Source organism: Prionailurus viverrinus, chromosome D4 (assembly GCF_022837055.1).
Source record: "Prionailurus viverrinus isolate Anna chromosome D4, UM_Priviv_1.0, whole genome shotgun sequence".
Classification (NCBI taxonomy): Eukaryota; Metazoa; Chordata; class Mammalia; order Carnivora; family Felidae; genus Prionailurus; species Prionailurus viverrinus.
The window spans coordinates 1,296,321-1,350,394 of NC_062573.1; the positions used below are offsets into that span (position 1 = coordinate 1,296,321).

Below are 54,074 nucleotides of genomic sequence, written 5' to 3' on the forward strand. Positions count from 1 at the left end.
ATGGGGCCCTCTAGGGAAGTTCCCACAGACCAAAGACAATTTTAAACAACTGAAGGGATTTCAGCACCTCCCTCCCTCTTTCCTGCAGGCATTGGGGCTAAATATTTATCAGAGATTGTTTGATTTTGAAATAAACAAATAACATGTTGGGAAGATTCTGCCATTGGCTGGACTTCTGCTTTTCACATCACTGCTGGGCGCCCCCGCCCTGGCTGGCCTCATGGGAGATAAAGAGGTGCTTTCCTTTCTTGGTCTTCTTCTCCTCTTCCTCTTCCTCCTCCTCCTTCTTCCTTTTCTTCTTCTTCTTCATCAATGAAATGTTCTCTACGCGTGTACATGTGTATAATTTAACAACTGCATACAAACAATCATAAAGGAGCTTTAAATGTTTCTCCTTTGGGGCCCCTGGCTGGCTTAGTCTGTAGTGCGCGCAACTCTTGATCTTGGGGTTGCAAGTTTGAATCCCATGTTGGGTGTAGAGATTACTTTAAAAAAATCTTGGGGCGCCCGGGTGGCTCAACCTGTTGAGCCTCCGACTTTGGCTCAGGTCAGGATCTCACAATTCGTGGGTTTGAGCCCTACATCAGGCTGTGTGCTGGCAGCATGGAGCCTGCTTGGGATTCTCTCTCTCCTTCTCCCTCTGCCTCACACGTTCTCTCCTCTCAAAATAAATAAATAAACTTAAAAAAACAACAACAACACTTTTCCTGTTTTTATTTGATTTTTAAGTCCTAGGATTTTTTGGATGGATGCTACATCATCATATCACTCAAATAGTCAGGAGTCCAAAAACTGTACAGTGAAAAGCTTCCCTCTCACGCCAGGTCTCCACATCCTAATTACCCTCTCCAAAAGCAGCCAGTTAGGTTTCCTGTGATCTCTCCAGAGATCGGTTATACATTTGCAAGCAAATACAAATACAGATTTCCATTTTATACTTGCAGAGAGCAGACTGTATACACAACTCTGCGTGGTACGTTTTCCACATGCCTTTACATCCTGGGCCTTATTTTGGACGGTGTCAGTACAGAAGAGTTGCCCCACTGGCTAATTTGCTTTTCTCGAAGCTGCCGCAGCACTTCTTGGTGTGCAAGCAAGTACTACTGTGGATTTGGCCCCGTCTCCTACTGATGGACATTTAGGTTTCTAATATTTTGCCATCACAAGCAATGTTGCAATGGGTCACGTTTTACCCTCATCATTTCTTCCCTGTGTGAGCACATCTGACGGATGAATTCCAAGAAGCGCCATGCAATTGCTGGGTCAAAGGTGATTGGCAACTGACACCACACACATTGCCACATTGTCTTCCAAGGGGGCGGGATTCATTTCTACCCCGGGGGCCCCCACAGGGCGTGAGCCAGCCATTTCCTCACCAACACAGACCTTAGCCAACTTTGATCCGCGCCAGCTGCATAGGTGGAAAAATGGATTCTCAAGCTAGTTGTTATTTGCATTTATTTCATTTGGAGGATGCTGAGCACTTTTTCTTATAATTAAAAACCATTTGTATGTAGGGGCTGCTAACCTCCTTTGTATCATTGCTTTTTATTTTCAAAGTCACAGATGTGCACAGAAGGAAACAGAAATGTGTCAAGGAGAAAATCAAAGGCATCTTCATCATACACCTGGAGAACAAATGTTGGCCTTTTGGTGCCAGCATGAAAACGTTCTTGCTCTCCAGAAAGAACAATAGAAACAAAGCCATTGTCTGGCCAGAAAAGGGGGGGGGGGAGGCGTAAGGAAATTGGCAAGTGGGTGGGTGTCCACCCACTGGAGGCAGATTTGCAGGTGTGTGGGGTGGGGAGCAAGGGCAGAGGGATTCTGCTTTAACCCCTACCCTCCCAAAGGGAAAGGATGTCATTCACTCATTCATTCATTCATTCACTCATTCATCTCTGTGCCAAACCCTGGGCTTGGTGCTGGAGACGCTGGGTTCAGGGGACAGATGACAGTCCTGTTTGCAGAGCGCCCTGTCCAAGGTGAGAAGACAGTAAAGAAGGAAACTCACAAAGGAAGATACGTATTTGCAAACCCTGATAACCCTGATCAGAGCCAAGCTCACTGCTGTAAGGGGCAGGAGACTGAGGCCCAGAGAGGGACAGAGACAGCTTGGGGTCACACAGTAGGTCAGCAAAGGCCCCATGCTGGGCCCCAGGATGGACCTTCTAAACTCAGATCTGCCTGAGTCGCTGTCCCCTCTCTTGGCCCATCATGCCCTCAAGATTAATGAAGCCCATAAAATCACTGTAGCCCGGCCTCTGCCCACCTCCCGCCTCTTCCATCATCGCAGACTACCATCCCTGCAGCTGGCAAGGATTTTAGGAATTGGCCTTGGTGTTTTCCACCCCCAAGCTTTTGCTCACATTTACCTTTGCCTGAAATACCTTTCCCCTACACCTTTCTCCTTTGCTTTTTTTTTTTTTCTTCAAGTTTTTATTTATTTTGAGAGACAGAGAGAGCACAAGCAGGGGAAAGGCAGAGAGAGAGAGGAAGAATCCCAAGCAGGATCTGTGCCGTGAGCGCAGAGCCCAATGCGGGGCTCAAACTCACCACTGTGAGATGACCTGAGCCAAGACTAAGAGTCAGATGCTCAACTGACTGAGCCACCCAGGTGCCCCTCTCCTTTGCTTTCTTTGAGTGGGTTGCTTTTAGCTAACGTTTATGAAACACCCCTGTACTTGACACTGCAATCTCTTTTCATGCTCTTGAAAATTGTGTGAATTAGAGATCGGTCCCATTTTACAGGTGGAGAAATGGAGGCTCACCTGTCTGGTGACCCTGGCTTCCTGTTGTCAATGCACTGTGTGGCCCTGGGCAGTTTGCTCCCCCTCTCTGATCCTGTCTGACTCTTGTCTCCTCCTTAGTAGGGTGAGAGCTGAAGCGAGCTGTGTCCCAGCCTGTAATTTCTGGGGAAATCTATGGGTGGGTGTTTCACTGAGGACAAGAGTCTCCAAAGGCCACCATACTCCCGAGAGCCTAGACTAGAGGGATCCCGTTGTCCCTTCCGAGGGACCAAGGGAGATTCAAGCTCATTGGCAGGTTTGTGCAGAAGCCTGATAGCCACTCTGGGGTCTGACCCTCAGATAAACATAAGAACTCTTCCACCTCTGAATATCTATTTACATCCTGTGACCTACAAGAAAACACTTTCCTGCAATTTTGGGGGGGGTGGGGGAGAAAACTTGCCTTAGAATTCCATGTGTGTGTGTGGCCATGCCAAATCCCCAGCCTGACTCTGGCTACTAAGGTGTTTGTGACTTCGGTTTATTGGGAGGGCCTTAAAAATAGGCCTCCCTTCGATCCCACAATCCACTTCTAAAAATGACCTTGTGGCAACAACTGGAACTGCGTCCAGAGCCCCACGTGCCATGTTGATCGCCCTCCATCCTGGGTGGCAGGTTATGAGGCGATGAGGCCCTTCTTCCCGAAACCCTGTGCTCTCTGGGCCTCCCTGACACCTCCCTCCCTGGTTCGGAGTCTTCCTTCTTGCTGGCTGCACCCTCCCCCTTCGGCATCTTCATGTTGGAGGACCCGGGGCTCAGGCTTCTCTCTCCAGGGTCCCAGGTCTGGGATGATGTCTGACTGTCAAATGTCCCTCTTCATTGAGCTGCAGACACGAGCGGCCTCCTGACGTCTCCCCCAGGCTGGACCACGGGTGTCTTAAGCCGGTCCCGTCCCTAACACTTGTTCCCTTGTTTCCTCCCTGAAAGCAGCTGGAGCTTCCCAGCCTGGGACACAGCTTCACCATCCAGCCAGCGGCTCTCACCGTGGGTTTCCCTCTCCCTCACCCCCAAACCCCAGCCATCCACACACCTATCCTCTCTACCCTACGGCCTCCCCAGAGGTCACTGCCTCCCCTCCAGGCCACCACCGCTGGTCTGCCCCATAGTCTCGCTGCTGCTCGCTTGACCCCTACAAGCATTCTCTGTCATTTTTTTTTTTTTTTTTTGAGAGAGAGAGGTGGGGGGTGCCCCAAGCAGGCTCTGCACTGTCGGCACGGAGCCCGACACAGGGCTCGAATTCACAAACCATGAGATCACGACCTGAGCTGAAATCGAGTCAGATGCTTCACCGACTGAGCCGCCCAGGAGCCCTGCATCCTGTCATTTTTAAAGAAAATCAGGGGCGCCTGGGCGGCTCAGTCGGTTGAGCATCTGACTTCAGCTCAGGTCATGATCTCGCGGTCTGTGAGTTTGAGCCCCGCATCGGGCTCTGTGCTGACAGCTCGGAACCTGGAGCCTTGCTTCCGATTCTGTGTCTCCCTCTCTCTCTGCCCCTCCTCCCGCTCATGCTCTGTCTCTCTCTCTCTCTCTCTCTCTCTGTCAAAAATAAACATTAAAAAAAAAAAACGAAGAAGAAAGAAAATCAGATCTCGTCTCTTCTGCTTAAACCCATCCAGTGGCTTCCCATTGCATTTAGGATGAAATCCAAGCTTTTGAACTACCCATCTCTTACCATCACCTGCAGCCCCCAGCCCTGCTGGCCTTCTCTGTGGTCCTCAGATACACCAGGCTCACACCCACCTCTGCAAAGGTCCATGTCCAGTGAGCCCTTAGCGTTAAAGGTGTTCCTGTGACCCTCACAACAGCTTTTCAAGCACTGTGATGATTCTCATTATACACATGGGAAACTGAGGCACAGACTGGTTACTCAGCCAGCCGAAGGTCACACAGAAAATGCAGGACAAAGCCTCAGGGCCTTTGCACTGGTGGTTCCCTCTGCCTAGAACGTTCTTCCTCCAAAAGTTCCCACAACCCACTCTCCATCATCCCAGGTTTCTGCTCAAATGTCACCTTCTTGCCGCATTCTGCTCGCCATCTGTCCAGCAGTTGGGGACACTGAGGCCCAGTAAGGGGCCAGAACTGACCTGGGACCGGGCATGGCTGTACGGATGTTCTTGAGATATTCCTGGGGTCCCCACTCGTGGCCAAGAGGGGCCTTCCGAGAGCACCAGGTGTGTGCTGCGAGGCCATGCGGTGTGCCAGGCCACAGAGAGACTGGTTTCAGTCTGGCCTCCTCCCCAGGGGCCTGGGTGCTCTTTGAGCTGGCTGAGGCCTTCCCTGCTCAGACCGGACGGCAGCTGTTTTAGCGATTTTCAGAGTGGGAAAAAGTGTGTGGAATTTTTTTTTTTCAACTGGTTATCTCTGCAACCGCGATTGTCTTCAGCACCTGCTCCCTGGGGTGTGAGATGTATGACTCTCCTCCTTGGCGGGTGCTGTGCCGAGCCCATTTGACAGGTGAGGAACTGAGGACCGGAAGTGCAGAATCACCTGCGAAGCTCACCAGCTGGCAAGTAGCGCGACAAGGATTCAGCCCAGTCCCAGCGCCATTTGATTCCAGCTGCTGCTGATTTATTTTTTCAATTTTATTTATTTTTGAAATTTAAAGTAATCTCTACACCCCACGTGGGGCTCAGACTCACCATCGCGAGATCAAGAGTTGCTGAGCCAACCAGGCACCCCCAGAGGCTACTGCTTAGACTCTCTGATCAAGCTTGGGAATCCTGGCTTTTTTTTTTTTTTTTTTTTTTTTTTTTAATTTTAAGTAAACTCTACATGGGGCTCAAACTCATGACTCTGAGATCAAGAGTCGCATGCTCTCCTGACCGAGCCAGCCAGGAGCTCCTGTGACTTGATTTCCTTAAATAATAGTTCACATGAATTCTTTCTAGACATCAGCACTGTGCAGAGATCTTTATGCATGGACCCATTTCTCAGGGGAGGCAACAAAGGGCTAATAGGGAACGTAGCTTAGTCATTCACAGGGGTCTGTAATGCCAGGCCCCAGATCCAGCGCTAGGCCACCCTTGGACCCTGCCCCCCACCTGCCCTGTGTTCTGTGAGGTGACCTGGTCATTTGATTAATGGGGCTCTAGCCTTGAGCTGACTCTTACTTTAGAAGGAGGCCCTACTGCCTCGAGATGCCGCGTGAAATGTCAATACCCCACAGCCCCGGGGAGCTGCCCTCAGTTCTCTCTCCCCACCCACACCATGTGACCCTGGGCAAGTCATGTCTCCTCCCTAGGGTCCTTGGCCTCTAAGGGAAGGGGGCCTAAATGACCTCTCAGGAGGTACTGCTCTCAAACCCTGGCATCTGGGGCCGCCCCTCCTCTGCTGCTGGGCAGGAGGTTCCATCGGTCGGGAGGGTCTGGGTAAGAGTGGCCTGGCCTGGTGTGCAGCCCCAGGGGACGCTGACTGATGGCAGCCCTGGCCGTTCTGGCCTGGAATTCAGACTCCCATCCTGAGAGGCTGGGACATCCTGGCTTGCTGTGTGCCCATTCAGCAGAGGAGGAAACTGAGGTTTGATGAGGCCAGGCAACTTGTCTAGTGCCTGTCAGGACATGAAATTTGATCTCCCTTGGACTTCTGAAGCCCTAGCCAGGGTTCTCCGGGGCAGGGCTGGAAGGTGGAGGCTGTCCTGGGCCAGTCTCCTCCCTTCTCAGAACCCCATTTTCTCATCTGTAAAATGGATGTCACACCTCAGAGGGCTGGGATAAGGGACAATGAGGGGGTGCTGGGCCGGGAGCACAGAGCAAGTGCTCCACATGGGAACAGAGCTTAGAAATCTTTAACGGGCTAAGTCCTTAACTGCTCGGAACCACACCTTCCAGATCTAGAAAATGGAGACAACATGGGCACAGAGCCCAGCAGATGGTAAGCACTAGATGAGCGTTACCATTATTACTATCATTATTGCAGTGGACAACCCTTCCTTACAGAGCAGTCCTGAGGTGAATCAGGTGAAATCCTGTCATGGATCACATCCACAGCGCCTGGAGCACAGGAAGACCCTTGAGGGGCCTCTGCACCACCCATGGCTGCCTTCAGTTATGCTCTGGAGACCCTCCCCTCTTCCTCATGTCTCCCAACAACCACAGTGGGCGGGGGCTTCTGTGGAGCCCCCAGCTGGGTTAAAAGGTGGAACTGAGGTCCACAGGGGGGCCCCTGATCACCCCAAGCCTGTAGAACAAGGTTTATGGATAACAAGGTTTTCCCCTGGGGCTGTCACTGATGATGGCCTTGGGCCCCGAGAGATATTTACATACATTACACAAAAGAAAGAAATGGAAGCTTAGAGAGGCAGGCCACTTGCCTGAGGTAAGCAAGCTCTCCTACCTGAAAGGAGGCAGTGTTAGCTGAGAAGAGACTCCCCGATGGGCCCGGCTGCTCCATTGGTTGCTTGCAAGCACGCCTTCTTAGCCACCGGTTAGGAGGCAGCCAGGGACCTGGTACCTTTCATCCTTGGGCTTCCCACACCCCATCGGGGCTGGGCACAAAGTGACTCATGGCTGGGGGCACTTCTGCCAAGCCTGCCCCGCCCGGGGTTCAGCTGGGCCACAGAAAGGAAGGGGAGTCAGGGGAGGGGGGGTTCCCTCTCCCCACCCCATGGCCCGCGCCTCCCCGTGTGCAGGGAGGAAAGTCTTACCTGATAGGTGCCTGCTCTCATTCTGGGATCTGCCCGGGGAGGGAGCTCTCTGATGAATCTCCCTAGTTAAAGAACAACCTAGCAAAGGTTAAAGGTGAGTGGGCGCGGGGGCGGGGGGGGGGGGTGTTGCTGAGGGAAGGGGGCACTTGGGAAACTTCCAGACCCTGGGCTGGGCTTCCTGCTGAGCAGAGCTGGCCTAATCTGGCCTCTTATCATCACAGCCCACCTCCCCTTACAGTTCAGGCCCTGCCAGGCTGGGATCCCCGCAGAGCAGGGGCAGGAAGCCCAGGCACCCTTGACCCGAGGAGTCAGAGCCTGCTGAGGGGGAGAGGCTGTGTTTCACCAAATCATCTGCTCAGAAAGGAGCCAGGACACGGACTGAGTTCCTGGCCTGCAGGGTGACACAGAGGGCCTGCCCAAAGTTGCCGGTGAAGGCCTTTCTCATGGATGCCACACGGCCTCTTCAACCACCTGTTTGTGCGGGCTGCCTCCCGGTGGTAGTTGAGACTCGCAGATGCCAGGCACTTCTCTAGCTGCCTCAGGGTAATGCCCCGTAACGCCCTGCCCTCAGGGAGCTTCTATGCCAGGCCACGCATCTCCCTCCACAGACAGGAGGACGTGTCCAGCGCACCAGGCTTTGAGGCTGGTTAGTCCAGGCCTCCTCTCTGGGGTGTTCTGTGTTTGGGGAGCTCAGAGCCAGCAGCTGCAGGGCCTGCTTTTTTTTAAGATATGGTTTGACTGCATGAGTAAAATTATTAATCAAGGAAATAGGAGAAAACAGAGAAACACGAGGAACAAAACCATCCAGAAAAACCCTAGGTAACGGTTTCGTGTGATTATTTTTCTTATACAATGATTTCAGGCAACAGATATTTTATAGCCTGCTCTTTCCAGCTGTTTCTGGAACATCTTTCTGTCCCGGCGCGCATACGTCCAGTCCACATCCTTTTCCACAACTGCATAGCATTCCATCCAGGCCTGCGCATGCTGCCCGAATGCCAACCAGCAGTGTGGGCATCACCGGTCAGCCTGCTTGGAGGCGCCCACCCCCAGCCTGGGAGTCACAGATCTGGACGTGTGTTGGAGGCGGAGAAGAGCTGCTCTAATTTTCGGAAGCCCAGGGAGGTTTTTCCCAGCTTTTCCCCCCACGGGGCCGCCTTGAACATCATGGACACACTGGGAGGAGGTAGCAGAGGACGGGTGAGGGGTGTAGCCTTTCAGGTTACAGACCTTGTGTGGCCGCTGTCCACTTGGCCATATGGCCCTCTGTCTACAGGACGAGAATCAACGTGTGTCGTCTCTATTGGGTCACTCCAGTGTCAGGGCTCTTAGACTATCCAAGACTAGCTGGACCTCTGATCCTTCTTAGTTGTTTTTTTTTTTTTTTTGTTGTTTGTTTGTTTGTTTTTAGGAGAGCTCCAGCAGAGGGACAGAATCTTAAGCAGGCTCCACGCTCAGCGCGATGACCGTGAGACCTGAGCCGAAACCAAGAGTCAGATGCCCAACCGACTAAGCCACCCAGGTGCCCCCCTAATCCTTCTTCAGTCAGTAGATCTCGGTCTCCCGTAATCCTGCTGCTCCCAGCAGGCCTTTGTCTGAACCACCCACCACTGACCCCCACATGGCTATGCCTGGTCAGCCCTCACTCCCATCCATCGTTTGGACTCACCAGCGGTACCTGTCCAAGTGACCACTCCCTCCTCCCCAGAACACCCTCTCCCGTCGGGGCACCTGGGCAGCTCAGTTGGTTAAGCGCCTGACTTCGGCTCAGGTCATGATCTCACAGGTCGTGGGTTCGAGCCCCGCGTCGGGCTCTGTGCTGACAGCTCAGAGCCTGGAGCCTGCTTTGGATTTCTCTTTCTCTCTGCTCCCCCCCCCCACTCACATTCTGCCTTCTCTCTCAAAAATACATAAACATTTAAAAAAATTTTTTTAAATAAAAAGAGCACCCTCCTCCTCTGATCCCTTCTTACCTCATCGGTTGCTGCTCTTGATTCCCTGAGGACGTCTGTGGAGGCTGTGGTCTCTGTTCTCCCCTCCTGCCCCGGGCCTTAACAAACCACCGTGCTGGCAGATTCTGGGGGCCCTGAGCTAGCTTTAGACAGACACCTGCCCACTCAACTGGATGTCCATCCGTCACCTCCATATCACCACGCTGACCCACCGGTGGGTTGGCCTGACCTCCCTCGGCCTCCCGTCTCAGGGATGGCAGCCTCGTCGTCCCTCCAGCAAAGCCTGGGACTTTCAACTCCCTTCATTCACACTCACATCCAACCTGAAAATACATCTGCCCTCGCGGCCACCTGTAAATCAACGCACTCGCCACCAGCTGTATTAATGACCTGGCCCAACCCCCACCACCTCATGCCTGGATTATTCCAGCAGCTTCGGCCGCTCCCCGCTTCCAGCTCTGCCCAAGTTTGTCTCAACATAGTCACTGCGACCTTTTAATTTTTTTTTTTTTTTAATGTTTATTTGTTTTTGAGAAAGAGCACGAGCAGGGGAGGGACAGAGAGAGAGAGAAAGGGAGACACAGAAGCCGAAGCAGGCTCCAGGCTCCGAGCTGTCAGTACAGAGCCCAACACGGGGCTCAAACTCACAGACTGGGAGACCATGACCCGAGCCGAAGTCAGGATGCTTAACCACTTAACCGACTGAGCCACCCAGGCGCCCTGAAGTCACTGCAACTTTTTAAACACGTGTGCCCCTCTGCACAAGCTCTCAAAGCCTCCTGGTCTTGGATCTGATGCTGGTGCCACTCTCTACCCCCCCACCCCAGGTACCCCCTTTCTCTTGAGATTTCTGCTCCCGTGTCACCCGGAGCCCCTCAACCGACCCCTACTCTTTTCCTTATTCCACTTGTCGTTTTCCACACAATTTATCCCATCAGCTTAGTTTGAGCCTACTAGAATGTGAGTAGCAGAGGTGGGAGTAGCCATTGCTTTGTAGCTGTGTTGAGTCTAGAAAAGCCTGGTCCTTGGAAGACACAGAGAGTAAGTGCTGAATGAAGGAACCAAACTATCAGAGAGGTAGGGAGGATTCGTACGGTCCCTGTACGTCAGTGGAAACTTCTGTGAACTGCTGGGTCAGAGAGCATGTGTCTCTTTCAGAGCAGCTTTTTAGCCTTCAGAGAAAAAAACCACCAGCCCCAGAAATTTTCCCTCATCGGGTCACTCAAAACCTACCAACTCAATAGCCATTAGGACATCTCAACGTTGTTTCCAAACAGATTTGCTTCCTTCCTAGCTGAGCTGAATAGAAGTTCACGTCCACCTGGAACCTCAGACTGGGACCTCATCTGAAAAGGTCTTTGCACGTGTAGCTGGTTAAGAAGAGATCATACTAAATCCAGGGACTGGTGTCCTCATCAGAGAGACAGTCGCACACAGAAGAAAGATGACCCGGTTGCAGGTGGAGGCAGGGAGGCAGAGACTCGAGAGATACATGTACAGGCCAAGAAAGGTCAAGGGCTGGCACCAGATGCTAGGAGACAGGCATGGAACATTCTCTCGCAGAGCCTTGCCGGCGAACCCTGCTGACACCTGGATTTCAGACTTCTAGCTTCTGGAATGGTGACAGAATACATTTCTGTTGTAAACCACCCAGTCTCTGATTCCCCACAGCAGCCCTGAGAACTCAATGTACTTACTAGTCAAGTGGTGGTGTTTTTGTTGTTGTTGTTTTTTTGTTTTTTTGTTTTTTTTTGTTTTTTTTTACTTCTACTGGCCTTTTGTGAAGCTGAGATCTGGGTCAATTTCTGCAGGGACAGTTCTGGTAAAAGGTTCTGCCGACCTTCCTTTGGGGACCCCCTTCAAAAGGCCTCCTCCTGTGACCAGAATGCAGAAGAATTTGCCTCAAACGTGTCTGTCCTGAGCTTCATGCTCACAGGAAACCGATCCACCAGAACGTGCTTCTCGTCCAAGGATTCCAGCTCCTGTGCCTGACCCTCCAACCGCCACACGGTTCTCTGTCCTCCTGCCCACTCACATCCTAATCCAGGTGGCCACCACCTCCCCAAGCCCCTGGGGAGCCTTCAACTGCTCTGGTCCTCTCTTGCCTCTCCTAAGCCACCCACTACTCAGCAGCCTGAGGGCCCTTTGCAAAGTGACAGATCTAACGGTTGTGGTTCTGATTAAGAGCCTTCTGCAGCCTCCTGTGCCTGTGAGTCAAGTTTGAGCGTGTCTGTCAGCCACAGTAGATGGGATCCCTGCTGCAGATGCAGCTTATCGCGGACCCTCCCGGGTTCCCTCTCCAGGGAACTGCGACCCCGTCGCAACTGTCTTCCCTCTTCCTCGGACACTGAGTGGAGAAAACTAAGGGAGCATCATAACCAGTGTTCCAGAAGATGCTCAAAAGAAAAACAAAGACGAAAGTCCTCTGCAATTACGTCCGGAAACATGAACGGGGATAAAGAAAAGAGTCGAGACTCGACAAATCAAACCTCAATGCGCAGGCCCAGCGTGCTGGCCACAGGGTTAAGGGCTGGCGGTCTGAACACAGAACACAGCACACAGCCACTTAGTGGGGGGTGAAAAAAAAAAAAAAAAGAGTCAACTTTAATCGTAACTGACCAAACCGTGTCCAGGAATGTCTCCAAACAACTGAACAAAAGAAACACGATAAAATTTTCTATTGAAGAAACCAAGTTTTTGCCAGCCCCAGTGCTTCCGAGGGCTGGGCCAAGACCAGCCCATTCCCGAGGCCGGTTCTATTCCCCACGCAAGTTTCTCATCTCGAGAGGCGGGCTGACGAGAGGCCAGGGGCCTGTCCCCTGCTCCGGTCACGCTGGGAACGCTTACAAAGTCACTGGTGGGGTGTGCCTCTCCTCCCACCCCATTCCTGTCTGAAAGTAAACGGAGACCCTCTGGCCATCATCTCGAAAGCCAGGGAACCAGGGGAGGCAGCCCCAGTGCCCTCCTGGGCTTTCAGCCAAAGCTTTCCTCCAGTCCACTCAGCTGGCGTTCCCAGTGCCCAGGGTGGGGATCAAATAAAATAAAGCACTAGGGAAAACTCAAATGCCCCATAACCTCCACAACGCAAGTCACACAGCAGGAGAAAAAATAAAACTGCCCTAATGCAAAGCGCCGACAGCCGGCCCTCAGAACACGCGCTCGAACTCCGTCTGGTTGGTGGTGGCGGGATTGCGGCTCTGGTTGGTGGACTGCTGGGTGATCTGGCTGCCCTTCCGGCGCGGCGGCGCCAGGTACTCGAACATGGACGTCAGGTGGGTGGAGAGCATGCCCTTGAGATCCGAGGGCATGGGGTCAGACCAGAAGAAGTCGTGGTTGAGGGCGTCGTCACTGTCGATGCGCTGTGCGGGATCCAGCACCAGCAACTTGTCGATGAGGTCCAGCGCGTAGGGGTCACGCACGTAGGCCTTCAGCCTGTCCTTCACCTTCCGCTTCTGGCCCTTGACCAGGTCCAGTTTCTCAAACAGCTCGTACTTGTCCACGTTTGGCCACACCTGGGCGGGAGGCATGGGGAGAGGACGGCGTCAATTCAGGGGGGTGCGTGGCTTTGTCCACTGGTTGCACACCGGAAGGGACTAAAACTTCTCCTCTCAGATGCTCCCAGACCACCCCTGGAGGACGAACCGGACCTCTCCAAAGCGAAAGCAGCAGTAACTGTGTCCCTGACACACACCAAGCGCCACACCCTTTGACCCAAGTCACCTACGATATTTTCACCAAGCCCGACACAGGCGTAGTTGTTTCACACAGGAGAAAACTCAGCCCTGAGGTGAGGGATTCAAATGCCCTCCCCGAGGCCACAGAACTGCGATGGGGGTGAGATCTGAACACTGCCCGTGTGGCTCTAACGACCACCAGCCCTGTCCCTCCACCAGCCACCTCTCCAGGGCTTTCCTTCCATCCCACTCCCCACTCCTCCCTTGCCAGGAGGACTTCCAGATCTCTGCATCCTGCGGGGACCCTGGGGACCTGCAGCCTGGCCACGCACCTCAGGGGTGATGGAGCCACAGAGCTGGCTGATGAGGGCAAGCTGGTGCTGCTCGGTGTTGCCCTGCATGATAGGGCTGCGGGTCCACATCTCCGCCATGATGCACCCGGCACCCCAGAGGTCAATGGGGGGGCCGTAGTCCCGCTCCCCTGGGAAGAAGAGCGCACCAGGAGGGCCCCTTGAGCCCGAGGGCCTCCTGAGACGCAATGCCCCAGGGCCGGCGGCTCAAGAAGCCCTGGCAGTGGGGGACTGAGGCCGGGTAAGTGCCCAGCCCCTGCCCCCCTCTGCCCGCTCGGGAGTCCTCACCGAGCAACAGCTCCGGGGGCCGGTACCAGAGCGTCACCACACGGTTGGTATAGCGGTTGGGCTGGCTGTTCTTTGCCAGGCTGAAGGCCCGGGCCAGCCCGAAGTCTGCCAGCTTCAGGACCCCGTCGCGGGTGATGAGCACGTTAGCCGCCTTCATGTCCCTGTGCAGGATCTGCAGGAAGCACAAGACGGCTCGATCAGGTTTCCGAGGGCCCTTCAGGCACATCCACCCTGCAGTGGGAGCGGAGGCCAACCCCAGCCTCGGTCTCTTCCCCCACTCTGCCCCCCACCTTGTTTCTGTGGATGTAGTAGAGGCCGTTGAGCAGCATCTGCATGACCTTCTTGATCTCGGACAGCGTGAACTTGACTAAGACGTTGCTCAGCAGCCCCGCAAGGTCATGCTCGCAGAAGTCAAACACCAGGTATATGCTGCCCTTGCAACGGTTATAGGGGGAAGCTAAGACGGAAGAACGGGCAAGGGGGTGAGAAAAAGAAAGTATAAAACCCCATGTGCAACTTATCTTCCCACAGCCAGCTTCTACCCCTCCAACCCACGGACACTCAGGTAACCGGCTGTGCATTCCTTCACTGGTCAACTATTTGCTGAGTGCCTCCTCCAGGCCGGGTGCTGTGGCAGGCCCCGGGGCAGCAAGAGCTATGACGAAAGGACCCGGGAAAGCAGTCACAGTCGGTAGGTCTGGGTCAAGAAGAGGCAATTTAAGCGCGTCCGCTTCCAACTTTACAAACAAAGCCTTGGGACGGGTAAGCCTCATTTTCCCCATCTGAAGACGGAGACCCGATCCAAACAACTTACCTTTGGTTCGACAGATCTCAATCAAGTTAACCACGTTCTCGTGTTTTAGAAGCTGGAGGATCTTGATTTCCCGCAGGGCTGTGATGGGGAACTGAGTGGGAGAAAGACAGGAGGTGGTCAAAGGTGAGCGAGTGAACTACAGACTCACGACCGAGCCAAGAGCTCCACAGTTAAGGGGCACAGGTTGGGAAAGAGAGTAAGGTGACAGGCTCTGAGATCAGCAGTCTCAGGTGTCTTATCTGTAAAATGCATGTTAAAAGTAGTACGCAACCCTCGAGGAACTGCTTTGAGACGATGAACTGAAACAGTGGTACTTAACACTTCACTGCTAGTCACCAAAGGCTCCACAGTTTCTTCAACCCTTAAATTTAGCTCTATGCCTGTGTTTAATTTACTAGGTGGGAACAAAAACAGCTATTCAAAGACATTTCCTTGCTAAGAATCAGGTGTCTGGGAAGCTGGACTACAGCTAAATTGATGTATGGAAGGGGGGGGCTGTTCCTTTACAACCGAGTACCAATCACCCTTTGAAGGCCGCTGCATGGAATTTCTTTTTATGCTACGCAAAATAAACGCTAAGGACAGAGTGTTTAAAAGCGTCCTAACTTGAGGAACCGAGGTGCACTCTGCAAGCATGAGCTCCCCCTCCTGGCCCCAACCGTATTTACCTAAAAATGAAATATCAAAGGCTCTAAAACATTTGAACAAAAAAATTGAACTACGAAGTCAAATTCCCTGGAATATGGAAACTCCCAAACTACCACACCTACACTGATTCCCGACGTGAGAGCCCTAGCAGAAGCAGGGTGGAAACCCAACCCCGAGCGGAGAGGAGACGGCAGGCCCGCCCACCCCGCCCGTACTCACCCCCTCCTTCTCGTTCTCCATCAGCACTTTCTTCAGAGCCACCTTTTTGCCGGTCTTACGGTGCTTTGCCTTAAATACCTCCCTGCAGGCCGAGAGGGGGGACCCAAGAGGTTTCATCAGGCCGTTTCTGCTGGGCCCGCCCCTCCCCCACCTGAGGAGGAGGGCAGAAAAAAAGGGATTCCCCGGGCGGGGCTGGGCCGGGTACTCAGGGCACTCGCCTACTCTGCCCGCCCCATCCTCCCGCTATCCGCGGTCCCTCTCCAAGCCTCTACTTCCTTTCCTCGGACTCTTCACCCAGGCTTCTCTTGGAGAGCCCGCTCCCCTCACAAGCTCCTCTCTGCAACCCCTCCCCGCCCCCCATCACGGGCCTCAGGCTCCTCCCCGCCAGCCGGCTCCGTCAGGCCCAGGCGGGCTGCGGCGCGGCCTAGAGAGACCAGGGGACACGTCTGGTGCTCTGTGGCCTCCCGACCACGTTGGGCCCGGCCCTGGGCATCCCGACGTCGGCCCTGAGGGTTGCAGGCCCAGGGCTCCCGATCCCCCGGGGGGTACAGCCTTACCCGAAGGTGCCTTGGCCGATCTTAGCGAGCTTCTCATATTTGGTCACCTCATCACAAAAGGGACACTCCACCGAGTCGTACTGCTTTGCCATGGCCGCCTCCAGTGCACCGCCGCCGCCGCCGCCGCCGCCCCCAGCCGCCGCCGCCGCCGCTCCCGCTCCGGGTCCCGCCGCCGTGCTCCAGGCCCCTCCGCGGCCGCGCCACTTCCGCCTCCACAGCCACTTCCGGCCTCGCGGCGCCGACCCCGCCTCTTCCGCCCGCCGCCCGCCGCCAGGCCCCCTGGGACTTGTAGTTCCCGGGAGGCCAGGAGGAGCCGGAGCTGCAGAGGCGCCTCCGCCGCCGCCACTGCCCCCGCCTCCGCCGCCGCCACTGCTGGCGGCGGCCCCGATCGGGGGCGCGGGGAGCCGGGGCGCCGGGGCTGGGGCTCGGGGCGGTGCGTCCCGCTGCATCGGCCCGGGCCGCCGCTGCTGCCGAAGCCGCTGCCGCTCTAGCGCCCGATCCGGGGCCAGCCGCAGTGCCCTGCTCCTCCTCCTCCGACGGCGCCGCCTCCGCCGGGCTGCGCGGGGCGGCGGGCGGGGGGGTGGCCCCCGAGCCGCGGCCTGGGGGCTCCCTGGCCGGGCCCGGGCCCGGGGCGGCCGGGCGAGGGGGCGAGACGGAAAGAGCCGACGAGGAGGCGGCCCGAGAGCCCGGGAGGGGGCGCGTTATAAAGGGGGAGGTGCCCCGGCCTCGCCCTCCCCTCCCCCTCCGCCCGCCCCCTCCCTCCTCCCTCCCACCCTCCGCGGCCGCACCTGCCGCCGCCGCCGCCGCCGCCGCCTGCCCGCTCGCCCGCTGTCCGCCGGCCGCCCTCGTCGCGTCACCGCCCGCGGCCCCTCCTCCGCCTTCGGAGGTGGGGCCCCGCGCTCCACACCTGGCTGCGGGGCGCCTCGCCGCGTGCCTCAGTTTACCCCCACATGCCAGCTGCTGCGGAGAGCCCTTTTCTCCCTGGCTCAGAGTGCCCCTCCACAGGCGAAGGCGGGAGGCGCCGAGGGAGCGGCCTCCGGTCCTGGGAGGAGAGAACGGCCCCCGCCGCCACCTCCCCGGGCCCCAGCCACCCGCCGTTGACATGGCAACCGACGGCCGCTAGGGGGCGCGGCGACACTGGAGGCGGCGAGAGAGCAACGCCTGGGCCTTCCAGTCCCGGACCCCCTGTTCTCTGGGAGTCAAGGATGAAGCCCACAGGAGCCCGGTCCCCCATCAGCTGTGCCCGAGCTGGTCACCCCCGGGTCAGTAATTACAAAAATAGCTAGTATTTACTCCGAACCCCCTGTGTGCTCAGGAATTGCTGGGCGTTCCTGCTGAATCCTGAATCAACCGCCCAATAGTCAGGATCACTAACCCATTTTACAGAAGAGGATATTGAGACTCAGACAGGTGAGGTCATTTGCCCAAGGTCAGAGTGACAGCGCTGGGACTGGAACCTGGTCTGTCTGAAGAAGATTCTTCTGAGTCAGGCTGTTTACAGTGTGGCCAGGGATATAATAATGGTGCCGTTTGAGGCCTGCTGTCATGCCAGGCACCATGCCCACCACCCATCTTCTCTGACCCTATGCCCCCTTCTCCTACTCCACCCCTTCCCCAGCATCTTCCTGATCGTCTTCCCAGCTCACGAGCCTCTTGATCTTTCCTCCAGCCCTACTCAACAATCAGCCCACAGCAAAGCTGTGCTTTCTACCTCCTCTGTCTTCAGGAAAACCCACATTGTGATATCGGAGGCTCTTTCCAGCTCCCTCCAGGGCGGTGGCTGCAGGACTCTCCCTCCTGTTGTTTCCTAATTCCCTGGACCTTCCTACCTGCAGTGTGGTACCCCTCAATGGCACCCAGTTTCCTGTCTTATCCTCCATGGCTTGGCCTTGCAGGTCTGGTGATCCTGGTGTCCCAAGAGACCCTGTTGGGGGAGGGGGGGGAGGCGGAGGCTCAAGGGTCAGCCAAGCAGCAGTGAGCCCCCTCCTGAGGGGAGTGTGAGGCCATCAAGTGTTTTAGGCAGTCAGGAGACATGTCAGGGAATGATCTGGGATCAGCTTCATGGGTACACTGTGGAAGCAGGGAGGCCATTGGCTAAATTGGGGGTGAGAAGGGCAAGGAGGGAAAAAAATAATAACTAGCAATTACAATTTGTTGAGGCAAAATAAATGGTCCAGAGCATATATTCAGCACTTTATGGTAATTAATTCTCACTCAGCTATATGAGATGGCTACTGTTATCACCTCTCTTGTACACATAAGGACACTGAGACTCAGAGGCAACATCCCCTGGCCAGGGTCAAACAGCTGACCGGCAGCCACATTGGGATTTGAACCAGGTCAGTCTGGCACAAACTCCAAGCACTTAGCCATATCAGGGCCCCCACCCGTCTGGGCTGTGGGCAGAGTTAGGCTACAGCCATGACAGAGCACCGCTGGCCTAGGTATTCTGGATGCCCACGGCGGGTATGGGAGGGGATGGTAGTATTGCGGGCCTACCATGGTTTTGGGTGGCCTCCACCATCAGACTCAGGCTGGATGGGTCCCCTGCCTGTTTCCCACGAGCTCTCCCTAAGTCACATCCTGTGGGCAGACACCTCAGCAGATGTTCCGGTGTTGTCACCTCCACCCCACCACCCCTGCCCTGAACCCCAACATCCGCCAGTCACTTCCCCTCAGAGCTTCGGGCCCTCCGCTCCCCTTGGCAAAAGCAGTAGGGAACTCTTCAGAAGGCCACCCGCGCTGTCCAGGCATGGGGTCCCGGATCATCCAGGTGGAAGGGCGAAGAAATGAGGTCCTCGCTGGAAATGATTTCTCACTGACTGACTTCTGATTTGCTAGTTTGAGGAAAATGTTTCCTGCCTCCACGGATCAGCTAAGCCTGCAAAGCCAGGCACTGGCCAGTTTGTCAGTTTGCTGACTAACCGACTGGACTCTGTGAGAGCCTCTGGTCCCGCTGGCATTTAACAGAGAAACTGAGGCACAGAGTAGAAGAGGGAATCATTGGCCTGCTGTTTGACTCTGGCCTAGACCTTCTGTTTTCCTCCCCTGAACAGGGATGAGGTTGGGGGGGCGGTGCGGGCATAGGGAGGGAAGGAGAAGACAGGCTCATGGGTGGGCTGATCTTGGCTGCTCGTACGTCCCGGGAAGAGAAAGGGGTGCTGGATAGGGAGACACCGGGCAGAGGATTGTAGTGTGATGCTTGCGGCCCTGTAGACCATGGACATTCTGCCCACACCAGCTGGGTGCTGACTCTGTACCCGGCCCTGTGTTGATACGTGTCATTTCCCTGGGGCTTTACAGCTCCCCTCTTAGGAGGTTGCTGGAATTGGGCCCAACTTACAGAAGAGGGAACTGAGACTCGGAGTGGTGACGTGCCCTGCCCAAGGCCACACAACCAGGAAGCTGTAGATCTGGGATTCAGAGCCAGGTCTCTGCTTCCGAAACCCAGGGTCATTCGTCACCAGCCTCAGTACCAGACAACCGGATGGAGCCGGGGAAAGCCTAAGACCTATGGCAGGCGTGGGGCCAATACGCATGTGGAAGGCAAATTCTCCTCTGAGGGGGCATGAGGTCTGTTTGGAACCTGCAAGTGAAGACGCAAGTGAATGTAATATGGGTAATACTCGCAGTATAACTTTTATTTCACTGCCACGGGACCGTGTGAGGGATGTTGTATTGGTCTCATTTTACTGAAGGGAGAAAACGAGGCTCAGAGAGGTGACACGACTTGCCCAAGATCATGCACGTGGGGTCTGCATGATCCCGCGTGCCTGGGGCCAATGCCTTCGACCGTGACGTCGAGACCTAATGGTACCTGGCCAAACTGGGGGCAAGGGAGTCACGGATGGGGGGGAAAGGGGCAGGAGGGAGGGGACAGAAACCAGAGGAGGGTTCCCTGGGGCACCATGGCTCAGTCTGGACCCGGAGCCCCGACCGCACAGAGGCAAAACTTCCAGCCGGTGGAGGGAAGAGCAGCATTCTGGGTGTGGGTCCAGCCCAAGCCGAAGCCTGGAGGCGCGAAAGCACTTGTGTGTTCAGGGCTGTGGAGTGCGGGCTGCTCCGGGCCGGCCTCCAACGCAGGCTGAGGAGGGCCTGGGGGACAGCCACCCGCCGGCAGGTCCCCAGCCGCACTCCCAACGGCCACTCAAGGCAGCACAAAGGGGGCTCTGAGCTCAGTGGAGCCGCCACACTGAGCCCCATTCATTCTCCCAGGGACGGGCAATTGCGCTGGCGCCCGGGGCCAACGGCGGCAGCACGGACCTAGCTAGCACTCTCGCTGTACCTGCAGCAACACGGCCTCCCTGTGGCCGGGGCTCCCAGCTCTCCCACCACGTGCCCTCCCCTGGGGTCTTCTTGGCCTATGCCAATCCGCCCCTGGCCTGAATCACCCCCATCCCTCAGCGACAACCATGGCGGGGAGGGGGGGCTGCTGAGGCCACAGTGCACTAGCCTGGGCTCACATTTTCTGATTTCATCCTCCCAGCAACCCCTGGAACTGGGAGCTACTCTGACGCTGTTCCACAGATAGAAACTGAGACCCAAAGTGGTAAAAGGTCTGGGGCAGGGTCACACAGTGAGGCGGGAGTGACAGAAACCCAGCACTTAGCCCAAGTCACTGGGACTGCCTCCTGGGAGAGAAGCCAAGGGGAACCACCCGCTGCCTTCCACGAGGAAGACCCCTCACTACCGCCAGGCCACCGGCCCTATTCTCTCTTCTGACAACTGGAGGAGGGAGGGAGCACCGGCTTGGGAGCTAGGACACCTGGGGGTCTAGTCTCTGCTCCTCCTTAGCCTCAGTTACCTCATCTGTGAAATGGGACAGTACCAGCATTCGCCTCACAGGTCGGTCGTAGGGACTCAACGGACAATCTGTGGAGGTTCATGGTCAGGGCTCAGTAGAGGGACCTTCTCTTCCCAACTCCGTGACCGAGAGACCTCATTCTTTCACGTGAGCTTTGAACACTGTTCCCATCCAGGTCTGTCTGTGAGCAGGACTCTGGTGTCTTGATCTCTCGGGCTGTGTCCCTTTTCCCCTCAGGGCCTCGGTTTCCCTCTCAACCCATTGAGAAGGGTCAGTCAGATGCTTCCCCCACCAGGGCCCATCATCCAGCCGCCAGGGGGTTTCTGGGGCTGTAGGAGTGGAAGTTAGGACCTCAGCCTCCATAGCTGGACAAGGAGGCCCTAATGCCAGGTAAGTTGACTTTCGGGGAGCCTCAGTTTCCACATCTCTAAAATGGGAGCAAGAGAAACAACATCTACCTCTTAGGACAGAAGGACTGAGCTTTCTGGCCGGGATGAACTAACTGATCAGAAGACGTTAGTCATCATTATTTTTGCTGAGGATGCAGGAGGGGCCCCATCTGCCCTCGGACTCCCTCTCCCATAGGCTCGGTTGCCAGCCTGGGGGCCAGGACAATAATGTCCAATCGTGCTGGAGCCTCTGTGAGTTCATTGTGTATCTTGCATTCATGCCCATTCTTGAGATCAGGTGACTGGGGCTTCAGAGGCAGGAGTAACTTATGCGCAGTACACAGAGCTGGGATTTGAAACCCCTGGCCTTGTGGCCACCCCAACCCCTGCAGCTGCTGACGGCCTCCACAGGTGTCTGGGACAATCTGTGTAGGGAAGTTTCATTTCCTCATCTCTGTCCTGCCCGTGTGACACACACACGCACACACGTAGGCTGGAAAAGCATCAGACTGTGGGCTGAGGGGTCTAGAAGGGTGAGATGTAGCCCTGTCTGTGCCACCAACCTGCCAGATGACCTGGGGCACTCCCTCTGCCCGTCTGTGCTCCAGATCCCCCCATCCCTGTATAAAGGGTGTGGTGGACCAAATTGCCACCGCGTCCCGCCGGATTAAAAAGGAATGATCATGCCTTGGTGGGCGCCGATTCTGTGCCAGGCTTCACACCGAACTGGACCCTGTGAGGTGGGCATTGCGAATACCCCCTGCTCACAGTGAGGAAACTGAGGCTCAGGGAAGTCAGTGGCCTAGCCAGGATTACACGGTGACAAAGTAGCCAGGCAAGATTTGAACTTGGGTTTGGGTGGTCCCCAGGGCCACAGGCCTAACCACAGCACTCTTCACTGCTCCCAGTCCTTCCCCAGGCACCGAGGCTTAGAACAAACTGCCCTGTGGGCTGGCCTGGCTCCCAGCACCCTCCCAGCCGCTGGCCAGACCCCCTGACAGCTGTCAGCGGGTCCCCCCCACAGCCCCCACCCAGTGGGCTCCATTCCCAGGGCCTGTGGTTTGTCCCCCCCCCAGGCCCTCCGGGTCCCATGGGCTTGTGGTCTGCCCCCTGCCCCCCTCCCGCCCCCATAGCCAAGGTCAAGGAGGCAGCCCATGGGGGCCCGGAGTGGGGGAGGCCCTGGCCCGCCCCCGTGGAGAGGATGGGGAGGGAGGAGCTGTGGGAGTTTCACTGGTTTAAAAATACACAGAGGAAGCGAGCGGCAAGAGGGTGCAAGAAAGGGGAAGGGGAGGTGAGGGAAGAACCTCAACGTTGATGTCCGGAGTCGAGAGCGGCCACTTGCCCGCTGGCCAGGGGCTTTACACGACCCGCCAAGATGACGGAGGGACCCAAGAAAGCCAGCAGAAAGTTCAGTGAGTGCAGGGTGCCCTTTGCACGGCCCTTCATCTCTCTGTCTGTCCATCCATCTCAGTCTCTCTCTGCATTGCTTCTTTATCACTGTCTGGTTTCTGTTTCTCTTTCTGTCCATCTCTATCCCTCTCTGGAGTTCTCTGCTTCTGGGTTTCCTTGTCGCCTTCCCTCTGTCACTCTGGCCCCATAGCTCTCTCTGTCTCTAGCTGCTTCGGTTCTCCATCTCATCTCTGCTCTGCCAGTCTCTGTTTCTCTGTCTCACCATTTGTGGGTGTGACCATCTCTGGTTTCCTTGGACCTCATGGGGCCGGGCAAGGGAAGACCTCCACATGCTCCACGCCCTGCCCCTGGAATCGGTTCACACGGGGGCTCAGTTGGAAGTTACTGGGGCCGGAGTGGGTATGGGTGCACCAGGAGAAGCTGCCCCATGTCCCCACCAGCAGTGACGCTGGGACCCAGGGCAGCTCGATGAGGGGTCACCCTGACCAAGGCTCTGTTTCCCCAAGTCAGTCTCCTCCGGGTCTCAGCCAACTTTTGCTTCCCCTGAGCCCTTCAACTTGACCGTTGACAGCACAGGGGGGGTGGTGGGTGGGGGTGTGCAGGGCCAGGATTAAGATGCATTCCACAGATGAAAATACTGGGCCCCAGAGACATGCTTTGGATCATATGGGGCTGCCCAGCAGGGCTCAATCCCATGTTCCTGGACTCACCTCGGTTTCCCTCCCTGTCCCACTACTGTTTCCTCCAGATCCCCCAGTGCCCAGGAGATAGGGGTTCTTGGCCCTCCTCCTGGCAATTGGCACAATTCTGCCCAGAGGTATAGCTTTCTTAGAGCAGAGCCTCAGAACTTTCTGACAGTGTTTGTCAGGAGGCAGAGGCTAAGACAGTCGAGGGTGGGCAGGGCTGGGGGGAAAGCCCCAGAACACTGACCCCAGCAGTCCAGAGCCCTGAGCCCCTCATCAGGGTTCAGCCTTGCTGTGTGACCCTGGGCAAGTCCCTCCCCTCTCTGGGCCTCAGTTTCCTCTCTCATCAATGGGGGCATCGTGGTGAGGACCTGAGGAGGCAGAGGGTACCTAGGAAGTGGAAAATGCCAGAGTTTTTCCTTTTCACTCGCCTGGAGGCCATAGGGTTGTCAGAGGGTGGTGGCTTAGAGGAGGGACAGTCCCACAGCTGGGGGCAAGGAGGAGGGAACTCACAGGCACCCCTGCGGAAATGAGGAGATGGTATCACCCAAGCCCTGCCGCCTGAGTCCCCACCGTGGGCTCAGCTGACAGGAAGGACAGAACCTCAGAGAGTGGGCCCCCCAGGCTCCCAACAACCCCCTTCTCATTTCATCCCCTGTCCCTGGTGCTCAAACAGCCCCTCCTCACTCACCCCACCCCACGACCACACAAACATGCTTCACCTGCCCACGATGCCACCTCGGGCGGGTCTTTCCACAGCTCTGACCTCGGCTTCGTTATCTGCAGAAAAGGGAAATTAAGCTTGTGTCATTGAGTTATGCTGGGAACTCAGTGATGTAATGCATGAAGCATAGCTGACCAATGCAGAGGCGTTCACTGCAATCATCGTCACTGCCTTCATAACTTCTCCAGGATATTCTGGGTGCCAGGCACCATATTAAGTCTGTTATTTACATGCTTTCCTTCAGTTCTGCTGTCCATAGGAGGTGGGCACTACAATCTCTATTTTGCTAATGTGGAGAATGGGGCTCAGAAGGGTCAAGTGACTTGCCGAAAGTCACACAGCAAGGATGTGGAAGAGCAGGGACGGTCGCTCAGGTCTGTGTGACTCTAGAGCTGCGTGTTCTACGGGAACAAAGGGAGTGTCAGAGAAGCCCTGACCCTCCTTGAACCCTCAGTCAAAGGAACGACATGTATTTTTTATTATTGCTGCTGGCGTTAACTCATGTCTTCCCCTTGCCCTCCCTCCCCCCACTTCCTCTGCCAGAGTTCTTCAAGTTCAAGGGCCTCGGGAGTCTCTCCAACCTCCCTCGGTCTTTCACTCTGAAACGGTCCTCGGCCTCCATCAGTATCCGGTCCCACCTGGAGCGAGACACCTTTGAGGCTACACAGGATGACATGATGACTGTCCCACAAAGCCCCCCAGCCTATGCCCGCTCCAGTGACATGTACAGCCACATGGGCACCATGCCTCGCCACAGCACCAGGAAGGCTCGTGATCAACAGGCTACCCGGGAGACCAAGGAGGTGGGCTCTGAATCCCACCTGTTGCCCCAAGATCTGCCCAACCCTCCAGGCCTGGAGGCCGCCAAGGAGGTGGTGGTGGGGACCAATGCCCCCCTGGAGGACACCCCAGCAGTGGGACCCAACCCTTCCGTAATGGGCCCCACGGGAGAGCCTGAGGATCCCAGCGCAGACAGAAAAGAAGAAACAGCTCCCAGGAATGTGCCTCCGGAAAGGTAGGTGCCCACAGTGGGGTGGGGGTGAGAGTGGAATCTGTGGGAAGGGTGCCTCCAACCTCCTGCCAATAGAGCCTGGAGAGGAGCCCCCCCCCCCCCCCCCACGAAACACACTTCTAGGGGGAATAAAAACTCTACACATGAACCAAGTGCTTACTACAGACCAGGCACTATGCTTGGTCTTTCACTTGCAATTAATTCTCAACAAAACAAAACAAAAACAACTGGGGAGGAGATTCTGTCATTTCCATATGACGGATGAGGAACCGAAGATTCAGAGAGGCAAAGTCATCTGGCCCAGGCAGGTTGCACATCTGTCAAATGACAAAGGTGAGATTTGAACTCGCCCTAGGCAGCCTCCAGGAGCCGGCTGAGCCCCAGGCCCAGTCGCTGGATCCCTGCCCAGGACCCCCACACCCAAATCACCTTTAGTTCTACTGGACAACACTGCTCCCCCTGGTTGCCACTTCACTTGGTTATAGGGTGAGCTGAGTTCATGCAAAAATACACATAGTGATGATATGACCCTAACACCCATTCTACTGGGTGTCAAAACATATGTTACTCACCGAACGCTCTGTAAAAGCATTTATCGTTATATCATGAGACCCATCTTACAGATGGGGAGACTGAGACTCAGGCAAGGTGGCAGAGCTGGATTTGAGCAGAAACGGCCCGCCTCCAATGGCTGCACACTCATCTCTCACATTGTACCCACGACCTTCTAAGCTGTACAGCTGTGTGCTTCGTGCCCTTGGGAGACCCCTCAATCTCAACCACAGGAGTCTCCAGCTTTTCAACCCTCAGGCCCTGGGTCTAAACCACACTGGTCAGATGTACTTATTGAAATAAAGAGGGGAAAAAACCCCAGCTGAGCAAAAGTAACTCTAGGGCCAGTTCTGAGACCTCTCTGGAATGGCTTTGCCCTGAGACACCAAGCACAGTTTCTGTGTGCTGGGGTAATTGAGTCTAGACCTCTGTTCAATGGGGAGCAAGACTTTGTAAAGTTTCAGAATGAATCTAGTCCAGACTCTGCCTCTTACTGACTGCATGACCTTGGATAAATCTGTTTCCTTTTCTGAGCGTCCGTTTCCTCGGCTGATAAATGGCATAATGATAGCACCTACCTTGTAGGGCATGATGAGAATCAAGAGTCACATACAGGACTTTTAAAATCTTAGCACAGTGCCTAGCACACCACTAACAGTAAATGTTTTTCCATCATCCCTGGCTGTTCCAGGCTGCTGTCTTGTGCCGTCCTCTCCTTAGTTCAGCCTCATTTGAGGGTGGAAGAGCAAGGATTGTAGGCAGGGGAGAAGGCCTGATAGGTTCTGGGGCGTTCTGAGGCAGCCTAGGGTCTGAGACGTGCCTTGTGAGTTTGCAGGAAAGGGGCGGGTGGAGCGGCGTGTCTGGGGGCGTGGCCCTTTCAGGCTGCCAGGCGGACTGCTGAGGGAAGGTGGTGTTGGAACGGGGCGGGTCAAGGCAGAGGGGTGTGTCGGGGGGCGTGGCCTTCCCGGCCTTGGACGCTAACAGATGGGGGTAGGGGGAGGAGCGAGACAGGAGGCGGAAGGGCGTTCCCGAGGCGGGGCGTGTCCTCCCTAGCGGGAGGTGTAGGCTGTGGGGCGGCCCCCGGCAGAGAGCGAGGGGCGTGCCCGGGGCGTGGTCTACAGGTCAGGCTCCGCCCCCGGAGTACTGCTCTGCGCTTCAGAGCTCCCTGGCCTGAGAAAGGCGGGAGCCCTCGGGCTGAGGAGGTACCCAGGCTTCAGGCAGTGACTGCGGGGGAACCATGACTGCAGTGGGACGAAGATGTCCGTCACTGGGACCCAGAGGGTGAGTGACCGAGCTGGGCCTGAGGAGGGCATGCGGGGATGGCAATGGTTTGAGGGGAAATCGGTGCCCCCGGGGCAACCAACATACCAGCATGCCCGTTAGCATCAGGGACTTTTAAACTTTCTTTTGGTGTAATTCTGTCCCTGCCTCGCCCTCGCACAGGCTGGGTATTTACTCCTCACAACAGCCCCGGAAGAGGGGCACGTTTATCATCGCCATTTTACAGATGAGTAAAGGGAGATTATTTGCCCAGTTCTCCACAGTAGTGAAGGTTAGTTAGACCCAGGGTTTAACTCCACCTTCCTGGACCATGCCCTTAAAGGCTGGGCAGCCTGTTCCCCTCCCACAGGGCCAGGGCCTCTGGGAAGGATGGTCCTGAGAAACCTTGAGAATGCCAAGTCTAGGACCCAGCCTTCCTCCTCTGTGGGCAGGGGCCCTGGTGGTCCTGGCAGTGCCTCCAGCATCAGGCCTGGCCTAGAGCTGGTGGAGGAAATAGAGAGACTGCCCTCCATCCTCCAATCATCCAGAGTGTCCAATGGTCCTGAGGTGGGGTCAGGTTAGCAGATCAGATTGAGCCCCCTCCTGGTGTCCTGAGACCCAGTGTCCCCACTTGCCCTCCAAGCCGAGCAGGAGGCTAGAAATGAAATGTTTCTTCCAGGAGTCCCTGAAGCCCAGCCCTGTGTCCCAGAGTCAGGAGAGCTGCTTTGCCTGTGTGATCTCAGATTTGCCCTGCCCTACTCTGGGCCTTAAATCTCCCCAGCAGCCCAGATGGGTCTGGGATGATCTCTGAGGGTACATCCAACCTGGAGAGGAGGGCATTTGAGAATTGCCACTGAACAAGACTGGGGCCCCATTCCCCAGTGTCCCAAGGGGGTCATCTCAGTGGCTGCTCAGGGAGTGGTCTAAGCTGGGGTAGATGGTGTCCCTCCCCTACCCCCTGGGAGGCAGGGTGCACCTGGAGCAGAAGGAAGGAAGGGGAAGAGGTGACACTGCAGGAGTTTCCTGGTGCCCTGTTCTCTGCTGAGATCGTGGGGGATGAGGAGGAAGGAGGGAGGAGGGGCCAGGAGCAGAGGGGGTGAAGAGCCCTTAGCGCCCAGAAAGGACAGCACCAGCCTAGCCTCACCCTATCCCTAGCACCTCAGCCTTCTGCAGGGAAATAGCAGGTCCAGAGAGCCCTGACGACCCTCCTCTGCAGTCCCTGTTAAGGAGGAGGAAGGGGAGGCCCAGTGAAGGAAAGGAGGCCCCAACACCTTCCATCCAGACCCATGCCCACACACAGGAACTTTTAGGCCAGGGTCCTAGAAGAGGGGGTCAAGATCTGGCTCATAACTGGCCAGTCCCTGCTTGAAGCACCCAATGGGTGCCACCTACCACACAGGCCGTGTGAAAGGAAACTTCTTTTTGCTTCATTTTACCGGTGAAAAGACCAGGATTCAGAGGCGGGAAGGGATTTTCCTGGGGTCACAGAGAGATGAGGTGTCAGAGCCTAGACTTGATGCCAAGTCACTAGACCACATTTTACCTCCTGCAAATAAAAATCTCAAAGCCATTTCTACCGTTATTGAAATGACTTCCCATAAGCCCCTGGAAGACAGATAATGGGAGCCCACTTTACAGATGAAGACATTGAGGTTTTGTGAGGTTACTAACCTGCTCGAGATGACACATTTAGTTGAGCTGGAATTTCACTCATTTGAATATGCCCTAGATACTCTTCCAAGTTTTGGGGAGACAGCAGTGAGCACAGCAGACAAAACCCTGCTATCATGGAGCCTCCGTTCCAGTGTGGGGGGAGACATGATAAGACAACAAGTTATATGGTTCAGCAGAAGAGAAAAGTGCTGGGAGAAATACTGAAACCAACCAGGGGTATGCCTGGTGGTAGCAGTTTAGGAAGGCAAGCCAGGAAAAAGGTCACCTTGAGGTGATGTTTGAACAAAGGGATGTGGGAACAAACCCTCTCGATATCTGGGGAAGAGTGTACCAGGCCAAGGGAACAGCAGGTACAAAGGCCCTGAGGTAGGAGGGTCCTTGGCATGTTTGAGGAGCAGCTGGGACCCACAGTGGCTGCAGGAGAATAAGATGGGGGGCCGGGGGGGGGGGAGGGTGGAGTGGTGGGAGGCGAGGCCAGAGAGGAAATGAGTTCAGATAATGGAAGGCCTGGAAGGCTCCGCAAGGACTGGGCTTTGATTCAGCGAGAAGCAGCCATTGCTGGCCTTGAGCAGAGGAGGGCCTCATTCTGACTTATGTTTTACGAGGACCTCTCCTTTGAGGAGGGTTTGAATGCACTTCTACTCATTGTAAAGTGTCACACCCAAGCGTCCTTCCCTCCCTGCCAGATCACAGAGACCCAGACCCCTCCACCCCCCACTCCCACAGCTGTTCAGAAGGAGATTGGGAGAAGGTGCACCCCATAGGGCAGCCAGGGGCACCCTGCATGGCGGGTGCCCCAGCCCTGGTGCCAAGCACTGAGAACAGGCCAAGAACCCCCCCCCCCCCCGCAACTCTCCACCCCATCCCATTTCCTTTTGGAATGTTGATTCTGGTCCAAGAATTTCCAACACTCCCCAGAGTCCCACGACCCTCTCTCGGCCCTTGCAGAGTGACGTCAGCTGCTGGGCATCTGGTAGTGATTACCCACCAGGGGAGGGGGCTGTGGTGGGCCCAGCCTGTTCGGCCTGGTCAGGCTCTGGGCGGCTGGTCCTTGTCTTCCGAAGGGGCCCAGCTGCTCCCAGCTCTCATTTCCTGTGGAGACTTTCTCACAGTCCTCGAGACCCCCGGATGCCTCAGGCTGTGGGAACTGCACTGGCTCAGGAAGGACGGGCTGTACCCCCACCCCCAGCTGGAGCCACATGCCCCGAAACCCTCAGGGGATCTTGCGTGCGGAATCCTGGACCTATGTGGAGTAGAGCTGGGGAGGAAGTTGGATACCTCACCGACTGGACGACATTGAGCAACTCCCTTGCCCTCTCTGACCCTCAGTTTCCCCATCTGTAAAGTGGGGACAATAATAGCACCTGCTGCACAGGGTCATCTTGAGGACTAGCTGAGGTCCTGGGTTTGGCCCAGGGAAGAACCAGCACACAGGAGCTGCTCTAGCTACCACCGCGCCCATGTTCTAGAAGAGTTCACTGAGGCCCAATGAGGGGGACTTGCCCAGGGTCACACTGCTTCCTCCCGCTCAGCGGAGAGCCCTCTCCAGAGCCAAAGAGGGTCCTCTCTCCTCCCATCCCTGCTCCATTTCTTCTTCTTGACATAGCTTTTGGGCTCCTAGTCCAGTTGAAATATTATTTCTCTTTGCCCTCCCCGCCCCACCTTCTCCTCATCTCTACCCCGGAGTGGTCCCCTTTCCCCAGGGGAGCCTGCCTCGTGCAAGGAACAAAGCAGATCTAGTCCGAGCAGCTGTGAGTCCTGGATCAAGTCACAAACTTCAGTGTTTTCCCTTATCAAGGGCATGGCGGTCAGTGCTCCATACATGCCCTCCCCTTTTGCGTATCAGTTAGTAGCTCTCAGGGCTCAGAATCCTCAGCTCTGCGCTGGGAAGAATGGCCCCCCTCTGCCCTATCCTCACAGGGCTGGTACCCTTTCTGGACACCTGCCGGCAAGCTCACCGCTGTCCAGAAGACTGAGGGCACAGAATGGTGGAGAAGGAGCGGGGATGTCTTCAGGACAGTGGTGGCCCATCTTACAGGAGGCAGGGCAGGGCAGGGCAGGGGCTAAAGCCAACAGCTTTCCTGGCAGAGAACCCCAAGGGCCCCATAGCAGGGTAGGCAGGGAAAGGCAGGGATTTCTGTCCCTGCGCCTGGGTGGCTCAGTCGGTTAAGTGTCCAACTCTTGATCTCAGCTTAGGTCTTGATCTCAGGGTCATGAGTTCAAGCCCTACGTTGGGCTCTGCGCTGTGAAGCCTACTTTAAAAAACAAACAAAAACCTAAGGAGCACAGAGCAGTGTTGCTTCTCTGCCGGGGTGAGTGACGATTGGAGCGAAGGGTGGAAAGAATCTCAGGCCTCAGGAGGGGCAGGATGGGAGATCTCCATGGCTGGGAGCTTGGGCAGCACGAGGAGGCACACGAGGAGGGTCTGGGAACTCTGCACCCTTCCTTCTCAGGATCCTCGTGGCCTCTCCGGGAAGACAGTTTTGTCCTTTTTCCAGGAGAGGCACTGGGACATCAGAGAGGTGAAGGCGGGGGAAAGCAGAGAAGCAGGAGGCAGAGGCTGGGGAAGTGTCCACTTGAGGCCACGTGGCCAGGCCTGGAGGTCCAAGGGAGCCAACTGGGGGTCAGAGAGAGGGTAGATGGGCCACAGGCCTGTCTGCGGAGGGCAAGGCTGCCCATGGCAAGGGAGGGCCAGGGTGGAAGGGGACTGCAGCTGGTATCTACTGCCCCTCCTCCCGGATCCCTCCGGAGCCTTGCCCTTTCTCCTGGGCCAGGTCGGAGGCCCTGAAGGCAGAGCTCAGATCTGGACCCGTGTTGGGGAACTAAAGGATCATGGGCTCTAATAACTGCTCATTAGTCCAATTAATTAAGCTAATGTATGCAATAAGCGGTATCAGTTATCAGAACAAATCAGTTAATACAGGCAATTAAAAGGGCTGGTTATTTGAATAATTAATGTGGCTGATTAATGGGACTGATTTAGCTCAATTGTCAGTATTATTTATTAATTGATTTCACCACAAATATTAGAGAGGAAGTGCCTTTTTAAGTCCATAAAATAAAAAAAATAATAATTAATTAACAGAGCTGAGTTTTTGAAAATGGAAGCTTTGATTCCTGAATTTGATCATAACAATGGGAGGGAGAATGTTCTAGAAATCTCCAAGCAAACTGAGATCTGAGAACCAAGTAGAAATCTCTCTGGCCTAAGGGAGAGAGGACGTTCCAAGCAGAGGGAACATCCTGTGCAAAGGCCCTGAGGCTGGAGGAGGCAGAGGTCTTTGGAGGAAGTGCAGGCAGGCTGGAGAGCAAGGAGGAGAGAGGAGGGATGGCTGACCGTGCCAGTCACAGAGAACTGAGCCATGAGAACCAGACTTTGTGCCCAGGGTTGCATGGAGATGCCGTGTGACATTCGTTCACTCCAAAAAATCTTTATGGGGTGCCTGGCACCGTTCTAAGCAGATCCCAAGCCCTGTCCTTGTGGAGCTTATGTTCTAGTAAGAGAAGATAGTCGATGCATGGCAGGTCACATGAAGTGCCACAGGGAAAAACTAACCAGGGAAGGGAGGTAGGGAATGTGGAGTGGGTCACACTTTCAGATGGGTGGCAAGGGAAGGCCTCACTGAGAAGGGGACGTTTTAGTAAAGATCTGATGGAGGGCAGGGAGAGAGCTCAGTGGTATCGGGAGGGAAAGTATTCCAGCAGAGGAGGGACAGAAAGTGCAAAGGCCCTGGGGTGCCTGGGTGGCTCGGTTAAGCCCCGCGCATCTGGCTCTGTGCTGACAGGGCAGAGCCTGCTTGGGATTCTCTCTCCCTCTCTCTCTGCCCCTCCCCCCATCTCAAAAGTAAATAAATAAATTTAAAACATTTTTAAAAAGAAAGTGCAAAGACCCAGAGGTGGGGACAAAATCCAGCAAGAAGCCCAGCATGGCTGGAGCAGCATGAGTGAAGGGAGCAGGTTAGGACATGGGATGGGGGAGGTGGTGAGGACCCACTCTATAAGACTGTTAGGAGGACTTTGGCCCTTACTCTGAGTGACACTGGGGGGCCACTCCTGCGGGTTGAAGCACAGGAAATCCCAAGATCTGACTTCCACTTTAACGGGAATGTGCTGGTTGCTGGAGCGAGAACAAGTCACAGAAGACACAGGGGCAGGGAGGCCAGTGCTGAGGTGGTGGCCACAGTCCAGGCAGGTGATGGCAGTGGGTCGGAGGCAGACATTACGTTTGGGAAACCCTAGAGTCTTGTAGAGGGGCAGGGTGAGGTGATGGGGGACTGAGTGTGGCCCAGCTTCTTGGGTCTCGGCCTCTGCCCTGAGCTCCCCTGTTGGCTCGGACCCCCCAGTCCACTCGATCCTTGGTGCAGGCACCCCCTTCTCCAAGGCTCTCCTCCCTCGCCAGAGCCCAAGGGGAAGTAGACAGGAAGGAGGGAGGAAGCACTGGGGCGATCCCAGTGTCCTGTCCAATCTTTTCCCAGCAGCGAGCGGATTTCCGGGACTGAATAGCCGGAAACTCTGGGATGGGACACCTCACCCGGGAAAAGCTGGCAGAGGTGAGCGGGGAGGAGGGGTCCCCACTCCAGCTGGCTCCCACAGCTGCTGGACGGAGGGAACCAAATTGGCTTTGGAAAACGGCTGTGGCTGTGGCCGGGGGTGCAGCTTGAGAGGCTATGTTTTTTGTCTTGTTTTGAAGTTTATTTATTTTGAGAGAGAGAGAGAGAGAACAAGCAGGGGAGGGGCAGAGAGAGAGGGAGAGACAGAATCTTAAGCAGGCTCCATACTGTCAGTGCAGAGTACGACACGGGACTCAAACTCGTCAACCGTGAGACCATGACCTGAGCCGAAACCAAGATTTGGACGCTTAAACGGCTGAGCCCCCCAGGCGCCCCGAGAGACTATGTTTTTAAGTCAGGAAGGACTCTGCAAGAGGGAAGGTTAGCAGTGGGGATGCTAGAATGTCAGAAGAGGGAGGCCTGTCAGACAACCTGTCACCGAGGAGCCCTGTGGCCTCAGGAGCAGGGCGGGGAGCCCTGTGTGGATTTCTGCCCTGGGAATGCACACCTTACCCATGATATTTTAAGCTCAGATTTTGTGTGTTGTCTTAAATTAAATGTATTTTATTAAATTTATTACATTTACACGCCAGGCACTGGGCTGGGAGCTTCGCCACGAACGAGGCAAAGTCAGTGCCCTCATGAAGGTGTCGGGTAATTAACAGTCAACAAATAGATGTAAAATGGTCATTGCAGGCAGAGACTGAGGAAGATAAAGCAGGGCTGAGGACAGGGAGTGAAGGACCAGGGAGGGTGGTCCGGGAAGGCTTCTCTGAGGAGGCGTGTTAAACAGAGTCCTAAATAAACGAGGGGGAGGGGCAAGCTGCATGGAGATCCGGAGGAAGGGCATTCCAGGCAGAGGGAATATGTTCCTGGTAGCAAGAGTGAGCCAATGTGGCTGGGGCAGAATGAGGGACAGAATAAATGAGGGAGGCAGGTTGGGGGTCAGCAAGGTGGGTGTTTGGGGGCCTCCAGGCTACACAAGGCCTTGTAGGTTGGGGAACGTATGACCTGCTTTATGCTAGTTTTTAAAAAAAAATTTTTTTTTTAATGTCTATTCATTTTGGAGAGAGACAGAGAGACTGAGACAGAGCGTGAGTGAGGAAGGGGCAGAGAGGGAGACACAGAACCCAAAGCAGGCTCCAGGCTCTGAGCTGTCGGCACAGAGCCTGATGCGGGCCTCGAACTCACACACTGCTAGATCGTGACCTGAGCCGAAGCCAGACGCTCAACCGACTGAGCCACCCAGGCGCCCCTGTGGCTGTTTTTTTCTGGCATAATGAGGGCACCTCTTTACTCTCACAAGGGAAGAAAAGTTCTGGTTTGGGTGAAAAATGACATGCCCAGCCATTTGCAAGTCACAGAGAGGTGTTTACATCTTGTTCCATGAGAGGAGGGAGCCCAGGGCGGGTGGGGGTGCTGTGTGCACCTGTGACCGGCTTAGGTTTTCACCTGAGTGCCACTGGGGCTGGGGTAGAAGCTGAGAGCCTGTGAGAACAGACAGAGAGCCAGCGAGAAGGCTGCCGTGGGCTCCACAGAGGACCCGGGGCTCCTGGATGAAGCGAGCGTTGCCTCTTGGAGAGAAGTGGTCAGGATCTATTTTGAAGGCAGAGTCGCAGGATTTCCTGACGGGTGGGGTGTGGGGTGTGAGTGGAAGAAGAGGCACAGATGACTGCAGATTTTTTCTTGCCAAACAAAGCAACAAGGGTGCAGCTGACATCAACTGAGATGGGAAACGGATGTGGGGAGCAGGGGTGTGGCCGCAGGGGGCGGGTAGCAACAGTCCTGCTTTGGATAAGACAAGTCCGAGATGACTTCAGACATCCAAGGGGCCACGCTAAGGAGACAGGTGGGTTTGTGAGGCTGGTGTTAAAGGGGCAGTTCCAGGCTGCATCAGAGAAGAGATGGCATTTAAGGTCAAGGGCCCGGGGGAGGTGGCTCACAGCATCCCCTACAAGGAAGGTTAGTATCTGTCTGGCACCTGGGAAAGCTAGCCACTCCTGGCCTCTGGCCTCTCCAGGTCCCATCCCAGCCACCCTGAAGGCTGGGGGATCCATTCCACAGCCAACAGTCACCAGCAACAGCACCACATTGTGTTGCTGAGCCGGCCACTCTGCACAGGAAGAGAGTGCAGGGTCTTGGTGGGGGGAGAGGAGGCTGAGCCCCAGCCTGGGGCCACCAGCATTTGGAGTGGAGAGGGATGAGAACACTTGGATGCTCTGAAGCTGGGTGAAGACAGTGATCTGGGAAGTATGGAACATTTATCAGCTCCTGGAGTCCTGGCGACAACCCAGGGAGGCAGAGGCTGTCATTATCCCCAGTTCTCAGGTAGGACCCCCCCCCCCCAGCCCACCACTGCCCCAGAGAGGTAAGGGGATTTGTGTGGGGTCACACAGCTGGAGAGTGAGCGCTGTCAGCTGCAATGCCCCCCTCCTGGCTTCAGGATTAGCCCTCTGGGCCCTTGAGGGCCAGATGCTGGCACCAGGCAGGTGGGCAGAAGCTGGCAGCTGGGGATCCAGGTAGGGCTGGGCACACTCAGCTCTCTTCTCTCCTTCCAGGGCTGCTGGCGAACCAGAGGCTGGCGGGGACTACGTGAAGGTAAGAGGGGCTGGGCAGGGGACACTGGACAGCTCAGAGCCTGTTCCATGAAGGGCAGAGTTCTTTTCTGAGCCTTCTTGGGAGCGGGACCTCACTGCCTGTTCCCCGGAGGAGAGGGTCCCGGGGTCGGTGCGGAGCTTGGGCTCTGGTTTCACTCCCGAGGACCTTCTTCCCATGCCATTGTCTCCCAGCCCCAAACACAGGACACCCCACTGTTTGTTACCACCAGACCCCACCCACCTGCCAGCTGGACAGGGCCCGGAGGATGTCTCCCTACACAGACCGCGGAGCCCCAATCCCACGCGGTCTCTGAGCATGTGCTGATGTTGAGAGGTGGGAGCAAGAAAAGGTGCCTCAGTTTTCATCACAGATCATGGATGCAGCTCATGTTTGCCACACACTTAATTTGTCCCGGGCGCTGGGAATGTTGAGGATGCAGTTTTGAGACGATGATGATAACGAGAGTAGCTTTACGTCTTGGGTGCCTACTGTGTGCAGAGCCCTGTGCTGGCTGCCAGCACCGGAAGGGAGACAGTTATGAGCTCTGTACATGAAGGAGGTCTTTGACTTCTTCCCTCATCGCTGGGCAGGGAAGGTCTTCCTGTGTACCCATCTACGTTTGGGAAACTTGGGGCCCAGAGATGCACAGTGATTTTGCCCACAGCCACACACCGCTACCACGGGGCAGAACGGAGATTGCAGTTCAAATTTGAGCGACAGAGACTGAGCGAGGGAGGAGCAGACAGAGAGGGAGGCACAGAATCCAAAGCAGGCTCCAGGCTCTGAGCTGTCGGCACAGAGCCCGACGCGAGGCTTGAACTCACGAACCGTGAGATCATGACCTGAGCCGAAGCAGGACGCTTAACCAACTGAGCCACCCAGGCGCCCCTGCTATCCAATTTTATCTGATGCCAAGGCCACGGACAAAGTCCTTGGCCTTCCGCCTCCGGGAGCACCCGCACTGGGCCAGGCTGCCTGCTGAGTACGGAGCATACAGCAGAGGCAGGAGGTCCAGGTCTTGTGTTCAAAGGGCTCCTGGTCCACATGGGGACCAGGACAAAATCATACAGAGTGGTTTGGGCTTTGTTTTGTAATCCAGCAGACCCAAATTTTAGTCCCAGACCTGCCACTTACTTGCTACATGACTTTGGGTATGTGGGTCACCTCTCTGAGCCTCAGTGTTCACCTATGTGGTAGCAGAGGCCCCTCCCACCTAGGATTGCTGTGGGCTCAATGAGTCCATCCCCATAAGTAGGGTTGCTGGGCCTGGAATAGAGCAGGCTGGCCTGGCTCCTGACCTCAGGAACGTTCCATCATCTGAGATGTTGCCTATAAAACTCTGTGTTCGTGACTAGTGAAGGAAGCTATTGGAGCTCAGGATGTAGGGGACCTTGGGAGGTGGGGAGCGGGAGATCGAGGAAGGCTTTCTGGAGGAGGAAGCGTTGAAGCCAAGCCATTGGGGTTGACAGGAATGTTCACCACAATCCTGTCCCCAGAGGAAAAGCTGAGAAGGAGCAAAGGTAAGCAGAGATAGGCACTTGAGTGATCCAAGCAGAGGCAGGAGTGTGGGCAAGGGTCAGAAGGCAAGCTGGGTGAGCCCAGAAAGTGCAGCCCCGGGCTGCAGCAAGTTGAACTGTAGCTGCTCTGGGAATCTCGCCCTGGCTCCTTATCTAGAGCCCTTGCACCACAGAGGGACAGAGGCCTTAGGGAGAACTGGCACCAAAGCCAGTGGGTAGGACCCACAGGGCACACATTTCAGCAGCCCACAATTCTCAGTCACCTGGCAAGGTAGTGAGATCCCCATCACTGGTGGTAGTAAGATCCCTGTGAGGATTAGTAACTTTGTATTTTTCCTTTAGTGTATGGGGCTAAAAAAAATGTATTTTAAAAATATTATAAAAGAAATAATACCTGCTGGCTGGAACTGATTAAACGGTTCTCTAACGGGTGCGGTCAAAAGAACATTCGGTTTAGCTTCAAGCCTCAGACGGTGGTAAAATCAATAGCCAGTTACCAAAAGTCCGTTCCTGCCCCGAGGCACCAGCTTAAGGAACTCCAGGGTTCTCAGACCCTGATGTGAATACTTTGATTCTAAAGCAAGGGTTCCCAAGTTCCAAGACCATAAAACTCCAAGCTCCCTGCTCAGAGCTTCAGATGTGTTTGCAGAAAAGAATCAAACAACTGAAGCCCGGCGAGGTGGACTCACATCCCTAATGTCACACAGCCTGTCACAAGGATTTGTACCTTAGGCCTGACTGATGCAGAGTCAGCGATGACTCTCTTTAATCACAGCACAAAAAGCCCCGGCAATAAGCTTGAAAATAGTAGCATGCATTTACTGAGCACTTACTTCATGCCTGGCAACTTAACGTGCATCAACTCAGCCGAGGCTCAGGAGGGTTGTATGAGGTCAGCACAGGTATGTTTTCCAGATGAGTGAACCTGGGCTCCAAGAGGAGGGGATGGTGGGGTGGAGGTGGGGGCACTGCTAGGTGAACCCAGGTTGGTGCCCTAAGCATTGAGCCTTACTGGCTCTCTGCACCCCCAGAGTCTGTCAGATCAGCATCCGGTGATAATTCTCAGCAGAGTCCCTGATTCCGAGTCAGAGGGGAGAAATCCTGGGCTCTGGGAGATTTCCCGAGGCCACAAAGGATTTGGTCAAACGCGTACAGGGGTTTGCTTCCGGCTTTGGATACGATTTAATTCAAAGTCTTTGCCCGCCCCGGGTCAGCGAAGGGTACAGGGTACGGCGAGTAGGGGAGGCAGGACCCCCCCCCCCACCCCACCCCGAGCCCAGGCATCCCCACCCCATCCCGCTGCCCCTCCGTGACCGCCCCCCTAGGCTGGTCCTCTGCTCCGCATCCCCCGACTCCAGGCAGCCCTGCGGGGCTGGAGCGCGCGGGGCGAGGGGCGGGGAGCGGGGGGCGGGCGGAGGGAGGAACAATGGCCCCCTCCCCTCCCCTGGCCGGCCGGAGGGTGGGGTCTCCCCGCCCCGCCTCCCCGCTCCTCCCCCGCCAAGGCGATGAGGTAATCGCGCCGCCGAGAGGCACGCGCAGCCGGTGCCCAGCCCGGTCGGTCCCCGCGCCCCTGCCCCGCCGGCCGCCGCCCCCCGCACCGGCCCGGCCCCGGACGCCCGGCCCCACCATGACCGAGCGGTGCAGCCTGTGGAGCGCCCTGTCGGCCGCCGCCTGCTGCTTCTACCGCGGCTCCTTCGTGCAGGTGCAGGTGAGGGGGCGGCTCGGTCCCCGCCAGGCGCTCCGGGCTGGGACCCCGGCCGCTCCGCCCCGGGCCCCGGGGGCCGCGAGCCTCAGCGCGGGGGCGCCTCGCAGGGTCTGGCGGGGCCGGGGCAGGGGCCGGGGCTGCGGGAGGGGGCGGGGTCGCCCCAGCCTCACCTCTGGGCGCCCAGTCGCTCCGCAGGGTGAGGGTCCGGGCTGCCGCTCCCGGGACTCGGGGCTGCGGGACTGTCGTTCGGGTCCTGCCTTCTCAGGAGGAGCTGAGCTGGGGCACTGGGTACCGGGAGCTGCGGTCCCCCGGCGTCCTGCCGGTCCTCCAGCGAGCGCTCCGGCCCCTGCGGCTGACCGGGGCAGGCTGGCTCCCCATTGTACCGGGGGCTCTGGGCTGGGGTCCGAAGGCTGAGTGAGGGGCGCGAAGCTGAAGGGATGCTGCGGGTGCCGGGGCTGGGGCCAGGGAGCCCGCCAGCCTCCCGCCCTCTAGGTGGACTAGGGCAGGCTCGGGGCGCGGGGCTCCCAGCCCAGCCGGCCGGGCAGTGCGGGACCGCGCCGCGGCGGTGAAAGGGTTAAACGGAAGGGGGTGGAGGGGAGGACCCGGACCCCGCCTCTCTGCGGAGCATCATCTGGGAATGGCCTTGCTTGGGGTTGCCAGACCGTAGGAAGCTGGAGGGGGGGGGGTGCTTGCTGGGCTCGGGCTGGGGTTTAGGGGTCAAGACCCTGACCGAGGGTCTCTGCGCTTTTGCCTCCGGAGACCCCTGGGGGACGGCGGGCGCGTCACCTCTGCGCTCCGCGAGGCTCACACACACGCTCCGAGCCCGCCTGAATGACGGCCCCGCCGGCGGCGGAGCGCAGCATCCCCGCACTGGCCAATGAGGCGCGCGCAGGCGGGGAGGCGGTGAGATCATCTCTGGCCAATAGGGGTGCGCCGAGCTCAAGGATGCTGCATTCGCGCCCCAGCCCGCAACGCCCCCCCCCCACCCCCCACCCCCAGTTTTGGGAGCTGGGGACCCCCAAGTCGAGAGTGAGGAGGAGGGCACAAGGACCCGAGGGCTCCCTACCCTCAGTATGTGGGAGGACAAAGTTGGTTACCCCAGATTCTTTCCGTGACCATTGAAAAAGTGGATCCCAGTACCCCACCCCCACCCCCACCCCCTTTACAGATGAGGCTACTCAGGCTCAGAGAGGGAAAATGACTAGCGCAAGGTCACACAGTGGCGGGCAGAGTCTGGTGGCCAGGTTCTTTACCGCACAACCCGCTCCCCTTCGTTGCCCCATGTCCGTCTTGCTCCAGCTGTGGAACTGGGGTGAGTTCTTAGTTACATGCTTTTTATCAAGGAGAACTCCAGAAGGCTGGGGTACTGTTGTCCTCTCCCCTGTGACTCGCAGTCTTCCCTCCCCAGGGTGTGGGGTGATGTAAGGAGGGAGACCAAGGACCCCGAAGAATAGGGAACTCCATACAGAAGCGTAGGTATCTGAGGGGACCCCCACCCCAGTTCAGTGCTTGGCCTAACTGCCCTTTGGGGGTATCAGTTTCTACCCGGGGTGGAGGAGGATGTACAGAATCCCCATCCCCAGAACCTGTCTTTTCCTGAGCACCTGTACCATCACTGACCCCCCCCCCATCTGTCCCAGAGCCCTACACACTTCTCAATGCCCAGGTTTTCATGTGCCCATCACCAAGCTGCTCCTGCTCCTGCCTTTCTCACCTTGGAGAGTATCTCATTGTCCTCCCAGGATCCCCATCTCAAATCCTCTCTGACCCCTCCACCCTCTTTCCCCATACCCGGTCAAAGGCTACATAAACAAACACCCTTTCCCCAGTCCCCACCCTGTGCCCCACCCTCCCCTGCCTTTGCCTGGAAAGCACTAAGCCACTTTCCACACAGCAGACTGAATCTTGAAAAGCCCTCTGTGGCCTCCAGCCCCCCACAGCAGCCTGACAGCCCTGCCCCACCTGCCCCCATCATTCTTGGCCCTTTGAAACTTTCCCCCACCCCAGGACCTTGGCTCTGCCACTTTCTTCCCAGAAGCTCTTCTCTGCCCACCTGTCTGCCTGTCTGCCACCCTGCCTTGATGCTTTTGCTGGGCTCATCCAGTCCTTCTGCAGGCCTCTGTGGAAACATCACCTCTTCAGGGAGTCTTCTCCCTGACTAGATGAGGAGGGACTCTCTTAGCTCCCAGAGCTCTCTGTGCATCTCTAACCATTCAGAAAACCTGGAATTGCATGGCTCCTCTAAGGCAGAAGTCACCCGTCCTGATGACCTTGGGGCCTCAGCCCCTAGCACAGGACCTGTCCCAGAATGGGGGCTTAATCATTGTTGAAATAATGAAGTCAGAGACTCTAGATATCGCTGAAGCTGGGAATTAGAGTATTTTGGGAGCAGTGTGGGTTGGGGTAAACTGAGGCAGTGTGGGAGCAGAGGGGTGGGGAATGGAGCTGCAGAGTTAGGCTCTGAGATCTTTGAGAAGTCTGAAAAGGCAGGGAGTGGACTGGAGGACCCTTGGACCCAGTGAGTAGGGGGTCCTGGGGAAAGACTGTCACCTGGACCGAAGCCAGGCCCTCTAGTGTCCCTTTCATCTGTCCTGGCCAGTTCAGGGTCAGTCTACCTATCCTAGAGCAGTCATCTTTGGGGCCTGGAGTTGGGGGAAGGGAGAGAAAGTAATTTCACATGTCCTCACAGTGACAAGGACATCTATGGGTCCTCTGGAGTATTATCTCCTTTCATCCTTGGAATCCAATGAGGCAGGTTCTGTCATTAAGCCCATTTTGCAGAGGAGGAAACTGAGGCCCAGAGAACTCACATGGCACAGCCAGGACTGGGCAGGGCTTCATGGTGGGGGTGCACCTGGCGGCAGGAACTCCCCTCCCTCTGCTCTTAGGTATTCAACCCTGGGCCACAGTAACCAGGAAACCAGGAGTCTCCCTCTTTGGCAGGTGGGAGGGGGTAGTCCTGGGCATTAACTCCACTGAGTGCCCTTTGGCTTCTCTGCTTGGCCACAGTTTCCCCATCTGGCCAGGATTGCTTGAGATGGCAAGGTAGAAAGGGCTTTGGGAATTGTAAAGGACAGCAGAGATGTCTGTGTGGGGGCCTCTGCTTCCCTGTTTATAGCTGCCTCCTCCAGCCTTCCACTGTATAATTCAGCATCCCAGAATGTATCCTCGTCCACCCAGCCCTAAGTTTTTGTCCATGCCTTTTCCTGGGTACCTGCTGCCTTACCTCCCAGATCCCCCTGTAGAAATCCTCCCTCTCCCAAGGCAAGATCTGTTCGGTGTTTTTGGTGCAGGATGAGTGTTTTGTTGTTTCCACGCCCTCCAGGAAGGCTTCCTGGACCACTCTACCTCGCCTACACTTTATCTTCTGCCTCCTAAAAGCCGCTCGGGTCTTTGCCGCTGTCCAGTACGGTGGTGCTGACCTTATTCTGCTCAAATGTTCATGTCGCTTTTGCTTCCCCTCCTAGACTAGGAGCTTCCTTGAGGACAGGGACTGGTTTGTTTATTGCCTCATTTACTCCTGGCACATAGCACAGGGTCTGGAACATAGTAGGACTGATTGAGATTTCCTTATTCCTGCTGGTCTAGGGACTCACGGGTGAGGACCTTTCTGGAGCCTGTGCCTAAGTCTTCCCAGGGTCCAAGGATGGAAGCAGTTCACCTGGGGTGGGGAGGGGGTGGGAGAGAAGAAGGAAGGGGGCTTCAGACTGGAAGCCAACTCTTTGCTGTCTCCTGCCCAGTTCTCCAAGGAGAAGTACATCCTGGACTCCTCACCTGAGAAACTGCACAAGGAGTTGGAGGAGGAACTCAAACTCAGCAGCACAGATCTCCGCAGCCATGCCTGGTACCATGGCCGCATCCCCCGTGAGGTGAGTGGACCCTGGGTGGGACTTCAGCCCTAGATGCTTCCATCCACCACCTTGGCCAGCCCTGCCCAGATAGGCTCTGACCCATTGCTTGGTAGATTCAATCTGAGTGGATGGCAACGAGGTCTAGCTCTGTCATTTACTGACTGTGTGACCTTGTACAAGTCACTTCACCTCTCTGAGCCTGTTTCTCCATCTAAGAGATGGAGAATAATGATTGTAGCTACCTTAAAGGGTTGTTGTGGGAATTAAAGTGCTTAAACTTGATGCCTGATATGCGGTAAACTCCACGTTATTATTAATGTTGTTATTACTATTACTTTTAAATGTTATTCCTATGGGCCTATACATTGGCCTCTCGTGCATTTGGCTAGTGAGTGTCAATGCCAAGGATTCTCAGTTTTGGCACAGTTGAGTTTCTGGGCTGAGGCACAGACAGGCTGATAGTCACCTATTCCCTCTCTCACCATGCTCTCAGTGTTTGTCAAGCATCGACTCTGTCAGGCCCTGTGCTGGGCACCAAGAATGCAGAGAGAAAAGGGGTGGTGGCTTCCCCAGAGGGCTGGTAGTCCAAGGTGGGGGCTGACGGGTAGGCAGTCAGAGCCCAGTGGAGGAAGTGCAAGAATGGAGTGCCCAGCAGGGAATGTGGGCGAGCACTGAGGAGGGGGCACTGATGAGAGAGGCCAGTGAAAGATGGATAAGAGTTCATCAGGTGGGCAGGGTGGGAAGGTTGGTCCAGGCAGAAAAAGCAGCCGGAGGGTATGAAGGCCCAGAGCCATGTGAGAACACAGGGTCCTTGGAGGAATGAGGATTGGGAATTCACTCTGTCCAGCTCGGGCCCTAAGAAGGAGAAGGTCTGAGACCTGAGTTCCAGATCGTGTGACCGCCAGTGCCCCCAGACTCGGTGTCCCCGTGACACACATTCCAGGGTGTTATTCCTCCCATTCCTGAGCCTCTGTGCACCACACCCAGGGCCTGTGGCTGCATCGCCCCCTTGAATCTGGGTCACTGCCTCCCCCCTCCCAAACTTTAGATATCTCTGTTCACTGCGTCTCCCAGATCCTGGGTCTGGCCCTCTCCTGCCCCTGCCCTACTCCAGCCTGACCACTGCCTCCCACAGGTATCCGAGACCCTGGTGCAGCGCAATGGCGACTTCCTCATCCGGGACTCACTCACCAGCCTGGGTGACTATGTCCTCACCTGCCGCTGGCGCAACCAGGCCTTGCACTTCAAGATCAACAAGGTCGTGGTGAAGGCGGGTGAGAGCTACACCCACATCCAGTACCTGTTTGAGCAGGAGAGCTTCGACCACGTGCCCGCCCTCGTGCGGTACCACGTGGGCAGTCGCAAGGCTGTGTCCGAACAGAGCGGGGCCATCATCTACTGCCCCGTCAATCGCACCTTCCCGCTGCGCTACCTGGAGGCCTGCTATGGCTTGGGCCAGGGCAGTGGCAAGGCTGCCGGCCCCGCCAGCCCCTCGGGCCCCAAGGGCAGCCACATGAAGCGGCGCAGCGTCACCATGACTGACGGGCTCACCGCCGACAAGGTCACCCGTAGCGATGGCTGCCCCACCAGGTAAGCGAGGACCCCACCCTAGGCCTCCGTCTCCCCATTTGTCAAGTCGGGGTATCAGTCATCAGAGTGCTAGTGACGGACAGAAGGCCCAGCCACACTGAACTGGGCAGAATTATTGTCCTGGAGCCTCGGTGTCCTTCCTGCAGCGAGGAAGAGGAAGGGCGAGCGAAGGGTTTCCAGGCAGCCTCAGCTCTGCCATGACTAGCTGAGCTCTCTGGGCCCTGCCCCTCCTCCTTTCTCACGACTACGTTCCTGCCCATAAAGGGCCCCTACTCAGCCCCCTGGCCTAGGGGGACCCCTGGCTGCCGTCCTGTCCCTGCCACCGCTGCTACCCCTCCCCACCCACCTGCCTCGGGTAAGGCGGGCATCAGAGAGGAGGGCTTTGCAGTGCGCAAACCACTGCACAGGGCATGGGACGTCCCGACAACATTTTGGTGACACCTGGTTGCTTCTGGGGCGGCGTGAGACGAGGCCGGGAAAAGCCACAGCAGCGACTCATTCCTGAGATCCCAGTGTGCACCCTGCCCTGTGCTGGTGCCCAGGCTCTCTGTGCCCAGGCTCGTCAACTCCCATGTCCACAGGAGCTGGGTCCTGTGTACACACCCACCTTACAGATGAGGAGATAGGTTTAGAGAGGCGAAGCCACTTGCTGGAGAAGGGTGAGACCGAGGTTCAAATGCAGGTCCGCGACTCCAAAGTCTATACCCCTAATTCCTATGGCCTCCCCGGCCTTTGGCAAAGAGACCTGCCGTCCTGTGCCACCAGCACTTGCATGGGTCCCATCTCCCTAGGCCTGCGCTGGGTGCCATCAGCCAAGAAATTGCTGGTTGGAAACCCTTTGGGCAGTAGCTGCTTTGCCTGTGGTTTAGAACCAGTGACCGTAATTGTGCCAGGATCTGACATTCTGAACATAGTGTGGGAGCAGTGAGGAGGTGCCAGGCTGGAGGGCGTAGTTCCCTTAGGCTCCCCATCCTTTCTGCTAGGCCTACTTCCCAGACAGTTCTCCAAGTGGGGGCAAGGTTCTCCGGGAAGAGAGCAGTTGTGTGGGTGGTGGACTGCACAAACACTTCCTCCTCTGGGCTTCGGGTTTGTATTTGCCAATCGGGGGGTTGGACTCTACAATCCCCAAGCCTTTTCTGCCTCTGAAGTTCAGTCAATCTAGGATGGAGGGAGAGGTGACAGTCCTAAGGCCAGCTGAGGACTCTGCCCTCTGGGCTTTCTGCTCATGAAGGTATCTGCTCCACAGCACATCACTGCCCCACCCCCGGGAATCCATCCGCAACTGTGCCCTCAGCATGGACCAGATCCCAGACCTGCACTCGCCCATGTCTCCCATCTCTGAGAGTCCCAGCTCCCCCGCCTACAGTACTGGTATGGCCACTGGAGGGGGAGGGCCAGGTGGGGGGGATCTAGTGGGAGTGACCTTGTATGTGCACGTGTGCTCCATCTTTGATGACTTCCGTTACAGTGTGTGAGTGTGTTTCTACCTCTTTACTGAGAATGATGCCCTGTAAGAATTTACACTAAAAACCAGCCAGCAGAACTACTGATATTGACACACAAAACATATCCGTGGCTCATTCATTCAGCAGTGATTTGTTGAGCCCTTACTGGGCACTAGGCACTGTGCATGAAGAGGTTTCCAGTGCATTCTCCAGAATGCAGTGAAGCCCGTTAAAGGCTCGCTGTGTTACTGAACCTGGCCTCAAATGCTGGGAAGTGGGCTTATACAGCAATACTCAGCCCCCACGGGTCAAGCGCCTTTCACATGTAGGGTGTCCTACCGGGCCCTGCGTTGGCTGGGACTTAACGCATCCTTGCTTCCAAATGGCTGGCTCAGACAGGCTAGTCTTGTGCTTTTTTCTTTCTTTCTTTCTTTTTTTCCTTTTAAATAGGCTTGAATTTTTTTAGAGCAGTTTCAGGGTCGTAGCAAAATTGAGCAGCAAGTACAGAGCACTGTGCCTTTTTTTTTTTTTTTTTTGATATAAAGAAAATTCCTGTTGCAGACACATGCCACTACTTCGTTTCTGAAGGTAAAAAAACCGAGTGTTTTCCACGGGCCATAGTGCATATTGTCCACGTGGCAGGCAAAGTGTGCAGGGAGGCGGGCGTTCTGGAAGGAACCTTTGCCTGCAGGGGCTCTGGTGCAGCACGGCCTACACAGGGTGTCACAAATCCCTCCCTAAGCACAGGCCCGCGGACTTGTCATCACTACAAACTTCCCTGCCAAACAACTCCCCTGAGGGCAAAAGCTAAAATTCCTTGCCACAGATTATTTATGGGGCATTTTCTAAGCAACATGGCAGTGTAAAGCATCCAGGGTTGAGGACTGAAACCCCAGCCGTATCCCTTGCTGGGTAGGAGAGCTCAGGCAGATCGGTTCACCTCCCTGAGCCTCAGTGTTTTCGTGGTAGAATGATCATGAAAATACTTGCTTCCCAGGATGTTAGGGTTAAGTGGACTGATGTGCAAAGAAGGATCTTGCAGGGAGTAAGAGCTCAATATCCATCACCTCTAATTTTGGACGGTGGTTTTGCCGTGGCCGACGGGGGTATTGCCAGCATGGCACCAGCTCCTGGCACATGTGTCCTCAATGAATCATTAGTGCTAATTCCCTGAGAAACAATTCCACACAGTGAACTCCCAGCAAGGGCTTATTAGCATCCCTGAGTCATGGAAATCTCCAAGTAGTTCAGTGGTTCCCCAAGGCTGCAGCAGCCTTAGGGTAGGAGCGTGTGAATTCCTGGGGTCCAGACGACTTAAGAGCGTCATAGAGGCCCGGTCAGTTTGCCGGAGCCTGTTGGGCCTGGCTTGGGTGCAGGGAGGTGGGGGCATCACCCCTGTAGGGTGGATGGAGCCTGTCCTTTGGGAAGAGGGTAGAACCTCACTGGATGGGGAGCCCTGGTAACTAGTTCTCTCCCTTTATCTCCCCGCAGTGACCCGTGTCCACGCCGCCCCTGCAGCTCCCTCTGCCACAGCGCTGCCTGCCTCCCCTGTCACCCGCCGCTCCAGTGAACCCCAGCTGTGTCCTGGAAGTGCCCCAAAGCCCCCTGGGGAATCGGACAAGGGCCCTTATGCCAGTCCCTCCCACACGCTCTGCAAGGCCTCCCCATCACCGTCGCTTAGCAGCTACAGTGACCCGGACTCTGGCCATTACTGCCAGCTCCAGCCTCCTGTCCGTGGCAGCCGAGAGTGGGCAGCAGCTGAGGCCTCCAGCCGGCAGGCCAGGAGCTACGGGGAGAGGCTAAAGGAACTGTCAGAAAATGGGGCCCCCGAGGGGGACTGGGGCAGGGCCTTCACGGTCCCCATTGTGGAAGCCACCTCTTCCTTCAACCCAGCCACCTTCCAGTCCCTACTGATCCCCAAGGATAACCGGCCACTGGAGGTGGGCCTCCTGCGCAAGGTCAAGGAGCTGCTAGCAGAGGTGGATGCCCGGACGCTGGCCCGGCACGTCACCAAAGTTGACTGCCTGGTAGGTGCTGGGTGAGCACCAGGGCAGAGAGAACACCTCTGTCCTCTGGCTTTGGGACAGAGGTCGGGGTGGTGAGGAGCTGGCCCCTAAATTCCCCAAGTATAGCTAGTGGGCCTGGATTCTGGCTTCACAGGTGTCCTTTACTTGCTGTGTGACTCTTGGGCTGATCACTTTACCTCTCTGCGCCTTCATTTTCTCCTTTTAAACAAAAAACAAGATAGTCTTGCTTCCTCCAGTTTGGCACTAGAACTGGGCAGTGGGGAAAGTTCGCGGTGTATGGCTCCCTGGGGCACTTTTTCAGCTTGCTAAGAGTCAGCCTGGCTGTTCCCGGGGAATGTAAAATGTAGAAGCCAAGACTACCAGCCCCCATGCCCCCTAGTGGACAAAATAAGCAAAACTCATAACCTAGACTCCTAAATTGTCAATGCCTGGGCCTTTGCTTGAATGAATCTTGACCATCTAAGGACCCAGACTCTCTCTGCACCTCAGTTTCTCCCTCTGAAGTTTTGGGAGGGGGCACTGATTACTTCATTTGGAGGCCACATTGGTCTCTGAGCTCAGGAAGCAAGAAAAGGGGGGTAGAGATATTGCCCTGTGGAGAGGGCTAGGTGTGAAGGGAGCATTTCTGGGTTCTCGGCCCAGTGTGCGACCTTGGACAAGCCCTTTCCCTCCCTGGGTCTGAGATTTGCCTTCTGGAATAAGAGTATCCTGGTCACCTCTAGCACAGATCAAACACCTCTGGGCATTTTCCCGTTTGTCCCTCATTTCCGTGAAAATGAGGTTCATTTGCTCCATGGCAGAGGGTTAGAGCTGGAATTCAAACCCGGCCTCCCAGCCACGCTGCCCTCCTAGATAAAGCTCTCTGACTCCCAGATGGCTGGGGCCAGCCGCGACAGGAAATTAATCAGCCCTCTGGGCGTCCTTGCAGGTTGCTAGGATACTGGGCGTTACCAAGGAGATGCAGACCCTAATGGGAGTCCGCTGGGGCATGGAGCTGCTCACCCTCCCCCATGGCCGGCAGCTACGACTAGACCTGCTGGAAAGGTAAGGCAAGCACCGGCGCTCGAGGACTCGAGGAGGGTGGGGGGAACCCCGGGCTACCTCGCGGACCTTTTGCTTGGCTGGTTAGCCAATCAGAGTCTCTCAGCCCTGCTCCCATGGATTCTGGCTACGCCCTCTATCCATCGACGACTCGCTACTTCTCGGGGTCCAGCTCCAAGCAATTCTGGTTTCCCAAAAGACTGAGTCCTCTTATCTCCGGCTTCATCTTTTGCGCCCTCTTGACCAATCACACTCCACGAGCCTTGGCCCCGCCCATCAGCTCCAGCTACTCTTCTTTCCTAAATCTGTTCAGCCGGGTGAATTCCGCTGATCGATCACAAGCCCCTCAGCCTGGCGCTCAAAAGCCTCTGGCCCCACCCCCGACTTATACTGACCAATCAGAAGCCCTTGGGCTTGCTTTCCCTCGCTCTGGCCACGCCCCCCAATCTCATTGACCCTTTCCAACCTGTCACTTTGGGCTCGGCCCCCTCCGCTCCTCGGCGCCCAACCACAAGCAGTGACAGGACCCCTCCCCTCTGACCTGGCGGCTCCGACAGGTTCCACACCATGTCCATCATGCTGGCCGTGGACATCCTGGGCTGCACGGGCTCCGCCGAGGAGCGGGCAGCGCTTCTGCACAAGACCATCCAGCTGGCGGCGGAACTTCGGGGGACCATGGGCAACATGTTCAGCTTCGCTGCGGTCATGGGCGCCCTAGATATGGCTCAGGTACAGAGGGGTGCATCTCGAGCTGGGCTTCAGGTAGTCGCTGTGTGGAGGAGCCCTGGGATACGATCCTTTGCGATGACTGTACATTGGATCAGGAAGAACTTTGTGACTTTTAGGCAGCCTTTGTGCAAAGGTAACTGTGAGAACTGAGTCCGAGTCTTTCCCCTTCTTGGGGCTTCAGTTTACCCACCTGTAAAATGAGTGACAAATATTAAATGAATTTCAAGAATAAATATAAAATGGCTATCATCTAGCAAGCACTTAGTATATGCTAGGTGCTACACGGAGTACTTTACAAGCACTGATTCCTCAAAACGATCTTGTGAAGTAAGTGCCTCTATTGCCCCATTTTACTTCTTTTTTTTTTTTTTTTTTTTAATTTCCAACGTTTATTTATTTTTGGGACAGAGAGAGACAGAGCATGAACGGGGAAGGGGCAGAGAGAGAGGGAGACACAGAATCGGAAACAGGCTCCAGGCTCTGAGCCATCAGCCCAGAGCCTGATGCGGGGCTCGAACTCACGGACCACGAGATTGTGACCTGGCTGAAGTCGGACGCTTAACCGACTGCGCCACCCAGGCGCCCCTGTCCCATTTTACTTCTGGAGAAACGGAGGCACAGCAGTACTTGCCTGAGGTCACACAGTCAGAGACTGAAAAAGTTGGGATTTGAAGCAGATCTGTTTAATTTCAGAGCCCAAACCTCATCCACACTCTACACTTGCTCTCCTGTGCCGAGTCAGTAGGAACCACAGGGTCCTAGAGGCCGTGGTTCAATTCCCAGCGCTGCCACTTAATTTTGGAATGACCTTGGGCAAGTCATTTCCCTATCTGAGCCTTAGTTCCCTCATCCGTAAAATGAGTTGTTGCAAGGGCTTCAAGAGAGACTGTGAAATGCAGCCAGCACAGTCCCTGATACGTGAATGGTGACCATGATAATAATAATTATCATCCCATATCTGGGTGTCCACTCAGCAGGGTGGCCTGTGGCCCGTGCAGGCCCCTTTCCTGGCTGGTCGCTCACAGTCTGATCTCCCCAGATTGCCCGGCTGGAGCAGACGTGGGTGACCCTTCGGCAGCGACACACAGAGGGTGCCATCCTCTACGAGAAGAAGCTCAAGCCATTTCTCAAGAGCCTCAACGAGGGCAAAGGTACTTCCCCCGCCTTGCTGTGTGACCTCGGACAGGCTCTAGCCCTCTCTGGGCCGGCAAAGACCCTCGCAATGTGGATGATGAGAGCTTGACTGAGCTCAGTGTGGGCTCTTCTCCCTGTGCTCACTTTCTGCACCTGGCGACTGTGTGTGCCGCAGCCAGGGCCAGGCTCGGCCCTCTGGGCTGTGCCGAGGCTGCAGTGGGTTCAGCTGGAGGAATCCACAAGGAGGGGCTTGCCTCGGGAGTCGGGAGCCTTGGGGGCTCAGTCAGGGACCCCAGGAAGACCCTCCCCCTGCCGCACCTGTTACCTGGGCCCAGAGCGGATGGTGGGGCCTCCAAGGTCTCTAAGCACCTGCCTCCCTCCCTGCAGAAGGCCCGCCGCTGAGCAACACCACGTTTCCCCATGTGCTGCCGCTCATCACTCTGCTGGAATGTGACTCGGCCCCCGCCGAGGGCCCTGAGCCCTGGGGCAGCACAGAGCACGGTGTGGAGGTGATCCTGGCCCACCTGGAGGCTGCCCGAACAGTGGCACACCACGGAGGCCTGTATCACACCAACGCTGAGGTCAAGCTGCAAGGTGAGTCACCGATCGAATGGCGGGGGCGGGGGTGGCGAGAAAGTCACTGGTCCTGCCAGCCGGGCCTCCCTCCACCGGACTTGCTCTCCCCTTTCCTCCAAACGTCCACTTGCGTTTCTCCATCCCTCTTGCCTGCTCCACTCCCTCTTTTTTTTTTTTTTTCTTACCCGTTTTTCACTCACTTATCAGTTCAACTGTTAGCAGAAGGCATCTGGTGCAGGTGGAGGGATAGAGATGATTCAAAGAGCACCAAAGCTGTGTATCTTTCTCTGAGCCTCAGTCTTCCCATCTGTGAAGTAGACATCCTAACAGGGCTGCTTTACAAGGTTGTTTGCAAAGCAATCTTTTACTGCCTCAGGCATGATTTAAGTCATGAAACTTCACTGTAGATAAACTGGAAATTACAGCTGAGCAAAAAGGAAATAAAAAACAAAAATCACCCACAGTTATCCAGAGGCAAGTGGGGAGAATATTTTGGTGTTTGTTTTTCCTGCCTTTTTCTTTTTCAGAGAGAACAATTTTTTTTTTTTTACTTAGCAAAAACTTACTCGCAAAATGTATTCGTTTCTTAGAAAGAACTTTGGAGCTTACAGAAAAATACGAAAAGAAAAATGCCCCCAAATTAACATTAATATTTTTATATTCTAGTGATTTAAATATTATACATGGCACATGTGGTCATGTTCATCAGTAAACGTTGCTCGATTCCTGGTGGAGCTGGGGGAGGTGCCTTAGGAACAAGGCCCTGGAGCCCCAGGCCTTCCCCAGCTGGATGGTAGTCCCCTGACCTCTGTGCCCTGCCTTGCAGGGTTCCAGGCCCGGCCAGAGCTCCTGGAGGTGTTCAGCACTGAGTTCCAGATGCGCCTCCTCTGGGGCAGCCAGGGCGCCAGCAGCAACCAGGCCCGGCGTTATGAGAAGTTCGACAAGGTCCTCACTGCCCTGTCCCACAAACTGGAGCCTGCTGTCCGCTCCAGCGAGCTGTGACCCCCACGGACCCCTCCCCTCTGCAGCTGCGGGCAGCAACAGGGACAGAGGGGGCACAGACCTTTCCCCAGAGCACCCCAGAGACACTGTGATCAGCCCAAGAATGTTCTGGGCCCAAACCAGGATCTCCGTTGCACTTCCAGGGTCCTGCATGGACCCTGAGCTCCGTCCCACCTGCTACCTGCCCGCCAAGTCTCCCTTCAGGAAGAACCGGAACCCTCTCCCTCCCTCCAGCTTCTGCTTCTCCCCTTCCTGCTGAGGTGCCCTGTGCTCGAGCCAGGAGAGAGCCTTCACACCTCCTCACTCTTCTCGGGGCACCTGCCGGACACCAAGGCCTCCACCTGGTTGTAAATATGTCTGTCTGTTCTGTAAATAGATGTACAGAAGCCATGTTCGTTCTTTCATATAATAAACTTTTATGACTCTTTCTTCTGTCTCTCAGGGGGCCCTGGGGTGGAAGGAAGCATCTTTTCTCAGATGAAAAGGGGAAAAAGTGATTCAACGGTGAATACTTAGCCCCTGGGGCATTTCAGATTCTACCAGGAGCCAGAGTTACAGCCAATACTAAAATCCAGTCCCGGGGGCGCCTGAGTGGCTCATTCGGTTGAGTGTCAGACTCTTGATTTCACCTCAGGTCATGATCTCGTGGTTCATGGGTTCGAGCCCCAAATATAAATAAAACCCAGTCCCGGTCCTGGAGGAGCTCACGGACCAGTGGTGGAGATACACGGCTAATTCCAACCAGTGGGAGAAATCCTGGGCAGCCCCTACTAAGGGGAAGCCCAGCTAAGTTTCCCACAAAAGCACTACCAAGCATTTCAGATGTTTGGGGTGGAAGGGTGCTTTTTTTTTTCTTTTTTAGAGAGAAAGTGCAAGTGAGCAAGGATCAGAGAGAGAGAATCTCACAACGGACCGAGAGAGAGGGAGAGAGAGACAGAAAGAGAGACAGAGAGAGAGAGAGAGAGGCGGGGCTCACCCGCTCATGCTCGCCTGATATGGTACTCGAACTCAGAAACTCTGAGATCATGCCCTTAGCCGGAGCTGAAGTCAGATGCTCAATGACTGAGCCACCTAGGCACCCGGGCTTTTTGAAATTTCGGATTCCAATTCCGTCTGGAAAATTGAGAACTGGAGGTAGAAGGTACTCCCCCTGGGTCACTGCCGCAGAATGAGGAAGGCTGGAACCTGGGTGTCCTGACCTGGACTTCTTTGAAGTGGCCCCAGAAGGCTTTGTGTGTGTACGTGTGTGTGTGTGTGTGCATGTGCACATGAGTAGGGTAGCTGGGGCAGGGAATCTCTAAGAAGGGCCCTGAAAGCAGTTGTTTTGATTCCATGGATAGGGGAGGTAGGCACTATGGATCAAAACGATTCCTGGCCAGGCTGGACACCGGTGGAGCCTGTTCACTGAATACAAAACTTCTGGGGTCCTTTGCCTTCTAAATCCTTTGACCAAGAGAGGCTGGCTAACATAGTGCATTAGATCTTTGGCAGCAGCTTGACTCGGGTGGCCTTGGACAAGAGGCTTAATCCCTTGGATCCCAATTTCCTCCTCAATGAAATGCGGACAATAACAAGATCAGTTCCTCAGGACTGATGTTCAAGCACTTAGGGCACAGTAGCTGCTAGGTAGGGGACTGCCATGTTTCATACATAATAGATTGTCAATAATCATTTATCGATTACTGAGTCAAAACACTTTGCCTGTATCTCATTGAAATATCACCATCTCTTGGGGCGCCTGGGTGGCGCAGTCGGTTAAGCGTCCGACTTCAGCCAGGTCACGATCTCGCGGTCCGTGAGTTCGAGCCCCGCATCAGGCTCTGGGCTGATGGCTCAGAGCCTGGAGCCTGTTTCCGATTCTGTGTCTCCCT

At 55.9% G+C, this 54,074-nt stretch overlaps 2 protein-coding genes across 7 annotated transcripts; one reads left to right on the forward strand and one right to left on the reverse strand.

Annotated features, from left to right (window-relative positions):
• Positions 1-11,144: 11,144 nt before the first annotated feature.
• CDK9 (cyclin dependent kinase 9) lies at positions 11,145-16,555 on the reverse strand. Its single transcript, XM_047829239.1, has 7 exons — positions 15,931-16,555; positions 15,374-15,455; positions 14,507-14,597; positions 13,983-14,149; positions 13,693-13,864; positions 13,387-13,535; positions 11,145-12,892 (listed from the first exon to the last, which is right to left on the reverse strand). Exons 1-7 carry the CDS (start codon positions 16,377-16,379, stop codon positions 12,527-12,529), a joined length of 1,476 nt encoding a protein of 491 aa, XP_047685195.1. The 5' UTR covers positions 16,380-16,555; the 3' UTR covers positions 11,145-12,526.
• Positions 16,556-22,363: 5,808 nt separating this feature from the next.
• On the forward strand, positions 22,364-52,631 carry SH2D3C (SH2 domain containing 3C). Of its 6 annotated transcripts, none has more exons than XM_047829228.1 (12): positions 22,364-22,535; positions 24,484-24,955; positions 35,547-35,586; positions 42,549-42,677; positions 43,795-44,249; positions 45,481-45,620; positions 47,186-47,721; positions 48,650-48,765; positions 49,320-49,491; positions 50,531-50,642; positions 51,013-51,219; positions 52,036-52,216. In XM_047829228.1, exons 1-12 carry the CDS (start codon positions 22,499-22,501, stop codon positions 52,068-52,070), a joined length of 2,451 nt encoding a protein of 816 aa, XP_047685184.1. In that variant the 5' UTR covers positions 22,364-22,498; the 3' UTR covers positions 52,071-52,216. The 6 variants fall into 6 exon arrangements, with proteins under 6 accessions (XP_047685184.1, XP_047685182.1, XP_047685183.1 ...); XM_047829226.1 differs by having other exon boundaries at positions 22,368-22,535; positions 52,028-52,631; XM_047829227.1 differs by having other exon boundaries at positions 22,371-22,535; positions 45,496-45,620; positions 52,028-52,631.
• Positions 52,632-54,074: the final 1,443 nt, after the last annotated feature.

Bases quoted from the DNA above. Each gene is read 5' to 3' on its own strand.
- CDK9 (XM_047829239.1), bottom strand. From the start codon at position 16,379: ATGCAGCGGGACGCACCGCCCCGAGCCCCAGCCCCGGCGCCCCGGCTC. The intron at 15,456-15,930 runs GTAAGGCTGTAC...CTCGGCCTGCAG, and splicing joins ATCGGCCAAGGCACCTTCGG to GGAGGTATTTAAGGCAAAGC. The intron at 14,598-15,373 runs GTGAGTACGGGC...TCTCCCACTCAG, and splicing joins TGGAGAACGAGAAGGAGGGG to TTCCCCATCACAGCCCTGCG.
- SH2D3C (XM_047829226.1), top strand. From the start codon at position 22,499: ATGACGGAGGGACCCAAGAAAGCCAGCAGAAAGTTCA. The intron at 44,250-45,480 runs GTAAGCGAGGAC...CTGCTCATGAAG, and splicing joins AGCGATGGCTGCCCCACCAG to GTATCTGCTCCACAGCACAT. The intron at 50,643-51,012 runs GTACTTCCCCCG...CCCTCCCTGCAG, and splicing joins GAGCCTCAACGAGGGCAAAG to AAGGCCCGCCGCTGAGCAAC.